General features: G+C 45.7%; 1 protein-coding gene across 1 annotated transcript; it reads right to left on the bottom strand.

Annotated features, from left to right (window-relative positions):
• Window positions 1-16,533: 16,533 nt before the first annotated feature.
• On the bottom strand, window positions 16,534-56,222 carry LOC146193484 (uncharacterized). The gene is made up of 5 exons (XM_084600564.1): window positions 56,123-56,222; window positions 53,239-53,351; window positions 21,696-21,986; window positions 20,785-20,966; window positions 16,534-16,588 (listed from the first exon to the last, which is right to left on the bottom strand). The coding sequence occupies exons 1-5, from the start codon at window positions 56,220-56,222 to the stop codon at window positions 16,534-16,536; spliced, it is 741 nt and encodes a 246-aa protein (XP_084456690.1).
• Window positions 56,223-72,089: the final 15,867 nt, after the last annotated feature.

Here is a 72,089-nt window from a genome sequence, read left to right as displayed (position 1 = left end):
CGTATAGATGAAGAATAGAACGGCTTGCCGGTACGATGTCTGATGCGTGGGTGATCCGCCTCCCTTGGAGCTGTCAACCATCCGTCACCAGAGTCCATGGGACCGATGGCTCGAGGTCACGTCGGGCAGCTTGGGCGGGGGTTGCGTGTTCGTGTCCATCGGTTCCTTCGGGTCATTCCGGTCTTTCGGGTCCTTCATCTCGGTTCTGATTGGTCTGTTCTCCTTGTCTTCAGGTCCGGGCTGGGGGCTGGGCGTTGGTAGTTGTTCAGGTCTGGGCTTGAAGGGCTGGGGCGAAGCTGCTTGGCGATGTCCCTGTACCCTCGGTGATGGTCCCGGCTTGAAGATGGCCTTGATGCTCCAAGGCGAGGATGGGGATGTCGTACCCAGCACCTCTAACCAAATGTTACGAAGCGGCAAGCCGATGAAGACAGGAGACAGAACATGACCGATGACGATGGTAGATGACGTTTAATGAATGTTCGCGGCGGGCCTAGCACGAGCGCTCCTGCCCGTGCCACTGCCCGCTTCTTCTTCCTTGTCGTCCGTAACAATATCATCCAAATTATTTAGTAGTCCCCGACAGTTCCATTGAACGATACTCTCAGTAGACATTTTTGTAAGTGCGGGATGTGGATGAGACAGTGGGTTTAAGACTCGCCGCCTTTATCAGGTGGCTTAACTGGCGTATGTTTTTTCAATTTGAAGCGGTCCGGCAGGCACCGCCTCTCATTGGTGGACTCCCTAGGCGCCACTGACGCTGTGGAGTCCACGCTAACCTCTATATCCTCTGGTGAAGGCATGGAGGCAGGAGGTTTTTTCAGAGGAACCAAGTTCCTCTCAGATGTCTTTGGTGTCTCGGAGATCTGGGAGAAAGTGACCTCCGGGGTTGCAAAGATTGGGGCAGCCAGTAGCTGCTTAGTGAGGAGCACGTCAGCAGCATTGCACTGCGTGCCCACCGTTACTAGACGCGGCCTGGCCCCTCTGCGGGCTGCGTCAGCATAGGGAGCAGAGGAAAGCATTCTGTGCTTTTTTCGCGCCTCTCCATATGTTATCTTCTCAGTTACCTTTATATTGATTACTTCCTTTTCGGCCTGAAAGGCTGCACAGGACCGTGAGTATGCAGAGTGGGTGCCCTCCCAGTTGACGCATTTGTAGTCAGTTGCACTGCATTTATCTGTTGCATGGTCATGTGCACTGCATTTTGCACATGTAAGGCGTCCTCGACAGGTCTCGCTATCATACCCGTACCGCTGACACTTGAAGCACCTGCGCGGGCTTGGTATGTACGGGATAACTTTGCATCGGATGAATTCCACATTGATAAATTCAGGTAGTGTGCTCCGGTTGAAGGTGAGAACAATATGTTTCGTTTTTATTTCTTCTTTCTTTCGCCTGATTGTTATTCTTCGTACTGCTGTTACACCTTGGTTCTGTAGGCCCTCAAGGAGATCTGATTCTGTTGCGTTTAGGAGGTCTCGGTCAGAAACCACTCCCTGGCAGCTGTTCAGACTGCGGTGGGGTGATACTTGAACGTCAAGGTGAGCAAATGTTTTTGTTGTGAGGAGGTTGTCAGACTGACTTTTGTCTGATACCTCTATTAGCAGGTCACCAGATCCTAGTTTCTTCGCTTTATAATTTGCCCCAATGATGGCCTTCAGAGAGTTGGCAATCAGAAAGACTGACAGTTCATTTACTGGTTTAGATTCGGTTATAGAACGCAAGACAAGGTATTTTGGAAAGTTCTCAGTTAGTGTCGCGATTTTTTGCGTCACTTCGGTGCGACTCCTTTTCGGGGTCGATCAGGTTTTTTTGAAGGTAGTTTTTCCATGCAGTGTGGATAGTTTAAGGGGTCCTAAAATATGTCGCCTCTGGTTCACCCTTATACGCATTGAATATATCTTGGCATGCATTGGTCAATATTGCCCCACCAGCTTTGGTAGCATACCAACATTGCATATATCTTGGTTTATAGTGGTCAATATTGTTTAACGAGCTTTGATGGCTAGCCAGCATTGCACATATAATGGCAAAAATTGGTTAATATTGTCCGGCCGTTATGGTTGGCTTGTCAGCTATAAATAAATCTTGGCATAGATTGGTCAATAGATACCCACCTGTCATGGCGGCCTACCAATAATGTATACATATTGTATTATATTGTTCAATATTGTTCGATGGACTGGGATGGCTAGCCAGCATTGCACCCTAATGGCATAGGTTGGGCAGTAATGTTCTGCCAATATGAATGGCTTGTCAACATGGAATATATATTGACATAGATTGGTCAATATTGTCTCATCAGATTTGGTGGCATCCCAATATTGTATAAATCGTGCTTTCTAGTAGTCAATATTGTCTAACGAGCTTTGATGGCTGGTCACCATTGCACATTTCAGGCTGCGGCGGAGCTAAAAAAACAGTAGAAGCAGCTCTGACCGACACAGTCATTTTTCAATGTGTATGTATCCCAATATGACAGTGTTTTTGAGCTAATTTCGTCCAACTAAATTTTTCGCTGGCCCGGACATCAGTTTACGTTCAACTGTACAAGATATTCATACGCCATACGTAATTTGGGCCACCATATATATAATATTTTTTGAGATTAATGTACAGATTGTCTTAAAATGGTTTGACTGAGCTGGCCACACAAAATGCACAGAAGCGCCCATCACGGAAAATGTAGAATATATTTTTCTGAATATAATTTCCGTGATTCACTAATTGCTGCGGATGACCTGCGATTATATTTGACAATTTTGGTAGAGTACTCTTTTATTTACGATTTTAGGCACGATTAATTGTTATGTAAAATTTTGCGTATAATATCTTCGAGACAATTCCTGCAGACTAGAGGGCCGCATGTCGATCAGGCGTGCACGTAGCTAACACAGATAGTGTTCCAAACTTTACCCAAGTGTTGAAAAAATTCTGACAGCGCGTGCAATCTTACACTGCGAAAATTTGCGAAGGCGAGATTAATGCTGCTGTATACGGTGCATCACGTATTATTATCGTTATCAACTAAACGTAGCGTCATTACCATTGATACTGTCGTCATTGTCATTATCACTAATTGCAGTGCCATTTTCGTCGCTATCATCACGGTAGACAAGGAGAATTACGTAGGGTGCTAGTTTCGCGAACCAGGGTTTAGCGCAGTTGGTTAAAGCGCTAGCTAGGCTAGGAGTCCGATTCCCGGTGGAGACGATTTGTTTTTCTGATCTCGTCAAACCAGGATGATTGAAAGTGATAGACACATCAGTGCACAGATCCTGAACACATCTCGGAAGCAACTATCGCGCATGGAATTTCGTTCTATGGACCTATATATACGCATACGAGTGCACAAGCATGCGCACACGCTCGAGCACACATCTGACAAGCAAAAGTTTAATAGATGCGTGTCGGCGAAAAAACTCCTGCGCAGTCAAAAACGAAAGGTACTCAAAGGCAAAGAACGCAACAGAACATGTGAGTCGTTTGAACAAACACCAGTCGTTATGTTTGGATAGTAAACGCAGAAACGATCAAATATATCCGGTGAATAAACATCCTGTAAATGTTTGTCTATGATCGAAAACACGCACTCGTAGCAACATTATTTCCGCCTTTTTTTACGCGTAGAAAGAAACCCTACATATGTTCAAGCGATAGCAGAGGTGGGAGAGATCGATCGTTCTAGCCAATCAAACTCTCACTGCATGATTCGCCATTACGCGAGCTGCTTCCGGCATTCAGCTTCAGCAACAGAAAGATAAAGACTGAACGACTTTGGCCATCGATGTGGCAGCGCATAAAATATTTCAGCTCAAAGAAAAAATACAAGCAACATATTCTACGCTATGTCTAGCTAATTCACTTGACAAGAAAAGAAATCTGAACTGTACTGGAATGGATCGTATTATAATGCGACGTAAATCGCACACTGTCGAAACGTTGTTTGCATGTGGAAGATAAAAAAAAAAATCAACTGCACTACATGTGGCAAGGCAAACGAAAAAATAAAACTTTAAAACAATTACAGTGAAATGAATGCGCGCTCATGCGTCGCCAGCATATATGGTAACAAAATTGAAATTGCATAATAACAATGCTCTCTATGGTAGTTATTTTTGTTCAAAAGCTGCAATACATGGCTCATAATGGTGCATTTGACTACAGCTTTTGACAGCATTCTCCTAAGCACTGATCAGAAACTATTCTTCAGGCATTCTATGCCTTATTATCCAATCATATATTCACCGTACCTAAGGCGTTCCCCTCCAGAAAACTAAACAATTCTATCCCATCGTGTCAACCAGCTAGCTAATGGCAATTCACATATATTCAAAGTAATGCGGGTGCGTTATTTAGGCAGTTTTGGGGCATTTTTAGAGAACACCACTCTCGAAGAATTTAACACGATTGAGAATTAGGTTTCCTCTCTGTATTATTCTGCCGCTTTGACTAGCGCAGCTTCCGCGGGCTGAAAGATGATTTTACCGCGCTTCTTTCTGAGGTCTACACCTTGTCCCAGTTCGTAGATATAGTTTTAATGTTGACCCTTGCTTTCTTTCGATTCTTTCTTTACAGCCAATTTAGTTCTTCAGGTCATCGCTCGTCGAGTATTTTGTATTTCTTGCTGCTTTATATGCCCACGCTTAGTTCTATGCGGATTTTTTCTTGCTCTAAACGTCGATCTGATTTGAAAAAAAAAAAAATTATTAACATGGGAATTTTAACCTTAAAGTACCCGTAGTTATGGTCATTTTCGCTTTTCTTTTCCTTAATGGGAATACAGCAAGTATACGGGCTGCTGCATAGTTCAGTTCCGCGTCATGACGTTTCTAGAGCACTCCGTCGTGAAGCTGTGTGCCATCTCTAGTAAAAAAAATATGTCCATTTGTTTGAACCGAGAACGATTCCGTGAAAACTGAAAATTGTTTTACGTATGTGATTATTACTGAAACACATAGGTAAAACCCATTTTGCATAAACAAAAAAAATGTAGCGAAATTATCGTGGCACTGAAAACGTTACCGAGCCAACAGTTGAGGCGACCAAAGAGCTCCGAACGCACTTCTCGTTGTTTTAGCGAAGCCGAGGGCAAAACTGCGCATTCCTCCTCACAAGCTTGGCGCAATCAACATATGGTTTCCATTCTCTCGTCCTTTCGTCGCCTCTCCGCCCGAGGGCCTTGAGTAAAGCAATTTTCCAGACGGCTTTCAACTTCACGTCTTGTAGCCTTTTCTCCCCGTGAAGCAGTCATCGCGGAAGGGCAGCGACTTTCACTGCCCATTCATTCTTCCCGGCTAGGCATGCGTTGCTCACAATGCCTCCACTCTACTCCCCCGCACTCTTCCCTTCCTTCCCGCCAACTTCTTCTTATTCTTCTAGGATGTGTGGAATATTTTTTTTTTTTGGGGGGGGGGGGGGTTGATACCGGACGAGGGTTATATCTAAAGCCCCTCAATAAACTAAAAGTAGCGCCATCTCCTCTCTCCTCCTCCGGCGGCGCCGCTCCTCCTCTCGCATTTCGACCGTGGCTCCACCTACGGGGTGCGCGACTAGCGCGCGCTCTCCGGAGCAGGCGCCCTTCACAGCCGTCTCGATCAGCGTCGCGCGCGCCTCGATCGAGGCGGCCGTGCGCCGGGTCTCACCAGAGCCTTGCATTTTGTCGCAATGTGTTCAGGTTAAAATATTACTCACTGCTGAAACATATTTACCGAATGTTGACAGGGATTTCCCGCCAGAATAGTTTCAGCTGTGAGTGTCATACGTACACCACATATACATGATTTCGGCGTTGGTTCAACTCGCCGTCATCTCCGTGTGTCCGTAGTTCGTCACATTTGGCCACTCAGCGGCATGCTTTATAAAATTTGTAACTAGGCGGCGGACAGGAACAATTTTGGAACAGTCTGTGTATGGTTTCTTTGCAGCGTTGACTGGATTGCGAGCTGCCGGTAAACTTAAGAAGTGTGGCAGCAGCTGTCTTCCATGTATTTTCAACTTCAGCTGCAGATCAAATTAACTATAGGCGGCGGAAGCTACAGTCTGTGTGGAGTCTTTGCAGCTTTGATTGACTTGTGAGCTACCGGTAAACTTGGGGAGGGAGGTAGCAGCTATTTTTTTTATATTTGGCGTTGAGATGGTGCCGTGTTCAGCTGCCATGGTGTGTCACCATACGTACACGATTTTGGCGTCGATTTAACCCGCCTTCACCTCCTTGAGTCCGTCAGCCATTGACAAAAGTGCGCAACATGCTTGAAAAAAAAATTAACTAGGCTGCGGAGCTGCAGTCTGTGTGGTTTCTTTGCAAGTTGGACTGAATTTTAAGTTACCGTGAAACTTGAGAAGCGTGGTAGCAGTGTTTTTTTTATATTTTGCGCTGAAACGGTTCCGTTTTCAACTGTCCGTGCGTGACACCATTTGTACGCGATGTCTGCGTTGGTTGAACTCACCTTCACCACCGTGCTTCTATCTGCCGCCGGCCAAAGAGCGCAACATGCTTGAAAAAAAAAATTGAATAGCCAGCGGGAACGATTTAGTAGCAGTCCGCGTGGCAGCAAAACACACGGCGATATGCGCCGCGCGCGCGCCGCCCGCCCCGCTGGAAAGGAGGAAGCTGCACGCCCAGCAAAAAAAAAGCGCGCGCGCGCACGTGACGGCGCTCGGCCAATGAGAGGGTCGAACGACGAAGGAGAGCGCAGGAGAGGAGGCGGGCGGCAAACTTCACATGTTGGCGCTACTTTTAGTTTATTGAGGGGCTTTAGTTATACCGGCCGAATGTCGCGCTGGAACTCTTGGCATCCGGGGGAAGGGGAGATGGGACTTGGGGAGGGGTCGGGGGAGCCAACTTTCTTGGCCGGCAGCCTTCTGGGCTCGCGTGTTCCTACGGGACCTCTTTCATTTCTCTCACCGCCTTTCGAGCTTTATGCTTCCTCTTTCGACAGATCTCAAGCAAAAGAGAGAGAGAGAGAGAGTTAAAACACAACGACCCTTCTGCCCCCTTCCAACCGTGCCTCGAAACTCCACACAAGCGGCTGATTCAGAGTCGTCCGGCCGGCTACACAATCCCCACCCGCTCGAGCTGCTCGAGCTCCCGCACCTTTGGACAGCAGAACCGAAAAACCAAGCATTGTGAAGGTTCCAATTTGTTTTAATGACCATGCCTGAAAGAGGATAACTGTGAGTACCACTAGCATTTTAAGTTGTTCATAACTGAGCTTTCTGAGATTATTTCTTGTTTGTCTCGTCGTAAGATCGCAACTTTTTTTACCAGGTGTATAAAGCATCAGATCACTGGGATGTACTTTGCGAGGCAACATTCATTTCGGATTGTTGCAACTAAGGTCTGGGAATCTGCGCTAGCCGTACGGTAAGATACCTTTTTTTGCATGATTTGGGGCTGTATGTTGCAAGCCTTATCATCATGTCAGTAACCGATATGCTTGCGAGAACGGAAAGCCATTTATGTCGACCACACCACGCCAGTCAATTCTGAACTGTATTTTCAGCGCACTATTTTGTATGCATAGACTCTGGTCACAAAGCCAAAATTTACGGCGCAGAGGTGGCCAATTTGTATTGCAAAAGAAAAATGTGGCCCTGTAAAACATGATGCGTGTTTTGTGTGATTTTCAGGTTACAACTTCATCGCGCGTGTTGTGTGTCTGAAGTGATGAATTTCTTTTACATACTATATTCAAAACGCATGGTTAAGTTGAGCTTTCCGGAACATGATTTTTAGTTGCGAGCGAATATTGTAATTTGCCTTTATAAATGCGCGTTTGAAATGGTCTAAACGACGTGTAGCTTATTCACGTGTTTGATCTTCCTCCTGCGCTAATCCCGACTAGTAGAAGTGTCATAAAATAGTCAGCAGGTGCAATTTTACTATCGATTGTAGAAAACTAAAAGCATCCGGAAAGAAGATCTGTCGATGCGCTTATTCTTACTGCTAAATTTGATTATTTGCGGAAATAATAAAAAACTTTTCGTTTAAAAATGCACTTATCCACAATTATAGATTGTTATATCGCGCAGAAAAAAGGGGCTTGCCTGAAACATGATACTTTATCTTCTACGTGCAAGAGCTTCTACTGTCCGCGCGAAGAAATGTATGAAAAAAAAAATTCTGAATAGGGGATTCTTATTTACAGTTGCTACCATAGTTCTTATACTTTACCACACGTACAAACTTGTTCCCACAACAAACGTAATGCTAAGCTACGGATTTCTTTATTTTTTATACTTGAGTATATCATACAAACTCCAAAGCATATGTGTCGTTCGTTGCTTTGGCTGCAGCTTTGACAAACTTTAAAATGTTCTGTTTGCAGTAATGATGCGATGTACACTAATTTTAGCAGCCGCGGTCGGAGTGCGACTGCCATTTTTTGCGTCTCTATTTTCTTTTGTAGTTTCGTTTAGTTCTTGCGGCAATCTAGTCTAACAAAAACTATTCAAAGGAAAGCTATTGATTTGAAGCATGCAGTTATGACGACGTCTTTCGATCACAAAGGCACTACAAGTAGAAAGGGGCAAGCACTGACTACCGTTTACCGAATAGATAACGGCAAATGTCATTTTGTTTTATGTTTCCAGCATCAAGAACACATCCACATGGGAAGCCGTGTACAGCTGCCAGATGTCGCAATCAATGTAACCAAGTTAATATGGCAGGCCTCACCGAGTATGCAGCTTATTTAAACCTGAGTAAACCAGACAAGAAAGTTGTCTGAGGGCCAACAGGCGGTGCTTTATTTTGCATTTTTACTCCACGGTCTAGCTGTACATCCACTTTCCAAAAGTTTTCTCTCTTAATGGGATTTCTGAATGTTTCTTTTATTTCCAGGTGCCATCTGCGAAAGGAAATACATTGTTATGCACGCTGCTCAAGTCCATATCTTTAAAGGCTGCTGGGAGCTGCTGCCCCTACAACCGACCACAAAAGAAGCTGCGATGAACTCAGCGCCTTCCTCCAACCTGGGACCTGAGAACACCTTGCCATGGGACGCAAAAACAGGAGGAGCACTGAAGTCTGAAGTCTGAGTTCTGCCTAAATTTTTCCACGCCTTGTAACCCATGCACACCTAATAAATCACCATGCAATGTACCTTCCAGCTGTATTATTTTCTGTGCATGGATATTCTCAGCATGCTTTATTTAAATAAAAAGCTACATTAAAATATCAGCACTGCATCCGTATGGGATGGCTTTGTAGTTGCCGATTAACCATAGCGCAAAATAGCAACTAGCCGTAGTACTTATTATTGAAACATTCAGAACTATAATGTGCCACATTGCCAATTGCTCTGGCTGGATGCCAGTAATGCGAAACCACTGGGCAAGATTGGATTGGAAATATTGGGTAGCCGATAATCTGGCTGGATGCCAGTTGTAAATATCCAGTGAATAAGCATGGATACAAGATATTGGATGCCCAGTGAGCTTGGCGGGATAGCCATGATATAACAACCAGTGAGTGAGCTTGGGTGGAAGATATTGAGTAGTCATCGAGTGCCATTGAATGCCAGTAAAGAAGGTAGTATGCCAATGCTAGGTTTGATAGGAGAGCCAGTCAAATTGGTTGGCATATATCTTGGCTCTTTGTGCGCCCCTATCAGACGCCAATATGGACCAATATTGGGACCAATATATCCCAATATTGGACCAGTGGCGGTCCATTGATGGCGTGCTGCTTGGGAGGTTTGCCACGGCTGTCTTGGTATGATGCTGATGGAGGAAATAAATAATTTTATGAGTACGCGGCCGCTCACTGACTTCGCGTCTGGTTAAAAGACAGCAGGGTACACTGGGAGAAGTGGTGGGCCCTATTGCCGACACACTGAAGTTCTGGGGCAAGCATGCTGTGGCCTCATGCGCTATCTAAACGAGAGTAATTTCATTGAACGCAACAATCAAATAAAAAAAGCAGGGGGCACATAAGTCTTCAACGTGCAGAAATGGGAAAGCGTATAACTGCCAATTCATTAACTATCGCTATCCTATCTATCAATATATCTACTATGCCGTCAAGTGACCTATCATAACTGTCAATATTCGCAACAAACACTATCACCTCACTATCCGGGCTTATTACTCTCATTTACTATTAATATCTGTAACAGTCACCATCATAAGCTATCACTATTTAATCTGATGCCGTCCCATGACCCATTGATATACTTCAATTTTCATTGACTTACGCTGTCAATCATATCTCCATTACCTGATAATATCTGACGAGACAACTATACATTGACTTTCATTTCTTATACTGTCTTATTTTCTAATAAATGGAGGTGGGAAAAGAGCAAGCCACAGAAATAACTGACTACTACCATCGCGAGGTTTATGTCTCTGTCGAGGAGGCTTCCCTTGCTTCAGGACAGGTTGGTGAGAGAAAATTGAAGGAACTGCGTTGGGCCTCAGTTTTTTTTTCGAGTTCGTGTAATATTGGCAGCTTAAACCGGTCTTCGGTAAAATGTAGCTAGAACATAAAGCGAAGTGTTAATCACTCAGGCTAGGTGAAAAAAAATCTTCTTGCATAGAATTGATATGAGTAATATGTTACAGTGCGAAGAATTGTTACTCGCAAAATGGTCCCCTATTTTTATATCATAACTATAATCATTACTGATTGTTTAAGTTCCGTAAATACAGAAAATTGATGCAATGATTCCGGCTGATTTGACATCGATGGGAAAGCGTTTCTCCTAGTAAATGAATACGCGGAATCGCGGTTTTAGAGCTCCAGCTTTCAAAGCGAAGGCAACCTGCCAATGCCTAGTAGTCATGGTCAAAGTGAAGCGTGTGTGATCATGTGAACACCCCCTCCCCATTGGCCGTATCTCTGATAAAACGAACGCATACTTTTTAACCCACGCGTGCGCCGAAGCATGGCAAGACACATTCAAGAATTGAAAAAAAAATGCCCTACAATCAAACTAGTGCAATTTACCCGCAATACTTCGGGTTTACTTGCCAAAGAGTTTTTCAGGGCCAGCATTCATTGCTCCTGAGTAACCAATGCACACTACAAGTACAGGCTAGAAAGACTAGCTCCTCTACAAGCCCCAATTTTGATTTTTAGTGAAGGAGGTCAGCGATCCTAGCATAATCGCGACAAATGCAATCGAGAGACTACTTTTCCAGTTATCACTGACAGCAAAAAGCAGATTATAGTGCCGTATTTCTGACTACAGAAGTCGACAGCGTGTGAAATGATGGAGCCTTGGAGGCTCGCAGAATATTCAGCATGCTGCAGAGGACAACCTTATTTTTATACAATGAACATGTTGCCTCCACAAAAATATTGAGGAGCAAGCAGGAATAGAAAACGCAGCGTCAGGTGACGCGTTATTACGGGGAGTGAGAAAGGTGCATTGCGACGCAAACAACCCTGTTCTTTCTCGGAATAAACTTCTTTGACTAATCTTGTGAATGCATTGACTCTTGCACAAGCCGTCACGCTTGCCTTGAGTTATCATGAATACCGCATAACCATGTTCAGGCCGCTTGCTGCAGTTGTACGCGCAACAGCACGGCATAGAGCTTGCACGCTGCAATAAAAGCACAGCGCGCAATATTCGCTCGCCGAGAATAGGAGAAAAATGGCGCGAAGGAAAAAGAAAACACAAGGAAAACGCCGGACGCGCGTTGGTTTCCAAGGGCAACGGCAGGGAGACCAATCGTCGCTCAGGAAATCGGGCGGAGAGCCGGCCTTCAGGGGAGCGGTGCGCAAGGGCGAGGAGGAGGCGAGGAGGTAGCGCGGCGGCGGCAGAGTTCAATCGTTGGCTACCCTTTCAAAGTATCAAGGGGTTTTATTTGCAACGCCACCTTGCAGCTGACGCCATTGCGAAAGAAACGCCGCAGGGGATCTGGAGACTAGGCCACCCAGCCGTCCCGTTCGAGGAAAAGGGGGGGGGGGGGGGGGTGAAGCGGCACTGTCCCAGAGCAGTGTACAGTCGCTGTTGCTCGGACCCGATGTCTGGCGACACGGCGGGATGCCGCTGGGCTGATTCGCTACTTGGGAGGGCGAAGGGTCGCGCGCCTATTGTTGCCTTCAGCAAGACATTTAGTGAGCGCTTGTGGCAGTGCAAAAGGCTTCATTAACGGCGTCTCCCTGCACCCATGCTTTTCGCCACGGCAGGCGACCCTGCAGGAAGTGGTTCGCAGAAGCGTGCCGCTGTTGTTCCCGGTTGATAAGGGTGCGTCTGCCGTTCGCTTCCTGGCGACGCCTCGGGGCGAAGTGACGAAACAAACCAAGCCTCCCGCACGCCCCGCGCATTTAGCGCCCATGAAGAGGAGAGAAAAGAAGAAAGAAAAACAAAACAACAGCGCTCGCTCCTTGGCCTCGGCGCATTGGGGGTTCGACCGACAGCTCGACTCCACGTGCGAGTCGCTTTTCACTGCGGCCTTACAGCACCGGAAGCGATATTTCGAAGTTGAGGGTTCGGTTACCGCTATCGGCGCGGTGGTTTTCCTTTCATTTGGCATTTCATTTTTACCACTAAAAGGATTACATTAGTATTGCAAGATAAATTACAAAATTAAATAATGATAAAAAGGTATCTGCGCTTACCTGGACTTCGCCGACTGTTGGTTTGTCGTGCAAAAGGAGTTGTTATATATATTAAACGCATTGTTACCAACGGCGTCATGCTAAACGCTATCGCTGTTTATACTTCTTTTTGCTTTTACCTATGTGCACTTTAGTAGTTTACTCAATTCGTTTCCAGTGCCCTTTTTGCTTTTTAACAGGAAAAGCGACGAGCGTTGAAAGCAGATTTCTATGATCCACGGGATGTTTTCAGTGTGACAGACACTTCGTTTGGTCTACATCTTCTAAGCATCATACACATGCTGTGGAAAGGGTGAAACTCATCTTTCAAGTTACGGCGCGCATTTAGAAATAAAGATTCTTCGTGAAAAGGGATTTTTAAATGTCGTAGGCTAGCGATGAATGTCGAAACACCGATTGTTCTTTTTGCTCTCATGGCAATATGAATCAATGTCTTGCCGCGACAGCTTTTCCTCCTATATGTATTTTACAGTTTTGTATTTCATACATGCATTTCGTGAATCAAATGCAGTGCGTTCTTTTTCATGACAGCAAGGCTTATTTTATTGATGAGAATATTCTTTTAATTCAACTCTAGAGAAGTCAGTGTTTTAAAATAACACCGCCGTAGCAAACTGGTGAAATATAATAAACAGCTTTTCGTGAACTAGAATGTCTTTACCGATGTGCACTTTTGTTTTTGTTTTATGCTTTGCAGGCATGGCTCTTAAACATTTTTGTGACGATTCTACCATAGCTTACTGTGCATCGCTGCTAAAGCGATTTTCAGTACAAATGTGTTCGCGCTAAGGAATTAATCGATATCATAACACAGCGACAGAAAACTATGCGATAGCTTTTTATTTACAATTTCACTTACTTTTGATACTCTTTCTCAAAATAGGCTTAATAAAAGCAATTAAGGGTTACCGTAAAAGTCTAAAAAGTATATATATATTGCTCCTTCCGAGCGAATGCTTCCGCCTACTGGCTCATTTTTAGTGGGAGATCGTAAGACTACTATATTGAAAAATGCGTGTAACAGAACGCAAACACCTAGAAATGTGTACGGCTCGCATGCAAGGCTAATTATTAAGACGGCGATGTTTTTTGCCTAACAGTCACCGCAATTCTTTTTAATAAAATGTGGTACTAAGCTTTCTTTTGAAAAGGCTAGTAGTCTTCAGATATTAGCCCGGTTATAAAACACTTTCAGTGGGCTCTTTGGCGTCCACAAGTGAACTTTCGCCCGCCTCTGCAGAAGACGATAGAAAAGAGCATCGCGAGCACACGTCCTGCACATCGCTCCGCCCACACCATTGAAGTTTTGCAGACACATATCTCCACCTCTCTTGGTCTCATTCATATCATTTCTCTGCTTCTAGTATAAAAATACAAAGGCATGGCCGATACTCTTAAGCTGAGGTTAAACTTCAAATATGTACAAACTTCACAAATATGTACAGACTCCAGGACGTATTTATGCTTTTAAATACCCTCAGCTCAAGGGAATGGTTTCCAAAACAATAAAACAACTTTTAACAATATAAGCGTAGTTTTGAAAGGTGGGACGGTTATGAGTTTTTGCTTGTTATGTTAGGTTTTAGGACTCGAGAGCCACTAAGGCTAAGAAGCGCCGAACACGAGGGTAAAGACAATTGTATGGATAAAAAAAAGTGATACTTTATGATTATTTAGAATGCTAGCTACTTCGATAACTTAAATATTTGTGAAGACTCAAGACGTACTTTCGCCTAAAAGGAATATCTCTGCTGTAAAATAATACATTTTTTTCATGAACAAAGACATGATTCACTGTCAATTAGCCACCGCACCTTTCGCAGAGGGGATTGTCTTGTTTTTGTAGGAAAAAATTTGCGAATGAGATGGGCGCTTTTGATGCGCAGGCGACATAAAATTACTTCTCTAAAACGTTCCTTATGTCTACAGGATATTGTATCTCCTATAAACGGCATGATAGAATGTAATTTGTTGTTTACTTGTCTATCTAAATAGTATGACTTTTACCTCTCACTTTAATTCATAATACCTTTGTACAAACCGTCTGTGTCAATCTCACTTCTCTATTGTGCCAAATCGGGCTTGTGCGGCACATGCATTTTTTTTTTGCCCTCAATCCCAACATGTGTAGGGAGCCAGTAGAATTATATCTTGTGTTTTCGCGCTGTGAGTTTAGCTATGTTATCACTGGCGGCATTGGCCTACTACCAACTTAAGGCCGACCTACGGCTTCTGATCGCCGCGGACCTGGCCTGCAATGGGTACTCGGCCAATTGATGACTCTTGGCTGTTCACTCACCAGGTTGAGCTTACGTTAGCTATTGCCCAAGGCTCAAGATCGGGCACCTGACTGAGCGTCGACCAATTTGGCCACGGTTGCTCATCCATTGGCCGACTCATGGTCGGCCAAGTACTAAGTTGAGCAAGAGATGCCCAACGCCAAAGGCCCGAGATCGTTGCCCAGAGTGAACGTAGCACTGTATGGCAACAGTTTTTCAGGCATCTGGAGGCTCTAAATCTGCCATGTACGAGGTTCGCAGTAGCCGGGCAGCGCCCACGACATAAACATATGCGTGTACTGCATGCCGATTACATCCACGAGGCAGCGCAGGAAAACGTTAAGCACCACTTTGACCGATCATTCAGAGCAGCTTTTGAAAGGTAAATAAATGGAAGCACGGAATACCAAACGCAAAAAATATTGCACCACATTCCTTTATAGAATTATGTGGATAGATTAAATTAACCCGCTCATCTAACTGGACCATCTATAATATAGCTCCTTAATTTTAGGATTCCAATTCATTTTTCCAAGACACCCCGGACTTCGTGCATGTCTAAGGGGCAAGACAGGATTAATAACAAATTCGTCGGGCTTGTTTACGCCGGCTTCCCTGAGTCAGTCTGTTGCAACGGCAAAAACGCTTCTGATAAAGATGAACGCTGGTGTGAGCCGCATTGAACAGTCGGGTAAAGAAAGGTCTTTGCGGATCTATCAACCCACAATGCTATTCACGGCCTGAAAAAAGTGGCCGACAGCCTTTTATACCCGTGGCATTTTCTGCGCCCCGTAAGTTTGACCATAAGCCCTCTCATAACGTGCGAAAGCCAAAAGGTAGACTGTAAATAGTGGCCTTGAGAGTTGTTCGGTAATTGCGCCATCAATGGCGTCTACGAAATGCCATCCTCTGCTCGAATATCCTAGATAGGAGAGACAGCATAATGCATGAACGACCGACTTAGGGAACATGCAAAAGACACTGAAAACATGAGGGTGAGCGACTTGTTTTGCACTGTTGGTCTTTCTCCAATTGTGCATCATGGTTCTGAGATGTGCGAATTCTCCGTAAAGGCAGACATCAGACAGCTTGTGAAACTCTAGATGCCTTCTATACCAAAAAAGCAGGTTCGATGTGTATGCGTGGCACATAGGTGTTTTCCTAATAGGCTCAGCAAACATTTCCGCCACGCCTGCTTTGACGAGATCGATGTCTTTGCTTTAATACCGTGTACGCGTGCATATTATCTAAGACGGCTACGTATGTCAGCTGCTTTCATCTGAATAAACAGTTCGCGTAAGCGCCTGTGGTATTATCTTGTGTGAGGGAGTCATTGTGACTCCCTACTGATAGAAGCTTACACTCAGTGAGGCCAATGAAATCTTAGGCTATTTATTATCTATTTCACGTGGAATAGTACTGCATCCTTTTAAGAAGAAATTTATTCAAATACAAAGTAGAAGGGAACACAACGCGCTGGTGGTGAGAAAGAAACCCACGACCTCTGAATGTCGCATCCGGTGCTATTACAAACTGAGCGATATCGATGACTGTCTCACCCATTACACACTAGGTTATTAATGTTGCCTGTAATTCAATTGGGGAGTGGCCCCTTCATCCGCGAGATTTACTTGGTACGTGATCGAATCGACAGCGAGGGCGGAAGCTCTGCAAGAACCCTCAATCGCTACCCATGGCTTCAGCTTTAGCCAGAACGTGGCCCTTCGCAAGCTCTCTAGAAGGAGATTGAAAGTAAGTGTTTTATGGTACACAAATGTTAAAAGCCAACTGCAGGTGAGGAGTTCGGAAGAATCCGGCGGTAATATCGGCGGAAACCGCAAAAAATTGTCAAAGACGTAAAATTCTTCGTGGATTGATAATAACTGCAAAGTATTTTCAAATTATGCTACTTATTTCATAGTTCTTGTGTTCCTTCTTGCTAGTAAAGAAATGCTTCGTTATTATCCTCATTTCCTTCTCTTATTTTTCACAGGCCGACGCTTGGACACACGCGTAGTGTGCACGAACTGACCGATCTTAACAGAATAAATATTTTGGTGCACTAACGTGTAGGCTAGGTGGAAAAGCAAAGATGCTCCTAGGCCTTTCAGTACTGTGCATTGCCGCTTTTATATGAGCAGTTTATGACAATGATCCAGACGTTATGACACGGGAGTCCAAATTGCACTCTCGAAAATGCCCGTGTACACGTAGCCGTCTTATTTAAAGTGGTAGACAGAGACGCCCTGTATGTGGGAATGCTATAGGCTCTCTTATCGTCACATGGCAACAAAGCAGGCATTGATTGGGCAGCCTGTTTAGTGTTCTGTCCCCGCTTAACTGCTGTGGAGCCCACTGCTGAGCTCTCTGTTCGAGGGCTTGAGAGCTAGACGCGCTCATGCTAGATTTTTGCATGTACACAGCTGCTGTGGGTTCACAATAGGGCAATCCGCGGCAGCCAAGAGGGGGAGGGCATTGCTTTAGCAGTGTGTTGCACTGAACGCAGCCCATAAATAGCCTGCGTCAGACCTTTGTGATCTAGGCGCAGGCATGCTGACTATTTGCCCCCACAGAGCGTTTCGGGGTCTGCTCAGCGTAATACGTGAGCACCTGACAGTTATGGTACTCCCAAGTCACTCTACACTGAAGTGCCGAGGGCTGAGGCCTCGTATATCCTGCGTGGTACCTTTGGGGCTGGCTGGGGGCAACACAGCTGTCTGCCCACTCACCCTGGCAATGAGTCCAGGCAACGCATAATAGTTTTGAATAGCCCTGTTTCGCATACCTGTCATCATAACTTCAACAGTGAGTTGGCATGGGCCGTTGATCGTCGAGGCCATCAGGTGCATTATTACTGGTTCGTGCTTGGAAAGGGTTTTAATAAGTAGCCCCAGGTGCTTAGTGGAATCCTGAATGACAGGGACATGGAACTGTGCTACCATTAGGTCGTAGTAGTAGAGATGTGCGTAGTGCGGCTTTGTTGCGCTAATTACCCATGCCAATTGATGGTCCTAATTACATCAAAGTTAATGTATCGTAAATGCGTGATTACTCTCCATACCAAGATAAGAAGTAGCGCAAGAGCTTATGAAATGATCGCGAATAATTAACGCTATATATGAGCTGATGCAGCTCGCCCAGATTCCAGCTGAAAGGGCATCGGATCGTCACTCGCTCAGCAATTTTCTGTTTTTCTTTTTTTTTTTTCATGTAAAGGATTTCCTAATGCTCTTGAATAGCATCACCAGTTTTGACGTCCTGACGTCCTTAGGTGCTGACGGATAGAGCAATTTCGTACTCAGTGGAGCAATTTCCCCGAATATGCACTTTGATGCTGTTTAGAAAATGTATATGACGTACTAGGAAAGCTCGGTTTTGAAATGAGCCATACACACGCAACCGAGAACTAAGGAATAGCAAATATTTCTTCTCCGCATAAAGCCTAACGCCTTTGTAGCCCTTATGTGGTGTGCTTTACGGTTTACATATAATTTACTGTGTCTTTAAGCTTGTAGCTACAGCAGAAATAGGGGAACTCTGCAAAATTTAGGAAGTAACTTGAAGTTCTGGCTATTTTCATTATTAAGCTGCATATCTTGGCCCAGCTTCAAGCGGAACACATTTCGAGTTCAATAAATAAAATAAATCCTGAAGTACACTTACATGAAGAACAAAGACCCATTTTAAGATTGCTCGGAATGTACTTTGAACGTCTAAAGGCCATGTTCTTGTAAGCATTCAGCGGCAATGTGCTGTTTAAGGGAACAGGGTAGGCAAAATTTCCGAAAAAAATCGATTTTTTGTGTTTGTGTAATTTAAAATCTTTATTCTTTCCTTAACATAGCCCAGTCTTTCATTTGCGCGCACGCGAAATATTTACCTCAAAATCAACATTTTTCGAAACCTAGGCACCATCCAGCCACACCCCCTTTGACATATGCTCGGGATCTGTGCCTTTCCTAAGCTAAACAAAAATTTCTTTTTCAGCGCCTATTTTTTGTCACGTTTAGCGGGATGGCAGTCACTCATCTGGAAACAGTGAAAACCTAGCTAGCATACTTCAGTTAGCCAAATGAATCCTAAGACGCAGCTGAATTACTCGCAACGCGCGGCATTTTGCTCGTGTTTCGGCGTGTTTCCGCGGGCATACTGTTTATACCTTTGTGCTGGTTATTTAGCGGTAATGCAATGACAAAGCCAAAGAAGTGCTTTAAAAAACGTCTCTTCTACGGAAAGCGGCATAAGTCGATCTGCAATGACGCCAATTCTCCGCAACACAACCCAGGAGCGGGCGCCGCGGCCACCACGTCTGCGTCTGCACCACGTGCGCGTCTGCGTCTGCGCGTTTGCAGCGGTCCTTGAAGCAGTGAAGGCGGTGTTTCAGCAGCTCTCAAAGCCTGAGCTTCTCCGGAAATGTCTCCATGGAAAAACACAGAACGCGAATGAGGCGTTCAACAACGTTGTATGGGAGCGTGCTCCTAAAAATGTCTTTCTTGGTCTCAAGATGCTGAAAATAGCGACAATGGATGCTGTGCTAACTTTCAATGATGGCAGCATTGCTCGAGCCGAGATTCTGAGGTCATTCAGAGTTTCTCCAGGATGGTTTACAGTCTAGTGATTGCGCGAAGCTGACCGGCGGCGACTGTACTTTGCAGAGAGGGCTGCACGACTGGTCACTAAGGAGGCCCGGAAAACAAGGCAGCTAGCGCAGAAAAAAAGTGTTGATGATGGAGGGGACTACCAGACTGGTGGCTATTGAAAAAAATGCATGAGAATTTGTTTCTATAGTCCTGTATTGCAATAAAGCTCTTTCTTCCACTTCAAAGCCAATTATCTCAAAACACCAAATTTTGCTGCATTTGACCCTATTTTTTAAGAAACTACAGGCGCAAGGGAGATAAAATTTTCCAGACATTGAGCAAACTTTACAGATAGTCTATGAACTAGGATTATAAATATTATTGCAGACGATTTTTGTTTACAGGCTATTTACTGCAGATTATGGCTCTAAAATTCGGTGGGTCCAGTAAAAAAACGATAACAAAAAACTAACCTTCAAAAAAAATTATCCTAGTTCAGTAACACTGCCTAACATTGCTGATTACAATGCCACCATTGTTAATGTTCTAACGCAAGCCGATCATGAGAAAAAGGGTCACGAACATAGTCTAAAATGCATGGCAAGACCTACCTACCTTCCTACCTACCTACCTACCTACCTGCCTGCCTGCCTGCCTGCCTGCCTGCCTGCCTGCCTGCCTGCCTGCCTGCCTGCCTGCCTGCCTGCCTGCCTGCCTGCCTGCCTGCCTGCCTGCCTGCCTGCCTGCCTGCCTGCCTGCCTGCCTGCCTGCCTGCCTGCCTGCCTGCCTGCCTGCCTGCCTGCCTGCCTGCCTGCCTGCCTGCCTGCCTGCCTGCCTGCCTGCCTGCCTGCCTGCCTGCCTGCCTGCCTGCCTGCCTGCCTGCCTGCCTGCCTGCCTGCCTGCCTGCCTGCCTGCCTGCCTGCCTGCCTGCCTGCCTGCCTGCCTGCCTGCCTGCCTGCCTGCCTGCCTGCCTGCCTGCCTGCCTGCCTGCCTGCCTGCCTGCCTGCCTGCCTGCCTGCCTGCCTGCCTGCCTGCCTGCCTGCCTGCCTGCCTGCCTGCCTGCCTGCCTGCCTGCCTGCCTGCCTGCCTGCCTGCCTGCCTGCCTGCCTGCCTGCCTGCCTGCCTGCCTGCCTGCCTGCCTGCCTGCCTGCCTGCCTGCCTGCCTGCCTGCCTGCCTGCCTGCCTGCCTGCCTGCCTGCCTGCCTGCCTGCCTGCCTGCCTGCCTGCCTGCCTGCCTGCCTGCCTGCCTGCCTGCCTGCCTGCCTGCCTGCCTGCCTGCCTGCCTGCCTGCCTGCCTGCCTGCCTGCCTGCCTGCCTGCCTGCCTGCCTGCCTGCCTGCCTGCCTGCCTGCCTGCCTGCCTGCCTGCCTGCCTGCCTGCCTGCCTGCCTGCCTGCCTGCCTGCCTGCCTGCCTGCCTGCCTGCCTGCCTGCCTGCCTGCCTGCCTGCCTGCCTGCCTGCCTGCCTGCCTGCCTGCCTGCCTGCCTGCCTGCCTGCCTGCCTGCCTGCCTGCCTGCCTGCCTGCCTGCCTGCCTGCCTGCCTGCCTGCCTGCCTGCCTGCCTGCCTGCCTGCCTGCCTGCCTGCCTGCCTGCCTGCCTGCCTGCCTGCCTGCCTGCCTGCCTGCCTGCCTGCCTGCCTGCCTGCCTGCCTGCCTGCCTGCCTGCCTGCCTGCCTGCCTGCCTGCCTGCCTGCCTGCCTGCCTGCCTGCCTGCCTGCCTGCCTGCCTGCCTGCCTGCCTGCCTGCCTGCCTGCCTGCCTGCCTGCCTGCCTGCCTGCCTGCCTGCCTGCCTGCCTGCCTGCCTGCCTGCCTGCCTGCCTGCCTGCCTGCCTGCCTGCCTGCCTGCCTGCCTGCCTGCCTGCCTGCCTGCCTGCCTGCCTGCCTGCCTGCCTGCCTGCCTGCCTGCCTGCCTGCCTGCCTGCCTGCCTGCCTGCCTGCCTGCCTGCCTGCCTGCCTGCCTGCCTGCCTGCCTGCCTGCCTGCCTGCCTGCCTGCCTGCCTGCCTGCCTGCCTGCCTGCCTGCCTGCCTGCCTGCCTGCCTGCCTGCCTGCCTGCCTGCCTGCCTGCCTGCCTGCCTGCCTGCCTGCCTGCCTGCCTGCCTGCCTGCCTGCCTGCCTGCCTGCCTGCCTGCCTGCCTGCCTGCCTGCCTGCCTGCCTGCCTGCCTGCCTGCCTGCCTGCCTGCCTGCCTGCCTGCCTGCCTGCCTGCCTGCCTGCCTGCCTGCCTGCCTGCCTGCCTGCCTGCCTGGCTGCCTGCCTGGCTGCCTGGCTGCCTGGCTGCCTGGCTGCCTGGCTGCCTGCCTGCCTGCCTGCCTGGCTGCCTGCCTGCCTGCCTGCCTGCCTGCCTGCCTGCCTGGCTGCCTGCCTGCCTGGCTGCCTGGCTGCCTGGCTGCCTGGCTGCCTGGCTGCCTGGCTGCCTGGCTGCCTGGCTGCCTGGCTGCCTGGCTGCCTGGCTGCCTGGCTGCCTGGCTGCCTGGCTGCCTGGCTGCCTGGCTGCCTGGCTGCCTGGCTGCCTGGCTGCCTGGCTGCCTGGCTGCCTGGCTGCCTGGCTGCCTGGCTCTAGTCTGTCTGTCCGTCCATCTGTCTCTCTGTCTGTTCATCCGTCCGTCCGTCTGCCTGTCTGTCTCGATCGGATCAGATCAGATCAGGCCCTGAAATTCCAAGCATGCGCCAAGCACGCATATAATTTTCCATCTATCTATGATATCGAAAGAGCAACGCTGTCACGAAATAGGCGCACATTTTTATTAAGCCGGCGCGGCGCGAGGCCCGTGCAGCGCCTAATGGAGGCTTCCACAATGTTCGAGAAAAGCCTCCTTCCCCGCGCGAGAGAGCACGTAGCTTTGGGCGAGTCGCCGTCGCCCTCTTTCTCATCACCCGGCGATGACGGTGGTTCACCAGTCTGGAATGTGCCAGAGCTCTCCAGAATTTTCTACTTGTGGCCAATGACGACGCGCGGCTCGACAGGAGGAAAAGGGAGCGCTCTAACCAGCGACGCTAAGTGTGTGTGCGCGCTAGCCTTAGCGCGTCTTAACATACTGACGCGGCGCTCCCTATTTATTGAGGCCACGCTGCTTGTCAAGAGAGTCAGTCAGTCAGTCAGTGGTTGCGGCGTGTTCGCCAGTACTTCGACTGGACTCCCGGGGATCACCCGCTGTTGGCAAGCCCACGGACCTGCGAGAGAGCGGCGCTCGTCTTGCATGGCGGGCACATCGTGACTCTCGAGGCGACGGACTGCAACGGAGCCCGGTGAACAATTTGGTGTTTGTTTATGGTGACTCTCTCGTGTTTCATCCGTGGTTTAAAGCCTCTGTGTTATTTTGAATACCTCTGTAGTTGCATGATTAGCGTTTCTATTCTGTGAACCTCTCGTCTGTGCATTTCAAGTGTTCTTGTGTATTCCTTTGTATCGTCTCTTGCTGTGCATAAACTGTTTTGTTTGTTACTTCTGGCTCCGACCCTTACTCTGACTTGAACCGGCGACAGCTGGGCACCAAACAGCCACCCCCTTCTGTCACTACAAGGTAGTTGAATTCCGACTGAGCTTGCCACGCAAGTCGAGGGCATCTCCTTTGCGACCGGAAAAGCTACCCCCACTTACTCTAAGAATGTCTGGGAGAGTGCGCACCTTTAAAGGGCCCATGGAAAGCTTGAAGCCGCGCTTAAGAAAGGCGCAGGAGCGGTCGGCGCCCTTCACTAGTCAGCAAAGCGCAAAAAAATTTTAGGCTAACATCTTTAATAACCCAGATATTCCATATTAAAAATGACGTTCCTCCTCTCCTGTCGCTGTAACCCTCAACTCATACACGCCGATGCGCCGGCCAAAAAAAAAGAAAATGTCTGGGTCGACGCACCGCCCATAATGCGTCACGAAGTGACGCCACCGACTCTCGGTTTGTTTACTTCCGGTGGTGCTCCGATTTCTTCCCCTTCGTGTTTGCGGTTCGCGTGTCGGTCGCCATGGATCGCATGGATCCCGAGCTGGAAGCTTCGCTGCGTGAAGCCGCCGCCGAGCTGGACTTCGATCCATACAATTACACACCGTTTCGTAATCCGCTAGACAGCGACGACAGCAGTGACAGCAGCACGCCATCGACTGGCCCGTCTGAACCACCCGCTGGCGACGGAGACGACGGCCTACCATGGTGCGTTCCGTGGCGCGCGCTCCACTGCACTTAAGTTATTACAACTTTCTTATTTCACGAAATGCTGTTTCGTGTTTGCTTCAGGGCCTTTTCACATTTTACTTATGCGCAGGTGCCGCTGCGGCCGCTGCGAAACCATGCCCGCACCTGAAGAAGATATGTGCTGCTGCAGCATGCCGGAGGTGCTGGTGGTGTGCCAGCAGGACGGCGGCTACATTACGAGCCACCCAGCGTTCCAAAGCGTGTGCCTAACGCCCGAAGTCCTTTGGGCTGTGCACATTGCACTAGAGGAGGAGGGGCGAATATGGATGAAGACGGAGATGTGAACTAGGTAGTGCGGAAGTGTCGGGTGACAGATTCGCATTGTTTTTTTTTGTATGATCCGTTTACTGTAAAGCGTGGTATTTTCAGGCAGCACCGCTTCATAGCCTACCTCTTGTTTACCAAGTGGATTTGGGGCAGGCTGAGCGAAGGCAACAGGGTGGTGCTGCCAGCCTGTGTCGTTTGCCAGGTTCGTCGTCAATTTCCGTCGGCGAGCTACGTGGGATTCAGGAACCCTCCCCTTTAATCTCAGGTGATTGTCGCTTCACTGCATGCTGGCTTATCACGTGTGCCAGGCGCACTGCTTCGAGTGGTGCATGGAAGCGTGTTTACTTTTAAGGTGGAAAAATAGAGAATGCTATTTTATGAAGGCCAAGTTATGCACTTTGTCGAGTGTCTGTTTTGTGGCACTGTTTAAGAACATACATCCATTTCTCTAAAGTGCCAGAACTTGTAGATGTGTAATCAAGAAAGGTGTAGAACTGTTAGGTAGTGAAAAATAAAACCTGGGAAGAAAGTTCAATTCCTAGCAAAAAAAAATATACACATCCAAAAACAAGCCAGAATGGAGGACAATGCTAAGCATCGCCAAGTCTGCTTGGGCACATGATTCCAAGCATCTACCATAAACATTCATTTATTTGGAATAGAATTTTATAGAAAAAAAAAATAAATCAAAACACAGAATGCTTGTGCTGAGGCAGCACAAGCATTCTGTGTTTTGATTGATACCGAGTGTGTGAGTGCTCAATACTGACACAATGAAATGAGTGCTTGAAGGTTTGTTTATTGATACTCCTAACCGTGAATACAGGACAACAGATCGCAGAATACATCCATTCCAGCAGTGGAGTAATACAGGCGAAGCACAGATCAAACCACGACTTTTGTTCTTGCATTTGCTGATCTGAATTATTAATTTGAATTTATTTACAGTCGAATATGCTTGCAGAGTGTCACATTTCTTATCTCCAAGCTGCAGTAATAGCTGCAGTAAGTTATGAAATTTGGTTCAAGGACACGTTAGCCATCGGCCGCAGTCACAGTTGCTGCTACCGCTTCGATCTTGGCTCGCTTGCACTCTTGCTCAGCTTTTTGGCAATGGGCTAGTCTGGCCTCTCTTTGTTCAATGGTCTCGGCCGGCTGTCTGGCACGGTTGCAGCTTCCGTCTTTAGTGAAGTGGCCTATGTGCATAGTGTATTTCCGTAAGTTTAATGAGGGAGAAGGAGTAGAAGAAACATTAAGACGATGATCACTGTAGCGCGCGAAAATGTCTTGCAGTTAGAAATTGATGGAGGCGATGTTTACTGTACAGTGCGAGGGTGTGTTTTAGTTTTACTACGAGGTGTGATAGGTTGTGGTGATAGCTCAGTGCTCTCATGTCTGAGCTATAAAGATGACATTGTTTGCTGCACAGTGTGAGAGTTAAAAGTCAACATTGCATTCACTTTGAGGTTTGTGCATGGGAGGAGTAGAGCGAATGCTCTAAAAGCCTTACTTTAGCTGTCTCGGCTATCACCAGCTGTCATGCCTGGACATAATCCCCTATTCCTTGATTATCAGCTGTATCTAACTGTGCATTACATCGCTCTCCATTCACAGTGAATATAGGTACACGAATTCTGCCAGCTACGGTAGCCACTGCTTCTCATTTTGGGGCCTGTACCGCAGGAATCACTTACGGGCTGGGAGACCTTGTCATTGCCTGTTCTAATATTTATTCCTCTGGCATTTTATAGAGCCAGGAGGTTCTTTCATAATTCATTCATTTGGCACTGCTGATAAGGATGCTTTTAACTTGTTCTCTTGCAATTTCTGGAGCCTGGGCCCTGAACTCTGTCGACAGCTTGGCTTGTTATCTTGTTTCTTTGAGATTTGTGAATATGTTTCTAGTTTTTCCTGTCGCTTTTCTATCCGCATATCTCCTCTTCTGTGACTTCTTTTCATGGTCGCTTTTTCCAGTGTTGGGTGTTTACATTTTATTCATCTATGCAGGATAGTCAAAGGAAAACAAAAGGCAATATAGAACAGAGCACCAGGAACAAGGAACACAACTGAAGAATTTAGAGCTTTAAAGAAAAAAGACCATGATGTAGTTTGCAAGGAGAGAAGAAGGGAGCATTTATACAAGGGGAAGAGGTCACCTGCCTTGGGGCAGAGCATTCCGACCAGCTACGTGGGTGTGTGATGGTGGGCTGTCGGCTTTGACGGTTCCAAACGGCCTCCACTGGTTTCTGCTTTGGTTGTGTGGGCTGAGGCATTACCCGTCTACGGTACGAGCAATGCCCTTTGCATCACACTCTCATTCTGTGCAGTAAGCATCGTTCTCTTCATCAAGTTCAAACTACAGCATTGTGTTCAGCTGTGCGGCGAGCATTGTCATCTTCATGAAGTTCCATCTGCACCACTCCTTCATTTAACCTGGGTAAATATGGCATACACATACGCCATCTGGACGAGTGCGGCCGAGGTTTGCTAGCGTAATGTCGGACCAATTTAAGCAGTGTGACATAATTCGCAGTGCTTTCACATTACTGCACCTAAGCAGAATTGAGTGCACTCGTGCAATTTCTTTTGAGGGGGGAGCAGTTTTTTGCACTGCACTAGAGTATGCAAGCTGTGCCACGAATTTTTATTAAAGTTGGCAAATCCGATGAATTCTTGCAGCTCATTAACCTTTTTGTAATGTTTGTAATTTTTTAGCATATGTTATACCGTCCTGCAGTTTTGGTCTGTTCGATATTGTCACAAACCCCGTCTTAACGATTAACAGAGGCGCGAGATCCCCTTTACGGCTACCCGTCGTCCCTCTATGAGATTAGAGAACACAGTTAAAAGTTAGGCCGATGAACCAGTGAAGTGCATGTGTTGGTGTGTGATCAAGGAATAATTTTATGCATCGCTTTTTTCAACACACAGTGGGAACATTTATAGGTAGTAGTCCAAATTACACTGCATAAAAAAAAAACACCAGGACATGATAGTAATAAAAAACGACTCGGTAAATGACAAGAGAAAAAACCGACAATGAACAAACACTGCGATACTTTAGCAATATGCCAGACATCGAACCAGTGCTTCATGCCTGGTCTGCTTGTCCTGCAGTACCGCCTGATGGCTTGGTGCCGGTCTATGAAGAAAAAAAAGAAAGAAAAAGGAGAAAAGGAACTGTGAGGCCCTTTCAAAATGGTAAGAGCAGAGGTAAACACAGCACTTTTTAATGATGGTACATTAATCTCAGACTATTTGTGTAATCACAGCTATAAATTGTGCCAGTTTGTATCTATCTGCAAGAGTAAGACAAGCTAAATGTTTATTCTGCTGGTTTAATTCTTGCCACTTACAGAGCCAGGAGAGTCGTGTTTACTCCCAACTGCAGCTGCCCTGTTTCGGTGGAGGATAAACAGAAAGCATCTGGGTTACTTCAGGGCACATTAAATAACCCAGGCAGTCCAAATTATTCTGAATTCTTTAGTATGGCGCCTTTCATAGCTATAGAGTTGATTTGGTTTATTGGACCCCATAAATCAGACTAAACACTTGATGAAATCATAGTGACATTGACATATATATTATTGTAATGAAGACTAACATGTGCAAGAACATTGGGTGGTACCTGTAGTCAGTGAAGAAATGCCGATTCCCATGTCTTCCACTGCTGCCAAGCACTTGATCAGGCCTTGTTTCTCCATCGAAACACTGTTTGGCACCTCTGGTGACTGCACAAGTGAACAGTAGTTAACATATGATAAAAATGGTTAGAAATTATGATTTTAAAACCAGTTCTGTGCCTTGTTTGAATTTCTTGTTCACAGGCCTTGCATGTGCTCTTCTTTATTGGCTGAGGTTTAGGGTGTAGCATCACTTTAGTCATTGAAGCAGGGCAGGAAATTCAAGCATAGAATTGATTTGGGAAAGAATCATTATATTGTTCTGACTCGGGCTTACCTCACCGACTTGAACTTGTGCTGTGTGCAAAATGGCTCCATTCTCCCCAGCTAGTACACTGTAAGTCATGTACTTTGCGCTGTAGCCTGGGGAGTCAGAGCGACCATCCCCTGCCAGGTCTGTTGTTGTCCCAAGCTCACTAACAAGTTCTGCTTGCCTTTGCTGAAAAAGCTGCAAAGAAGGAGATGTTCAATTTAGAGGCTACAAACTTGCAGTCATGTGGTTGCCTTAGTGAATATTAGGATGAGGGGGGCAGGTTTCAAATGCTGCTTTTCTTCTAACTTTTCTCACAGCACATTTACTAAAAAAACATATATTGCAAAAATTATGCCTTCAGTACTAGAGCACGCAGCTGGTTTATTAAACATGTAGCCAAAGGCAACAGAGATGTACAATAGCAGGTGCATTGCACTGCAATGCCTCCGCTGTTGCATATATGCAACATTTTATATGTTTTATATGTTGCATTGTACCTTCAAGTTGTCATGAAAGGATGCGACATCTAGTTATGGAGTTAATAACGTATACTTTGACTTGAATGTTGTATGAAAGATATCCTTATTGTCAAACCTCATTTATGGCAGGTAGCAATATGCCCGTTGGTAGTTGTAGTAGGTCCTCTCTGTGATGCCTTGCATCCCGATGGCTTGCAGGAACTGAAGAACCGAAGCTATACCGCAGCCAGAGAACAAGATGCCTGCAGCCAGGAAGACAATTCCTGCTGCCTTTCCTTCAACCAGTGGCTGGCTTTTCCAGAGGAAAGAATGCTGCATTGAGCATGTCCCCTTCACAGTCACAAGGCTTCCCACTATGCTAAAGTAAAGGGTTTTTGCTTGCCCGCACATTGTGCAGGTCTCAAGAAGCTGCCGCAGGTAACCTTCGAACACAATGAATTTCCGCTCTTTGTAAAGGGATTCCTCAATCTCTGACTGGGCCGTTTTATCCTGACAGTCGCTGAAAAAGAAGTGCAGTGACATCAGCGATGGGTGCCATGTGACTGTTAATATTATGAACTAATACATAGCAGCCGTGGATGTTCATCTCGGAATGTCTTGGCTGTAAAATGTGCTAAATAAAGGTGCTGTCAAAGTTTATAATAGGTATGCAGTTTTTTTTTCGTTCTGTCAACAGGGAACAGAAAAATGCCATGGCAAATTAGGCACATTTTATGGATACGCAACTTATATTTTTTTCACAACAGAATCAAATATCATTTTGTATTTTAGTGACTTGTTCAAATATTTCTGCAAAATTAAATGGCAAAGTGCATGTGATGGCTCCATAGTAGCTCTAAAGACAGCACTAATGTACACTAGGCAGACACAACATGACCACATTATGTAAGGAAAAATTGCCCTTTTGCTAGCTGAAGCAACTGTGAATATCCTAACACCACGTCCGAGAATAATGGTGTGCAAGGTATGTATGAGGCATGGTCTCTCTAGACTCATCAAGGCAATATTTGTTGACCCATTGTGAGTATTACCACATCCTGAATCATGTCAAGCCATGCATGAGAGTTATGAACGCTATCACTCAAATGGACTGTGTCACGGGGAGGGTATATTTGCAGGTTTGAATGAGTGAACATGTGACACATAGGTGACGTAGCATACATGTCATGTCTATGTATTTCGTGGCGTTTCCTTCTTTTTTTGCCTAATGAACAGTGCTGAAATGACAAATTTTCTTGCCTGCCATAGCCAGCAAATGCACAAAAGTGGCTGAAAGAAGTTCTGTTCTAACGCGTGGCCAGTGATAGCAGTAACTACCAGACCACAGGAAAGGGTACTAAGCACTTACCAATGAAGCTACCGTAGCCCGGTATAGGCCCCTTTCTAATCAAGCTCCCAGCTTTGCATTTTGTTCACTTATTTACATGATTAGTATGGAATGCCATAATTCAGATATATCTCAACTCCCTTTTCTGCTTCTTGGCCCCACCATGAACGTCCCACACACTACAGGGAAGCAGACTAATGGCTCCTGCCATCCTGCATATATTCTTCACATCCCAACATGCACACTCCTAAGAATAAGGAAGGAGGCTATGACAGCGATGCTATGTCACCACTGCGTTATATGCTTGTTTGTGCACAACTTGCAAAACTACATTTCCCATATTGCAGCCTAGCCCTCCATCCCATGCACTGTGGGGCATTGCAGTCTTGATCCTGTCTTTGAAACACTCCAAGAATGAAGCTAGCAAGGGCTTTAGATGAACTTTGCAACATTATTCGTTGAACTGTATGGTATTTGAAAGTTCAAGTATGCATCTGATTTGGCTGAAATAATTGTGAACATGCACTACTTGGCCCTGCTGCAGTAGATGAAAAGTTAGGTGACATCCATTTCAAAGGAGAAACAGCACGAGCAGAGAGAAGGAAATTTAAGCACAGACTAAAAATGTAGTATGCTTCAATATCTTCGTTCGACATCTGCTTTTATGCTGTTGATGAACTAAACTAGGAAATTTTGAATACTTTTATGCTCCGACTAGACACTTACTTGTATGTCATTGAGCTAGCTTGAATAAATGCAACCGATCTACAGTTGCAGTGTAATGCACTATATCATGACTGTCTGCAGCTGGAGCTTTTGTTTTTAAATATTGAAACTCTGTTGAAGTGGAAATACTAATACCTGCAGAAGCTGGAATCAGATGCCAGCACATAACTCATGTCCCTGCCTGCAGTTGGCGGCTCGTTGTCGTCTTCGGTGCACACAGAGTCATCTACTTCCATCGGGATGGGTGTTGAGCCACGAGGAGGCTGAAAATGCCCTGGCGCAGGTGGTAGCGGATCAAGTACCATTGCAGTTAGGTGCGTTTTTCTTGCTGTACAGGTTTCCTGGTCGGCATCTACCCCGACTTTTCTGGTGGCAGGCTTCTCTGTTTAGACCTTGGTGCTGACTAGAGATTTAAGTCCAATAGACAACTGTGTACCTGAAAAAATTTCATATATTTAGAATTATTGGCAAGCACCCCATCTACGTTTAATGTAATCCATCATATAGCTCTCTTTAATGCATTTTCGCAACACTACAACAGCTTTATCAATAATGACTTAACAACAGAATTGCACTCCCACATTGTCTGTGTTGCCACAGTATGCGAGCGAGTAGTTGAAGGCCCCGCTTGCGATGCTTCCTGCAGACAGATATTCATAATTATAATGATGGTTGCAGATATGAAATTTTTCATGCTTTTATTTTCGGGTGCTGTATAGAGTGAACTGCCCTCAACAAAATGCAAACATTGTCAATTTGCTACACATACACAAATATTCTGAAAGTGGAGAACTGATATGACTAAAATATTTGCACAGACAAGCTGTATTTTGTGGAGTTTCAAGAGCTCTGAAAAATTTGGAGGCATGTTAGCAGCAAAAACAAAAAAACACAATGCAGGACAGTAGATTAACACTGTTCCATGAACCAATCCAACAGCTCATTATTTTTGAGCGGCGGGTCTCCCATGTTAATCCAGTTATTATATGTGCTCCGAGTTTTTTTTTTTTTTTTGTGCGCCAGTGCACACCAAAGCTTTGCATCATCCACTAAACAAAATTAACTATTTGAACTCCAAAATAATCTCATCTCTCCAGGAAGAGCTACAATTTAATTGCTTCCAGAAGGTTCCTCAAGCGATGATCGAGCTTGTGCATGGAAGCAGACATAACATTTGCACTAATTTGCATAGATTACTTACGCGGGCAATAGAGCCATTACATGTAATATAATTCAAAGCTGTTCAGTACAGTTGAAAATAAGCATGTACATATGTCAAAAGACTTGCATCATCCACTGGACAAAAAACTATCTAAAATATTCTCACTTCTACAGGAAGAGCGTGCCTGAAGCAATGGTTGAACACATAACTGCAAGAAAGCATAAAGACATAGCAACAGTTGTGCTAGTTTATATAGCTTCTAGCAATAGAGCCATCATACATGTTTGCAACATATTCCAAAGTTATATATGTAGCCTAAATATACACAAATATAAATATAATATAAATATACATATAAGAGTATATATGCATTGTTATTAATACAGTGATCACAGTGTTAACCTGTCCAGAGGAAACCTGTGTTGTGCTGAGGTCTTTCGGGCTTCCTGGCGATGATGGTTTGCCATGCTAGGAAAAGAAAGGAAATTTGTGCGTAATCAACATTGTGTTAATGGCAGTTTTATTATTCTGCATATGAATGAGAATGAAAGGAGCCAACAGTCTCCAAGCGCAAGGTAAACATAGGGGATACCTTTTTTTTTTTAATCTATTTACTGCATGTTATTCTACCTTCCACTTTGTATTTAATTATCTTTCTCCCTAAAATCGTTACTGGACTAATTCTGATCAATATCAACCACAAAAGTATTAAAAAAAACAAACTACGTTTGCCTTGGACTCGACTGTTGGCCCCTTTTATTAATTGTATCATAATGAGCCAATTTCCCTTTCAATTTTCCGCTTCATGAATGAGAAAGACATGCATATACTGGTGTTAAAAAGCAAAGATCAAGATTGGACTGGACGCACTGTAAAATAAGCATTTCTTTAGGTGGATGAGGGGGGGCGGGAGGCGCAGTTGGTCTGTATTGTTACAAGTGGGCTGGTATTTTTTTATTACAAGTCAGGTTTGGCTTATGGGGTTCAACGCCCCAAATTCGACTCAGACGAGGCGCCGCATAGCACTGAGTGACATCGCACAGCACATGTACAATTGCGGACGTAAGTAAACGGAGCAGTTAGGCTTTTTCAGTCAAATTAAACTAATGCCTTCCGCACTGGAGATCAAGAAACATTTGTCCGTGAAAGGGCACTTGCGTCTACTACCGGTCCACACATACCACGACTACCAGTTAAAATATGCACCGAGGGAAAAATGATAGAAGAAAAAGCGTGCTCCGTTTACTTTTGTCCGCACCGGTACACGGGCACCTTGCTTGCATGCGCTTCCGTCGAAAAGCGGCAGCTGTGCCTTGGGCACAGCAGTCGACCACCCTAACACTATACTACGATAGTTGTGATCGCGTACAGGTTATTGTATGTTAATTGATGGTTCCATGTGCGCAGCTCGCCTTATATATATATATATATATATATATATATATATATATATATATATATATATATTTTTTTTTTTTTTTTTTTCCTTATCCACGCGCCGCAGGGCGAGAGCTCCCTTTCATACATTTTCAGCGCCTCAACTTGTTGTCCTCTCGCAAGAGCGGTTTGCACGGAAGGAATCTGCGCCTGCAAAACTTGCGTTAGGCTTCATGCACTTCCATGCGAGACTCCGAGCCATTCTACGCATGTTTCCACAATAACTCGAAGCCCAGAAAACTTACCATTCCAGGGAGAAACAGCGTCGGCAAAGCGTCGGACTTGAGGCGTTGACGTCTCACGTTGAGGCCAGTTTGCTGCGCCAAACTGGGATTGTACTGGTATGCGTCAGCGGAAAAGTGGCGGCCACAAACTCTGAGCTCCTGGCGCTTGTCCGACGATGACAGCCCGACGCGTTGGAGCCAGCTTTCCCGCGTGACACATTGCTTTGTAGGGACAGGATGTCGCATTATAACATCTTTCCTGTCCTCGGCTTTACAGCCAACTACACAGCAATTGTGGTCCATTGCAGACCAGAAAAAAAAAGCAGCAGCAGTTGGGATCGCGAGATTTCAAGACTGACAACCGGACAACACGTGCTTTTGCGAGCAGACGGATCTCTCTCGGCCGGAAGTGCTCCATTTCCATCAACATGCGCGCAGAATTCTTACCTTTCTTTAATATACAATAATAACTAACGAATAAAATACTTCTTTCAGGAAGAATAGTGCTAATTTTAAAATCTATAATTGCAAAACTTACATGTGACGTCATATGGCCATGGCCAATGATAACGTAACCCCAATGACGTCGCATGGGCTGGGCGGCTGAAAACGCACTGTGGTGCGTCGCCCAAGTTGGCTGCGAGTGGCGATTTTCAAAAATTATTTGTAAATTATAGCTAACACGCAGCGCTTTTTGAATATGATCTCGATGCTCACTAAGACCACCTCTAAACACATGTGGTATCAAAATACGCCCGTAAATGGCGTTTCAGGGGCCCTTTAAGGGCGCATCGGTAATAATTCCCCTAATTATTAGCGTGTGACAAACGTTCTCACTGAAATCAATCGCGTATTTTTTACATTTTGAACATTTTTAGCCCGGTTGCTGTCTCTGCTGTTGAGGTGCCGTGACGCGGACATTTTCTAACTACATGACCTGCGGCAATAAATATTATTCAGTGTCGCCTGCGTAGGTGCCTTGAAGGCCGCGCAGATACAGCCCATACTGAATAACGTCGGTTGTGAGTTTTCGGAATCCATTGAAATAGCCAATTGCTCTGTTTTACCAGGATATTTATCAAACTGTTTTGCGAAATTTTATTTAAAAGATATCAAGGAATGTGCTGTTTTTAGGTACGATATAATGTCATTGCTCTGTACATGCTGTATCTGCAGACTTCAAGTTGAAATCTGTTGCGAAAACTTCACCTCTACATACAATAGATCCGTCCTTTAGTGCTAGCTTTCTGTTGGGTGCGTCATTCCTACTTCACCAACATCACTCATAAAAGCAAGCCTGGAAATGCTCTTTTTTCAGCTCGTAGTTGGACGGCGAGCTGCTTGTATGCATCATGGCTTTCTTTACTCGTCTTGCTTTGCTTCTTGCCATTTTGGGTGAGTTTATACACAGCGTTGTGAGCATAACAAAGTGGAAGAACTACACCCGTTTAAGAGAGAGCAACACCTACTCATAGGCGAGCGAGTTGGTTTCAATACTTCGTATTTAAATGAGCATTGAACATTATATATATATATATATATATATATATATATATATGGTTTGGTTTGGTTTGTGGGGTTTAACGTCCCAAAGCAACTCAGGCTATGAGAGACGCCGTAGTGGAGGACTCCGGAAATTTCGACCACCTGGGGTTCTTTAACGTGCACTGACATCGCACAGCACAGGGGCGCCTTGCTTTTCGCCTCCAGCTTTTCGATGGAGGCGAAAAGCAAGGCGTATATATATATATATATATATATATATATATATATATATATATATATATATATATATATATATATATATATATATATATACATATACATATATATATATATATATATATATATATATATATATATATATATATATATATATACATATACATATATATATATATATATATATATATATATATATATATATATATATATATATATATATATATTTGTAGCCTCCGCCCTCTCGTGGTAGTGTAGTGGACAGGGCGCTCGACAGCTGTGATACAGAATGCGGGATCAATTCATGGTCGCGGATTCCGCTTTTCAATGGCAGGGAAAAGCAAGGCGCCCGTGTGCATTGCGATGTCAGCGCACGTTTTAATAGCCCCAGGTTGTCTAAATTTCCTGCGTCTTCCACATGGCACTCTGAAGAAAAGTTGTTAAGTTGAATACTTAAAGGCAAGTGAGCTTGGAGAATGTTTGGGGGTAACAGTCTCCGATACTTAAACATTTTAGTTTAGGACAAGGAGGACAGTAAGTCTTTATAATGACATAATATAAATACCACATCGATCATGCGAAAAGAGCAGCAGTTGACGATAGACCAATGATGCTGATGGTTTGAAATATATTCTAGCCTTACCCACTACGACTGCGGTCACCGGCCTGCCCTATAGTGCCCATTCCTCGTTACAATAGAGCTCAAAACATGTAAAATTTATATACATATATACGTATATATACATATATATATATATATATATATATATATATATATATATATATATATATATATATATATATATATATATATATATATATATATATATATATATATATACGTATATATATACGTATATACAATCACTACCTCCCAACATCATGGTAATATCTACTTGTTGGTCAAAACAACTCCTCTTTTGTAGCTGTCAATTTGTCTGTATTAAAGCCAGCCTGTAGCTTCATTGCACTTTTTTATGTGGTTAGTAGCATATGACAAACTGAACTTTGGTCCTAATTGCGGTAGAGTTTTTCCGTAATGAAACCCGCTGTCGTCTAGAATAATAGGTGTTCAAAGCCGTGGGCCTGCTAGCTACACAACCTTGCACAGCAACTTGAAACAATCATAAACGATACCTTTAAACGTGGCGTTAAACAAGGAATAAAACTGAATACGCGATGTTATGAAATCTGGGATAAAGTTTGTCGCATTTGTGAAATAATCTAGCTTTATGAATAATTCTTTACGTTTTATTATAGTTTTAGTCATTGACAGGATTTCTAAACAAAACCCTTGGTTTCCTATCTAAACAAGCCAGCAACGAGACTACTCTGCAGTCGCCTGTATGACATGGGGACAAGTGAAAGTTTTTACTTATTCCGTTGCAGTCAGTGAAGCGCGCAAGAAACCTCTTGTTGTCACATTAGTGCTTTCGCAATCACGGAACATAAATTTCGTAATTTATTTCGTGATTTGTGAACGATATCGCTCTTTAAGGAGGTCATGCATCCGAACGTGAAACTTCAGACACGTGTGCCGGCCTAGACGATCTCTCTGCAATGCACTCTTTTCACATAAGAAGGGAAAATTTTTTGTTCAGAAAATAAATGCTGTTACCCACAGTCATTATTGCTGGTCAGAATTAGCTGATATACGTGTTAACAGAGGCGTCCATCCGATTTTATTACTCGGCCGTAGGTGTATTTTACCCTGCTTTGCCAATTGTTTGCATAGTATATGAATACTTATTGCCTCTTATTACCTCTCACATATTGCCTCATATTCCTATTGTCTCACATCTTATTGCTTTCCCTTGAAAATTGCTTTTTGAAGAACTTTCTTCCTCCTCAATTACTCCGATAGTCACTGGAGTGCTCCTTCTCCCAGGCTGAGTCTAAGGAATATATTGCGTTTTTATAAGGGTCATCTAAAAAGATAGTTGTAAACCAATTTCTTAACAACAGTGTGCTGAATTAGAACGTCGTTTGATGTCATATCGGCCACATAAGTATCCCCCCCCCCCCCCTGTTTTTTCGGTAGCAGAGTGCAAATTCCTGCTGCATTTCCATCTACTAGAGGTGCCGCATAGCGTGAAATAATTTTGGAGCGCCAGCTCTACTGCACCTATGCATACATTTCACGGGCAATGGGTGGCGAAGTTTTGACCCTAAATGCTCTCGCTGTGGAGCAATCATCGTCGTCTTTATTATCGTGCCCAAGCACGAGCAGGAGAGTGCTATCCTATTGTAGTAGCCTTCCCGCCTCGCATAACACTGCTCCACAAAGGCGCTGTTAGGCAAACTATAATATTTGCTCAACTAGTTAACTGTAGATAGGTTTTATGCGCACAAAAAGAGGACAGAAAAAGACAAGGGAGACAGGACGGAGCGCAACTTTCAACTCTTGAAAGTTGAAAGTTGCGCTCCGTCCTGTCTCCCTAGTCTTTTTGTGTCGTCTTTTTGTGCGCATAAAACCTGTCTGAGTATGAACCAACTTGCCCCACAACGCATATTACTAGTTAACTGTAGCGCTGTGCAGGAAAACATCGTTGACTTCATCAAGTTCCAAAAGCGAAATATTTTCGCGCTTTAGAGTGACACCATCATCTTGCAGAAGTTCCATCTGTGCCGCTTCTTCATTAAAACCAAGGTAAATACGTGATATAAATTACGTCATCAAGCTAAATAGAACGAATTCGTAGTAGAAAGTCCACCAAGACTATCACATAACGAGACGACAAACTAGCCCGTCGCTGAGAAGCTTACCCAGTGAGGAAGCAGCCGCCCAGTAATGGAACGTGGATACTTGAACCCATATAGTTATGATTACCAGTTAAATGCGCTGCATTCCCTATACACTCGGAAAGCCAGAACTGGTGCACTTGCAGCGAGAGTGGTTGATATTGATAACAAAGTCCCTAAAATGCAGAAAAGAAAGGTAAAAATAATTAGTCCATAATTCAAGAAATGGCATACGTTATTCAGTCAGCTAAAGTAAAGCATTTAATTTACTGGCGAAAGGTGCTAGTTCAACTCCTTAGCAAAAGCTGAAAAAGGCAGCAAGAACTGTGGAAGACGCAAGCTTCGCTTAATAGGGCAACCTCATAAAAGGACAAAGGTGGCTTTAATGGTCATGTATGCAAGGCGTGGGCTTATATCCTGTACTCAGATCGCCAAGTATATCTGTTAGAGAAAACAACAGAATTATATGCGGCAAATATTAGGGAGTTGTGAGATGCAAAAATAATCCTGATGAGGCTAAGCAGAGTTCTGGGAACGGGTCAGCTAATAAAAGAACTGCGTATGATTAACCCTTTGTTCCGCAGTTAACATAATTAGTATAAAGCGCAGCGCCAGAATGTGGCGCGTTTATCAGAAACACAGCATATCATTTTGGAATTCCTGCGATGTCTTAATACCCTGCTTTACTATTGTTTGTGAGAAGCTTCAGGTATCTCAGATTCTCATGGCTGCTCACAGCTGTCACTAGGTTCGACCAGATACAGACAACATCTAAACTCCGATCAAATTTAGCTACAGAAGGTTCTGCAACAAGATTCAGTGCGAATGTGAATGTTAGGTACCAATTTTTGAACTGGGTAATAATTTGTATAGCGTAATATGCGTTTGTGTAGCATTTAAAGCGCTACTATCATCTCGAGAAGAGCTCATTATTCATGATCTCCAGCTGCTCATATATGCAATCTTGTTTACAGCCGTATGTTTGCTTCACGGACTCTTTTTGTGCTTCCAGCCACCATACAGACAGCTGAAAAAAGCAAGGACAGCACAACTACGGGTGAGTATTCATTTTTATTGTGTCATTCTCATGACGAACGTACATACACTATACAGACTACGTATGTGCTATTTTTTGCTTCTGGTTTAAAATCTGTGCATTTTATAAATGAGTAGAGTAACTGTCAAATAGGTTCGGCGCGGGCATGCTTCTATCGTTTCACATTTGGGCACAGTATGAAATCGAACTGTTAGACGCTAACTACTGACTGCACGTTTTTTTTCCACAGAAAAGCCTTTTAACACTTGTTTTTGCCTTCGAGCTAGGTTTTGTACCTCTTTTTACATTTGAGTGCCAAAGGCCGCTTATAAACTAGGATTGAATTTTGTTTCAGGTTGCGTCTCAGTAGTCAGAAAAGCAATGTTTCTTAATAAATACATATTTCTATTTTCAACGCCTGTTATTGATTACATTCAGAATGTATCCTGTGTAATGATGAAAGTGTTTCTGAGAAATGCACGAGACCACTTAAAGAAGCAATCTCGAGTTAAGACGGGCTTCATGTTTCCCTGCGTTATTGGACAAAGAGAGTACGAAATTCTTCAAGGCGATTGAGTAAATATTATACTGCTGTTGCAATAGGAAAACATGATGGAGAGAAAGATAAACTTTAATTTAGCACAGTAGTGCAACGTGCGCCTAAGCTTGGCAGTCTCCTGAGTCCACAAAGCCATGGACCTGAGTCATCTGTTTAGTCCGGTGTACAAAACTATTCTGATCATCCCGTCCGGAGCTTGACAGTTGGGTGTCCCACAACTCTTTTGATAGGTATGTGCAGTTTATAGTATGGTCGCCTGTGGTGCCTTGCATCCCCACTCTATATGTTACAGGGAGTGCTGCATGGTGCAGAATATGCATTCATGTTTGTATGCGGTAGACGAGATGCTCTTGGCTTGTAAATTTCTGTGCGTGACAGATTCTTCTTTGATTAATTTACAGTGAAGGGAAGAATATTTTATTTCATGAAGTCAGTAATGCCGGGTGGTGTCGATATACTTCATGGGTCCAACCCGGGCTTTTCGAAATTTCTCTAGATGTGGTTTCCAGTTAGTTTATTCTCGCGGTGAGAAATTGGCCGCCTCATTTTCCTAAAAAATGGTATATCGCTGAGCCTATATGATATAAGGTCCTGGAAGGTGGTCTGTTGTGGTGCCTTAAAAGCTACCGTTAGTGCCGTGATATTATGTTGCACTGCTGAGGCTGGACAAACGTTTTTCACATACTCACAAGAAATGTGCCTCTGACATTGATGACTTTACTGCGAATAGCGTGGAATGTTGCTTAACTTCAAAATCAATTTTAGAAAAATCAATAAATATATTGGGGGCTGTTGCAGTGGAACTTTAAGCCTTAATGAGAAAAGCTTGGCTGATTCCATTGCTTTCATATTTGAAGACAACGCCTTGAAAAACGAGGCGAGACACACTACTGCTTTTGTCTTATCTACCTACCACTTGCGTCCTCTTTTGTCGCGCGATTTGCGTAAGAAATAATTCTTTAATCACAGACAATTTAGCGAATTAATAGGGTAGTTTTAACTCTCCGAACAGACGGTTTAAGCTTTAGATATCTCATCGCAGATGATAATTTTCATATATGTGTTTTCTTTCTTGCGAAAAATTCCAAGTACCCCGTTCGCTCCAATAAAGTCAACTTGTTTAGAAAAGTATTCAACCGCAGTGAGCATTCACCTGTGCATCTGTGTGATGCGCTAGCTATCAGGGGCTGCGTATTCCTCTGCCCTCACCTTAACTTACTGTTTCCAAAGCTGAACGTTCGACCCTCGTCCTGTGGAAGCCACCCTATGCTTCATCTTGGTCCTCTCCTACCATGCCCTCCAATGAAAATACGCCTTCGCCAACTGACACTTTTTTCCCCTTTTCCCTCTCTAACGTTCCGCTTCAATAAATGTTCTGATAGAGATCGTCTCTGCAATCCGAAATCCGTGCTTGCGCGCTGGAAAGGCTGACGCTGCCAAAGACAGCACGAAACTGAGGACGAAGCCAATAACAGTCGACGCTGAAGTATGTTTGTAAATATAAACAACTTAATTTCTCAAGAATCTGCTCTCGAGAAACGTCATCCACAGATTGCATTTCCTCTGCTAAGCGCCCGCTTTTATTAGCGCTACTCCTCTTTCCAAAACACACTTCAGTCTGGACCATATATCATTTTACAAAACCCACAGCTGAAGTTCTGTGCCTGCGCTTTACTCCTCGCATTCGCGTCTCCTTAAACACGGAGAAAAAAACCGTGCACGTTGCACACCGACTTGATGGCTGGCATGAGACACAGCAAGTGGGCAGAAAGCGACCGGGCGCTACGAGATAGTGAGGAACGCCTTTTATAAAAAGCTTCCTCTTGGTTTGATGATTAGGTATGTATTCCAGCGACCATACGCCGTGTAGGTAATGCGAGTCTACAGTTCTAGTCGACTGCGAGAAGTCGAGGCAATGTGGGAAATAAAACTCGGGACGCAGAGGTGCCGCAGCAAGAGGCTGAGCCGGTGCTTAAAGACACGTGAAAATAAGCTTTCAGACCGGAGAGATGCCACAACAAAAGGACGAGGCTAAGTGGCTCAAACGTGAGGACGACTAAAAATTAGCAGAGAGAAGTGGGCGCAGCACTTTAGATAAATGAAACAATGAGCAGTTCAATTGCACACATTTTTGAAGACAAAATTGGGCTGTGCCGCAACAGGGCTTTCCATTTCCAAACATAAGCTTTTGAAACGTCTCTGCCGAATTGTTCGTCTTAGATGCGCGCAATATCCTGAGGCTATCACAAGCAGATTTCTTTAGCTGGATAATTTATCTTTGAAAAAAAAAAAAACATCAGAATGCATCTTTAAAAATCACGATCAAAATTACAATCACAATCTTTGAAAAAGTAATCAGGATGCATGATTTCTTTCCTACACGTTAAGGAAAGCCCCTTTGCTTTGCCTGGTGCAAAAACAACATTCACTCGTGAGCAAGAGCAACAGTTCTCTGTACGCTTCAAAGATCTAGAGGGGGGGCTCTCCAATTTATCGGCACAGAAGACACAAAAAGGCATAATTATGCGCCACGAGACATCTCCTCAGCTCAGAATCAAGTAATGTTGCTCGTGCATGGCCCACACGCGTACAAAGGAGTAAGGCAAGCAGGGGGAGGGGTCAGTTTGGTGGCAATGCGCGTAATCCACTGACGCTGCCAGCCGAACCCCTTGGTTCCGCGGAAACAAGTTTGAGAACACCTAATTTAGGGCATCACGCGTGGTAGCGAATTAGATACGCAGCATGTTCACTTCAGGGAAACACGGTATATCAGTTTTAAATAAAGCTTTCTTCCATTTAAATGTGCGTTTTCTCTCAAGAAACAACCTCGCTTACGACATCGAAAAGGCGGTTTTTAGTTCGTTACGAAGACAAGGTTTCATCGATTCACCAACATATATAGTTGCCTAGAAATCTACAGCCACCAAGCTAACTCCTCAATAGCCGAGGCTGATTGGGAGAAGTGAGCATTTTTGCGTAGGCAGACTGTAACACCACTGGGATAAAAAGTATAAATAATTTCAAGCAATTTTGCACGCTTCGACCACAGAAAGCGCCTTTTTGTGTAGTGTGCTTCCGTAATGCAACGCGCTATAGGACCAGATATTTGGAAATAAAATCAAGATTGCGCTGGAAGGCGGTAGCTGGCAGCTGACATGCCCGGTCACTGCCTGGACATACAGTGAGCTGACGTTAAGTTTGGCAGGACCTGCCAACTCGGTGATCATTTCAAATTAAAGGATGATATCACAATCAGCCTTGCAGGACCCTTTCGTTTCGGTAACCCCGCGCAACCCGTTCGCAACTATACGGCTTGAGTAAAGTGGGGAATTAATTGGGGGCTGGTATTCACATTATTGTCTGACGCCATAAAAGGCGGAGCTTAAGTGTTCCATATTACATACATACATACATACATACATACATACATACATACATACACGTACGTACGTACATACATACATACATACATACATACATACATACATACATACATACATACATACATACATACATACATACATACATACATACATACATACATACATACATACATACATACATACATACATACATACATACATACATACATAATAGGTTGTTTCTTGGGGAGCGGATGGTGGATGGCGGGGTAACCATCTTCATTGAAAGTCTATCGGACTCAGCGAGGTCACATACTATGTTGTACTCCGTAATGAAGGTGTTACGCTCTGAACCCGCACTTGCAAGCAGGCTCAGCGTTTCCTCTATTTTCAATGCGATTCACATCGCTTACTGCGCAATGACATCATTCACACGGTTTATTTTTGTTAATTTTCGCTCTTCTTTATTATGCAGACATAGCGGCTTCTGTAAAGTCTGCAGCTGCTTATAGACATCTTAAGGCTGCTGGCCACGGTTTATGCTTACTGCCTTACTTTCTAGTGGAGGATGCAGATGACATTCTCCAGCACATAGACCACGTTTGAAGGGAGATAACGCTGGAAAGGAAAAAAAAAACGAAAGTTTGGAGCAGCCGCAATAGCCGTAATGGGTTACGTCAAATATAAAGCAAGCACGAGTACTGAGTCTTTATAAGGTTGAATGTAACCTAAGGTTAGAATTGTTTGTCACATTTCTCTCCCCTCCATGTCTAAGATTATCGATTCAGCTCTGAAACGATATAGCTCCTGTGTTCAGGAGCAGGCTATTCATGTTAATGCGTCAAACGCAGCCGCAAGTTGGTTAGCGACGCCAGAAATATTCCCTTACTCGCAATATCATGGCTTTCAGCACCATCTAACGGAGGCTTCTCCGGACAGCGCGCAGTCCCCGCGAGGATGCTAAGGCAAAGCGCATCGCGTACTGAGAAAGTTATGAGGGAGTGTTTGTTAACAGCACCGTTGATAATTGAATGCCCCCAATGAGGTCACCACGGCCTATAGAGCTACTCATGCATAATTTATCTCGCCATTATCTCCAAGCACCAGGTTGGCCCTGCCTGGGGCGGAAATGGGCCGCGTACTCTAATTTCACTTTGGGATATTGAGATGTGGGGTGTGCTGCTGACTGCTCTCGCACATATTTGGGCGTTTTCACAATATTATTCCTGCTTATATAGATATATATCACGTGTTCTGTATTGGCATTAAGGTGAAAATACGTATCTTCATGATTTCTTATTAAAGCTGTCACAATCATAAATATTCCCGCGCCAACCTTGAAGTCTCCACCCTCCAGAAAATTAGGTGTCGGTGCTTTCAACTTCGAAGTTGCGCGCTAAAATCATGGACATGTGTCAGACAGGTGGTACTCGGTAAGTGACATAGCCGTGCATTGATCAGTCGTCATGTTCCATTCTGTCACGAAATCAGATGACATGGCATAGCTGGCACAAAATGCAGTTAGGGCTTCGCGTTTGAGATGCGATCAAGATATCGATCTCCTACTTTCAAAGACTTTGAGCTCGCTCTGTGAGAAATGCTGTTCGTAGGCCACACAGGCACTTCAAATAGCTTAGTTATAATGTGGATCTAGATCAATTTCAGGTGGCCTTTATCAAATTGTGGGATCTTTGAATGTATCCCAATTAGTTGGTTTGCGTTAATACAGGAGAAACAAAGATTATTGATTAAGCGAATTCCAAACAGCAAATATTTGCTATCGTCATGTATGCGCGGCATATCCGTTATGGGCACCGGATTAAAATTAGCCCTGTCGACGTGCCGTAAAGCTTAGAGCCTTTCATAGTACGGAAAAAGGCGTGGGCGATACTATCGTCATCAGTCGCGTTGTCACCAGAAAATTGGATATCCGCGATATGGCTTCGTCGAACGTGCGCTCTTTTCATTCCTAACCCCGTTTTGTTGGAGCTTCCCCTGCGGTGAATGTTTCGATTCTCTCGCGCCCTAGCGCATCGTGACTAAACTACTCGTCTAATATTTTAAGCACCTGTATTGTTTTTGTATCACCATCTATGAAGCTACCGTGGGCTTTGCATTCTTCAACTGACAACTCGTGGAGCGAGGACCCCTCAATTTCGCTTCATTTAACCTCTCTTGATATTGCATGCAGCAAACCCTTTCTATGGCTTTTGTGTTAATCTATCTCCCAATTTTCCGCTGCTGTAACAGTTTTTGCTTGTAATCTAGAATTCTTTTTTCAGTTCCCCTATTACAACCTAAGTTAAAGTTTCGTTCATAAAAGTTTTTATTTACCTTCCAAAGGAGCCACCTGAAGGAGTTTATTCGTTTTATCAACTTTACGTGACACTTAACTTCACGTAGCACTAAACTCTGCAATGATCAGAGAATGTCACGTGTTCAACTTTTTAGATTTTGCATTTAGGCAGTAGGTAAACAGACCCATATATACTATCAAGGCATGTGTGACTATTACCAGAGTCCTTCAATGCTCCTAGTGGGGATGAAACTTCCGCCGAAGTTTGGGTTGCAGAAAAAGGAGGCCAGAATTGGCGCGGCCACCGATCGAGGGGCCGCGAGCCCTCAGCCGCCCCGATGCTGTACTGTGCGGTGGCCAGCTCAAATTTTGATTTCACGCTCGTCTCTTTTATCCTGCTTTCAGTAAGCTCAAGTCATGTCACACTGCACATATGTTATCGTAGTCAACTTTACATTTATATGAAGAAAGCGCTCCCGGTCTCTTGAAAAGACCTTTATGCGATTTTATAGGCCTGTATGAAATAATATGGCAGTATGTCGGAGCCATTGCACAGCATAAAAGGCCCTTAAACAAGCATGCAGAACTAGTGGGAGGACGCACAAGATATGCATATGGGTCCTGCTTCTCCTTGTTTATTGCATGTGGGACATATATTAGGGGTTTCGGGGTTATGAATAGGTGTTATGTACCATGATACAGGAGTTGGATGGGCTCCTATGCCATCAAGATTTGCATATGCAAGGTTGCAAATAGAAAGTTTGATATACGCATGCAGCGTCCCAACAAAAGTGGATTTAAGATTTAAAACTACAAGACGAATTTTTCAATTTGAATGAAGTGAAAATTATTGATAGCATATTTTTTATTATCGATCTCTACATGGGTCTCTCGTGAGTGTATAAGTTTATTACAAGCAGCAATCGCTGCACGTGTTCCGACCATATGCTGCATGTTTTTATCTCAACTGATTACGAGCCTGCACTGCGAAAGTGCAGCGAATAATTTAGCCTTTCGGCAGGAGCATAGCAAGTATGCTAGAGCATAACGAAAATACGTCGCCGGCCGCCGAACTGTTCATGGATAGCGGCATATCAACAACGATGCCTATTAAACATTAGCATATGCAAAAGGCGCAGAGGGAACTGAAATACTGCCACCACTGCTCCATTTGCAGCATTTGCACATAAAAAAATCAGCTATCACATGAGGTTTCCCACAACATTTTTCTGTACTAGGAAGGAAAAACGAGCTTTAACACGGCAAAAAAATAACCAGCTCATAACATATTCGGATATTCTGGGACGCTCGTGGACAAACATGTATGTTTTAATAATGGAGGACATTGGCTATCGCTAGTGTTAGAAAAAAAAAAAAAAGGTTCAGAGTATTCGCAGGACGATCGTCGAAAGACGACTTCACTCGAGAAAAAAACACAAAGTGCGAAAACGCAAAGTAGTGCTAGAAAGGACGAATATAACCGCACCACCTAACACCGACGGAGCAGCGTGGGCGCGCATCCGCTGGCACCTCCGCAGACCTCAGTGGCAGATCTCGAGATGCTTTTGCGGCAGAAAACGACGTTTTAATCACCTCGAGATCAGATGCACCTCGCTCAATCTGACCAGAGGTCGAAGCCTTGGGGTCAGGAGGTGCTTTAGGTGGCGGTTTATTGTCCAGTAAATAAATTACGGCCACTTCATCGCTCTGTACCTGCGTGCTTCAAAGACAAGCGGGCTTGTGCCTATCTCAGCCTTTCAAAAGTGGAATCTTTTCTGCAGGAGGTTAAGAGTCCTGCAAATTGAAGCACCATCATGGATCACATTCTTGAAGCGCCTTCACATTCGCGAATTGAATCAGGCCCTGAACGAGCTGTATGAGTTCGAAAGATTTTTTCCGGGGTCATATCTTCATGTCAACAACAGTAAAGCACAATTATAACAGTTTAATGCAGAAAAATATTAGGAAGCCTTGATTAGGTCACGAACACGAAGGTTCCTTAATGACAACTATCTGGTCGCGCGTATAATGATGAAAGCAAGCTGCTCTTTTGAAGGAGGTTTTATTAATTAGTTTCGGAAGTGAAATTCACAATGACACGGGCGGCATTTATGATGTTTTCTTTACCTATTATGCGCTCCTCTTTAGTAGTAGCAGTAACCCGATCAGTGGGTCCGATTTCAGTCAGACCCACTGACTGAAATCAGTCAGTGGGTCTTTTCTTTTTTTTTCAGGAGACCATTACTTTAGATGAGGTCAAGTCAGCCATTTGTTAACTACAAGGCCGATGGTCTCCTGGCCCGGATGGTCTAAGTAGCGAGTTCTATAAGACATTTATGCCTGTCTTAGCACATGCCCTATTGGAAGTTTTAAGTGTAACTTATGACAGACGTTTGCCTCACACGTTCCATACTTCCCAAATCATACCAATCCCGCAAACCCCGGACGCATGTCGGTTGAAAGCTGTTGAAGGGTATCGCCCAATACCCGTAGGTAACGTGGATTATAAGATGTATCAGAAAATTCTTTCTTCTCGTCTGCAGTTTGTGCCCTTACATTTATTAGGGCCACACAAAGAGCGTGGGATCGAATACACAGCCATATCTATATCGCACGTTTCATGATAGATTTTGTCAGATAAGGTCAATCAAGTGGCCCTAATTCAAATGGGTCTGGCAAACGATTTTTACAAAGTGCTTCATAATTTTTTGTTTGCTGTACTGAAGAGTCCGAACATTGGTGACGTCTTGCGTAAAGGTTTTGAACTATGTTACAAAGCCGGCACTACAAGCCTGATTCCTAATCAAAATTTTACCAAACCTAGTCCGCTAAAATCGTCTGTTCGACAGGGCTGTTCACTATCGTCTTTGTTATTCGAGATTTATTTTAAGCCTCTATATCGTTGTATCATCAGGAACAAAGCCGTTCGTGGCGGAATATCGCAATGTAAAATTAAGGTTCTGACTTATGCTTAAGGCTTTACCCTGCTATGTTCTGATAAAAAGTGCGTAATCGAGGTTTTGCGCTTAACTGAACGTTTTTGTGATAGTTAAGGAGCGTCTCTTAACCTCGATAAATTATAAGAGTTGTGATTAGGACAATGGGTACAAAACCAATATATTTTGCCGGAAAAAGATTTGAATCCGAAGAGTTACAGTATTTCGACGGTGCCTTGCATCAACATCGCAAGATTGGGCGTCCCTGGGATTCTCAGATCTCTTCAGTTAGGCGACATACCTAAGCTTGGATGAATATGGAACTGTCGCTATTTGCAAGAGCACTAGTTTGCCAAGTCTTGATTGCGAAGTTTATCTATGTCATGCATGTGCTTTCTTGTGGAAGAAGCAAAGTACAGTCCATGCTTTGATTTTTTGCTGCTTTTGTATATGACTCTCAATGGTAGCCTATGCGTCGAGACAACTTGTTTCACCCTTTGTAGGCGGGTGAAGCTGGTCTTCACCAATCGTTTGTTTATCAGCTTCTTTGAAAGTTACTTTGTAAAACAGCAAGCCATCCCTGTATCTTAGCTGCATTTTATAGACGTTTAAGTGCAAATTTGCCTAATTTGTTTGCGACCTATGGTCGTAGGAGTAAGGTCCTTTGTGGGTTTTTTTAAGTTTCCGACACATTACATTTTCTTACCACACGGTTTACTTTAAAATACCTATACAGTATCCAGAACACAGATTACAAAAGTTTTGAATGAGATGGTAATTATTGTACCGATGTATGCACAGCCTTACCTCCCCTTTGTACACAATATTGTATTAAAGCGGGTGCAAAGAATGTATATAAAATAGGCCGCAAAGACGTTCTTTATAAACTTCACACGTCAACATAACCATGTGAAAACGTGGCTTCGGGCAAAAGGGACATTTTTACTTTCGTCAGGCTACAGTTTCCTGTGTCAGCAGCCAGGCACTATAGATTGATCTCTGCATTCGTGCAGCTGTGATGCAGTATTTTTGGGACCTTCTTCAACAGACTCTCAACAAGGACATTGACATTTCTCCCTATTCAATAAGATTTTTGCCTACAATGGGGGCTTCCGAGGTTCCATTGATCTTTTTGTTTGCTCCTGGGACTGTTTATCCCATTAAAGATCCACGTAACAGATCGCCACGCAGAGCCACCACGTTCAGAGACCAGTTTGCTATGGGGCGGGGGAAGGGGGAGCGGGAGGGTATATTCTGCGCAGGATTGAACTCCTCCCTGGTTACGTTTACTTGATGCATGTATATGTCTCCCGGAATTTTGATATGTGGCCAAAGTGAGAGCTCGATGCTGGTGTAACTGTGTATGGCCAGGTTGTGGGATGCGACCTGGTTAAATTGGCTCAAAGTACTTCCACGCAATAAAGAAAAAAGTGCGCCGTAGTGTAATGGTTTAGCATACTGGGCTGAAGTGCGGTAGGATTTCTCGGAACATGGTTCAATTCCTTAAATAAATGTCATTTTTATTTCACTTTTTTTTTATTTACTTGCGTTATTTTATATATCTGAGCGTTTTTATAGCTTGCATCCGCATTTCCCCCGGAACGAGGGCAGCCGACCATATCCTACAACCCTCTAAAACTACTAAAACCGCGTGATTGACAGCCGCACAATGCCTAGACACATGAATAGTTCCCCAATGCTGCCGATCCTTTGTTCTGCTTAAATTTTCGTCTCTTGAACTGCAACCACATCTACGCTATGGTCCAATGAAAGGTGGTTCTGTTAGCTTATTTTCCTTGCGCGGCTAAAACCGTAACGTTATGTGTGATAAATGTGAGAGATGGTGCAGAAGCCATTTTCATAAAGCGTGAAGAGGCCGATTGCATGGTGCTTACCTTTCGCGTCTAGCACGTAGCTACACGCCGGCTCTCGTCACAGCGCTATCTCGGGCAGTCTCTTGCGCCTGGTGTGGAGGTCCCTAATCACCAACACGCTCGTCCGATTGTCCGTCAAGAGGGTAGTTCGAGAGTCAAGACTGGAACGGCGGGCCTGGACCGTTTTGGAAGGCGGTTTACCGACACTGGCGCTAGCCTTCTTGCCTACTTCGGCACCTTCAGCACGTTGCCCATATACACATCACTCTCATCGTAATGGTGCTTACTGGTGGTCGGCTTACATACCTTAGCTTTAACTGGTGGGAGCACAGTGCCGTCGCCTGACAAGCACTGTATGGCAGCCGACAAATCTTCTGGCTAAGGCTGGTGACCAGCATTGATTTCTTGGCGTAGTATCATCACAGACGTGTTCAGAGGCGGGATCATAAGCTCTAGCGGAGCGGCTGTAGCGACCTTTCCCGGCCGCAGTAATAGGTTTGACGGGAAGGAAATAGCGAACATCAGATTGTTTTGGCGTAGTTGCCGACCGAACTTGTTCTTTTAGGCATGCGTTTTCTTCATCGTGATATGCGCGTCCGGTCTTTCCCAGTTGAAGATTTTTAGGACGCCTTGGTTGAAGCTGGTTTGCTCTCAGACGTGGGCCGTCCGGGCGTATTAAGAGTATTTGCAGAGGCAGCTGAAAAAGGGACTCAGGATGCAGAAAGACCGGCAGTGACCGTTGACTATACTACTGCTACTAGTAGTCACTGCGATTATATTCACTTTGTATTGTTACTTTGCTATTTCGCACTTTGTATCGCTACCTCAAGTGCGGTCGTCCTTCGGCGATTTCGCTGTAAACACGTTGAATATTCTTCTTATCACCACGAAAAGTCAATGTTCTCTATCATTCTGACGTATCGGGTGTTTGCATGTACATCTCAGACTATTCCACTGTATATCATGTGCTGGCCGTTGTTTCGTCGCCTCAGAGCACACTTGTTTCTTTCCATATCGTTCAATGCTGCATGTCATAGTGCATTTTGTAGATTTACATACTGCCGGCAGAGCAGTTATAAAACCTATATGCATACATGTGCGTCCTGCTACTAGTCCTGCTTGCTTCTTTATGGGACTTTATGCCCCGCATCAGCTCCTGCATACTCTAATGTTATCTGTTACACGACCCTTTAAAATCGCATTTAGTTTAGCTCAGCCGGGATATGCACATAAGCGCCGGAGTACCCATGCGAAGAGTGAGCAGATTGAACTTCAAGCAGCTATACTCCCTGCAGTGAAAGAACGCGAGTAGTTATTTATTCTCCGATAGATCAGTCTTTTGATGTAGTATAATAGGTGTCCCAGTTGTTGTCCAACTCGTTAAAAGATGTTGGACTGGACACAGCAGCATTCACTTTCTTGACTCCCACAATGTCCTCCGAAAGAATCGCTTTTTGGCTGCAGGCTCCCGAGCGTCGTGGATGATAGAAAGATAGCTGCACGACTTAGTTTAACAAGTTGTACCTTGAAATGCATGGAAAAATGGTGCCTCTTAGACATGAAATAATTGTTTGCTCAAACTAAGCTTGCATTATAAAAATAAAAATCAGATTTTCACAATTTCGTTCTGTACTGTTTGGTGAGGAGGTTACACGCTTAAACAGTGGTGGGATGATCACAAGAGAGGCTAGGGTGAAGTATCCACCTTTTAGTTTTCCTTTTTCGGGCCACTCTTTCGGCTATCGAGACTTTGCGCTAATTGTGATGACGCTTACGTGTTGTGATGATGCCTTTGCGCAGATAAATTGCCAAACTGAAGGGGTATCTAAATATACATTTATTCTCGTAAGTTTACTCCGCTGGTTTACTCAGACCCCGCACCGTCTCAAAATACATCCCCAATTCAGTACTCCGGAAGTAATTTTTTTTATCTTAACATGAAATCAAGCCTTTATTACACTTAGGAATGGCCTAAAACTGTCAACTCACCATCGAGCGAGTTGAACACTTTCCAGGAAACTCGTGATCTTTATTGCCAAGGCAATCACATATTACTCTCGTTTTCTTCCTCTTACATTGAGATTTCTCTTCTTTTTTAAAGCAAAGCCCAAGAAATGCTCACGTCCGATGTTGGAGACACCAGCTGGGCCAGTAAGTTAAAAAGTTAATACGTCTTTTGCAGTGCTTAGAGCATTCGGATAATTCGCATATTACACTATCATGTTTTTTCAGCAATAATATTTGTGTACATGTGTACAGGTATATAACACTGTTTTTAACTAAGTACGAACATTGCTAACGTGAATATTAAGTATTCAATTTGACTTCAAATTAATGGCCTTAACTCGAGAACAATTAATGGCATCTCAACTGCAAAAATTGTGCGACGAGGTTAAGCACCGTTAAGTTCTAAAAAGGTTTGTTGGGGTTGGTGAAGTGAACATCTACCTATTTCACCGCCGTGGTTAAGGGAAAAGACTAAAAAAGCTATTACCCTAATTATGCTTGTATCAGTCAAAAATAATTTTTGTAAAAAAAAGCATGTAGCACACCAACTATAGCTGCCGCGTTTAGCCCTCTCATGCATGAATTAAACTCAGTGTATAAAAAAATTATTTATCGCCTAAAAAAGTCACTATATGCCACAAAGGTCGCGAAAATAATTTACTTCAAGTAATCAACAACATCCTAATTACAATTTGATGTGTCCCCATATGATGACAACATGCCGTAAGGTGGTCTAGGTAATTGGCTTAAGTACGCAACAAAGTTGTGGCAGTCTCAAAAATATAGAGCTTTCATACCAGAACACCGAAAGAGGCAACAAATCACATTGAAAGGATGACGATGGGTCTTGCATACTCTGCTTATGCGCTGTGGAAAGACTCAAAGCACTTTGGACATAGAGGGACGTTGCAGCGACCGCAGAGGTACCTTGTCTTGCTACGGCAGGCAGGACCTCGACAGCAGCTGGTGCACTTCTGGATGCTCTTCTTTGGGAAATTCTGCCCGCCGTCCAACCTTTTTTTCAGTGACACATAGTGAAGCACCCTCTTTAGGGATGGTAGAGGAGGAGCGTTGGATGGGTGGCCTCGTCGCTTCGAGCTCTGCGCTACTTCATAGCGGAATATGAGCGCCTTGGCAACGCGACTTCGAAAACTCAAGTTGGTCCGTGCCTTTGTCCCACCTCCATACAATCCAGGCGTTCACAACTGCCGCATTTTGTAAGTGGAAGAACATTCTCAAGTAGCCCCTTTTGTTCCACAAGTCATTTTTGTACCTAGCAATCTTTTTTATCTGCTCCTTGCAGACGGTTTGCTCGGTATGTCCCGACAAACATTATACCATACTCTCTGTTTCCTGACGAGGGCCATGGATGTGAAGAAGTTATCGGCATAAAGTTTATGATTTTGCCTTCCCTCGGACAGTCTGATGACATCACCCGCCATGCCATATTCACCTGAAACTTTGTCACGTCCCCCACTTGCCCCTTCGTAGACTTCAAAGCGATAAATGTAGCCCGACACTCCTGTTCTCACCCACACCTTGAAGCCCCAGCGCATCGGCTTGCTTGGCAGGTACTGCTTTATGGAAGAGCGCTCCTTCAATGGTATCACCATCTCGTCCACGGATTGGTATTCTTCAGGATCACCTGCAGAGCAAAATGCCAGAGCAGACTGCATCACAAACGCAAATTGCTGGAAAATGCAGGCGCTTTGAGCCCAGGCCTGGCATTCTGCAGGTAAGGCTTTTGGGTGGCGCCGTAGGTGAGGCTATACACCTTCAATGCATTGTGTCCCCACTTGAGGACACAAGTTTTCTCTTTATACAAGTCAAAATCGAGAACCAAATGGCAACAAATCTCGATGACAATTTTCAAGAGTTATACTTGGCGCAGATAATTCTTATAGTCGAAAAGAGCTATCGCCTATCAAGAAATTAATTGTTGTTTTTTAGGAAGATTCAGAGACCTCAAACCAGCCTACTCCTCCTCAGAGCCTGGCATGTGGAAACATGGACAGCTAGTGCCATCTATGAATCATGTTAGGAAACTTCTCACGCCCTCAGCTGAGGACTCCATGCGGCAGTGACACTCTCCGAGCGACTGACGGAGTTTTATAGCCGGATAAATAAATATGTGTCCTCATATGAGGCCCGTATGCATGTGAGGGTTAGATAGAAGAGAAAGAAAAGGTGGTCGTGTGCGTGATATCACTGGATTTTTAGGGTCGCTAGATGCTCCATATTATCGCCGGTGGCCTTTCGAAATCACAACTTGGTCTCTTTATTGTGATCGATTTTTCTTTTTGTTTCTGAAGGCATGGTTTAGTTGTCGCGCGAGAAAAAAGACAATTACTGCGGCTTTGTTTTCCTCAAACTGATAGTAACGTTTCACGTTGTCGCGTTTAATGATTGCGCGCTGAATTGTTTAGCGTAAGGGGCATGTAATAAGAATTGATCTCCCTGGACAACAATTGAGTCAATGATTTAATGAAGTCCCCATAACGTTCGCTGATGCGGGCACTTTTGTTCGGCGCTTGCGCGACGGTATAAACCTTATCTAAAAGTGCTGCTATCTGCAGGAGAAAACGTGATACTAGCAACCAACGACATGCCAATTAAGACGTATGAGCGGATGAATGTATGAAAAAATTATTATTTAAAATTTTTAAAGTAACTATTTATAATGCGTTTTGAATATGCGGTTCAGGAATCGCCTTGTGCAAAGCATATGAGCGTCTTTATCGGTTTGGCGGTCCTCTTAATTTAAAGTTTAAAAGATTAATAATGACAGACGAGTGATCTGTCGAGCTGTTTATGTTGCCCACGTTTCCTAGCGACTTGATAGATAGATATTATCTGTCAATCACCACCATGATGGCATTATAGTTAGGGTGCTATTCGCTTACCCACGGATTCGACATCGAATCTCTGCCGCGCCAGTCACATTCCGATGGAAGCGGAATAGAAGATCTGTGCCATATAACTGCAAGTTTAAAACAGCAGGTGTTCAAAATTTCCGGAGCTCTTCCTATGACGTCTATCATAGACACAGTTACTTTGGAACGTTAACCCCTTTAAACCTAAAATTTATTATTTGTCGAAACCTCCGTCGCAGTTACACCGGCAGTGAATAAATTCCCAATGTTGCCGTATGCCAGCCTGTCGAGGTTGAAGATGAAGAAGTGCACTGTAATAGAATATCTTTTCTATTCGTGTTGAATTGTCAGACGAACACTGTTGTTCAATTGATAGACTCCGTTCGCTTGTTTGCGTTTTGCGTCGACGATCCTATCACATTTGCTCGCATTTCGGCGCCTCGCGATAGCAGGTGTTCGGGCCAACTGTGGATGCCTGTAGGGCCCTGTGGGCTCACACCGGTGATTGGAAAATTCTGCTTGGAAATCACACGAACGCCGAATGGCCGATTACTACAGGTTAATGATCAATTTACGAGAACTAATGCACGTGCTACTCACTGACGCTGGGGCTAGCTACATCTCCGCTGCAGAAGGGACAGACTGCATAAGACTCAAATAAAACCAAACCGAACGTAAACCATAAAGCACGGGTACATGAAGCGTGGCGTCCGGCAAAGCTTTTTTTACTCGTTAGAGACTACTAATTCACTGAAGCGGTGGGCCGCGATCGCTAGTAGGCAGGAGAGTGAAACAAGAAGAGATGAGTGAGATGCAACATGAGATTACGCGAGCTCCGTCACAGTGCTGTATACCCGGTCTGGGCATATTATGTCCAAATGGAAGATAGGAGAAACGATAAATGCAAGTACTGTGGGGAGAGAGGGACCCTCGACCATATAATCTGGGAATGTACTAGCTCCCCAGGGGCTAAAACAAATATAAATTCTAGAGAAGCCTAGGAATCCCTACTGCGGAGCGAGGTCCCTGCTCCACAGCTACAAGCCATCCGTTTGGCGGAAGAAGTCGCGAAGCGCCAAGACCTCTTTGCCTGCTTCTGATCGCGGAGGTCTCTGCTCCCGTCCCTGAGGCCTTCGTACCGGGGGCGGGAATTGGGGGCCTCCTAATCTGATGGAAAATAAAGTTGTTATCACCATCATCATACCCTAGTTCTGTACATTTGTAGGTGGCGCACCGTTGGGGTGTTGAAGAGCCGCATCGTGTGCCAATCTAATAAAGTAGTGAGCCCACCCTTGCTCCCGGCAGTTAAGGTAGAGCTAAGGGCGGGTATAGCCGAGTTGACAGATACCATAACACAAGCATCTGTGTTTTATGCGCCGCATTGGACGAAAGTTCTGCGTGACAGAGACTGTAAGAGCAGCCAGAATACCGGTCTTTTTACTATGGAGGATAAGCCGCGTTACCCTAACAGTGGAACCTTCGAGTGTGATTATCGGCTAGCAGTAAAGCTGATCTGAAGATTACCGCGAAATCCGGGGTTTACATCGGATAAGAAACGCTTCGGACTTCTGAAGGGAGCACCAGAGATCAACACGAGGGTACGTGGCGCTCAGCGACATGCATCGCTTGTTCAACTTCGGCATCGTTGCCTGTATCAAACCCAGATTTGGATAGACAGATGGATTTATTGAAAGGAAAAGCAGAGAGGTTGGCCGGAATAATTCAAATCTGGCCTGCTACTCTTCACTGGGGAAGGGGAAGGGGAGAAGAAAGACGATTATGATGGGTGACGATGTGGGAGAAGAGCAAACCCAGAAGACGATTTAGTCCCCGCGTAAGGCATGCCTAAAGAGGCCATACAATTAAGGGTAGTGTGACGAAGGCGAGATCGGCAAGGAAGGAAGGTTATGGGATTTCAGGTTTGCTAGGCAAGGATAAGTCAGCATATACACCCAGAGACGAAATTGGATTTATATTCGAAATGGCGGTGCATGGTAGTGAGAGAAGTTTATTGAGAATAGCTGCATGGGCAAAATTTTAAAAGGCGTCGGTTAATTCAAGCTTTATATAAGCCTTGCTCCTAGACTGGTAAAGGAGCACAATATCTTGTGCTAGAGAAATGGATCATAATGTCTTGAGTGGAGAGTTTACAGCTGGATCCACAGATCATCAAAGATATGAAGTGCTAATCTTTCCGTCATTAAATATTATCGTAACATTACCATCCGACAATAAAAAAACCTTCTTCTACGGCAGGTATTGCAAATGTTTTAATTTAACCGATTCTTTGATGATGAAAAAGTTTATTGAAAGCCACATTGGCTTAGATTAAGGGAAGGCTGATTGAGTCCCTAGTCCGGGACACCGTTTGGAAAAGCCGTTTGCCCGTGCTCTATCGACGAGGGCTCGTCGTTCCATGAGGTCCGAGCTAGAGAGGACCGCCTCTCAGCCTTACCACGTTGGCTGATTTCTTATGTCAATACTGATATTTGTTTGACAAGCTCACATTATAAGGTATAAGTTTGCCTTCTGGCCAAAACATTTGCACTGGGACGAAAAGGAATCGGGCTCAATTACGTGAAGTGTTGCTGGAATGCGCAATATTATTTGACTAATAGGCAACAGTGTGTGTATATTAACAACCCCAAATCATGCCCATTATCTTCAATCAGAGGTGCTCCTCGCGGAAATGTGCGTGGTCCTCTTTTAGTTGCTGTGTGCGTAAATAAGGTCGTAATATTAACAAGTGTATCAAATTCTTTACCTAACCTGATGATTGCTTAGTATTGCTAACTAGAGCTTGTGAGAAAGATCATTAAATGCAGCAAACTTCATCAGTGTTTATGGTCGCAGCCTGCTGAATATAGATTGCACACAAACATAAAGCGATGTTATTTTTCTTACAGAAGCGAGAACATTTCATTCAAGGGATGATTGCATGTGGCGATACAGAAATGGAAGGTTTCCCATGCACCTTTTTTGTAGTCGCCTTCAAATCTTACACAAGATTCGTATGTTCATAAACAGTCAATATTTTCTCGTCGCTGACAGGTGAAATTGCGCGCTGTCTCAGTCTCTTCGCACTAAAATATTGCTTCGTAAATGCGCAGCATTATGTGCCTCACGCGAAACCTGCCTTTTATTACCCTGACTTGAAGTGCTCAGCATATAAAAACAAAAATATTGTTACGTGGAAGATTTACAGTCCCAAAGCTGTCCGCACAACAAATGTTGATGAGGGCGCCGATTTCACAACACTCAGCGTCGTCGTCTTCTCGGAGTCTGTTGCACTTCTTCATCCTCATCACGGACAGCGAATACAGCTAAGTAACACTACCCCCCCCCCCCCCCCCCCCCCCCCTCCGCGGGAAAAGCGCAGTCCCGCTGTGGTCTAAGTTAGCGAAATAGAACGTTGATAAAGGGCTTTAGACCGGGCACATGCACTATTTCGGAGGTTGGAGCTGTGGACGGGGACTTCGGAACCACAGATTCAACTTCGTAGGTGACGTCGGTCACGGGGCGCAAAACACGGTAAGGGCCAGTGTAACGGGGCAAAAGTTTTTCACACAAGCCCACTCGACGGCACAGGAGCCACAGCAAAACGAGAGATCCAGGAGTGTAGTGGACATCACAGTGGCGGCTGTCGCACCGAATCTTTTGGGAGTCTTGGAATGCAGAGAGCCTGGCAAGAACTATCCGGCGGGCATCATGATCGCGGGTGACGGCATCACTGGTGTAAGTACTGGTGGCGTCTGCCGCGGGTAGAGAGGTGTCGAAGGGTAGTAACGGGTGTCTGCAAAATAATAAATAAAATGGGGAGTATCCAGCGGTATAATGGACAGATGCATTGTAGGCGAATGTGACAAAGGGGAGATGAACGTCCCAATCTCGATGGTCGTCAGACACATACATGGCCAGCATGTCCGTGAGGGTACGGTTTAGACGTTCCGTGAGGCCGGGGGTCTGGGGGTGATATGGGTGGTGAATTTGTTGCGGACGGAGCACGAACGGAGAATTTCGGCAACCACTCGAGACAGGAAACAGCGGCCACGATAGTAGTTCACAAGGAGCACCATGATGAAGAATTACCTTTTCTAGAAGGAAGTCAGCGACGTCTTTGGCGCAGCTGGTCGGGATGGCTTGGTTAATAGCGTACCGAGTAGTGTAATCGGTGGCGACGGCGATCAATTTGTTCCCCGAGGTGGAAACTGGAAAGGGGCCAAGGAGGTCAACGCCTATACGAAAATTGGGTCAGGTGGTATGGGTATCGGCTGCGTATGACCTGAAGGCAAAATTGTGGGCTTCTTCCGACACTGACCCAGTTCACATGCGGCAATGTACTGCTGGTTAGAGCGGTAGAGCCCCGGCCAGTAGAAACGTCGGCGCAGGCTATCGTATGTGCGAGAGACACCCAAGTGGCCAGCCGTGGGCGCGTCATGGAACTGTTCAAGGATGGTGGAACGCAGGTATCGGGGAACGACGAGCAAAAGGTCTGTGCCATCTGGTCGCATATTACGCCGGTATAGGGTGCTCTCGTGGAGCACAAATAAGGCGAGAGATGAGTCAGGGCGGTCAGAGGTAAGCCGGAGGATAATGGAATGCAGAGAAGGATCTAAGTGCTGTTCCTTGGCAATGTTAGCAAAGGCGGAGACAGACAAGACACATGCGTCATCGTCAGAGTCTGTAGGACTAGCGAAGTCGACGGGATGACGTGACAGTCTGCATCTCGGTGAAGCCGGCCGGACTTGTAGACGACGAAAAAGGTGTATTCTTGTGATCGTAGTGCCCAGCGCCCCAAACGGCCAGTAGGATCTTTGAGAGAGGAAAGCCAGCACAAGGCATTATGGTCTGTTATCACAGTAAAACGGCGGCCAAACACATAAGGGCGGAATTTCGTAATAGCCCAGACAAGCGCCAGGCACTCTCGCTCTGTAATAGAATAATTTTGTTCGGGTGTTGAGGGGAGGCGGCTGGCATACGCAATCACCCTTGTACGGCCGTGGTGTCGCTGAGCAAGTATAGCTCCTATTCCATAGCCACTTGCGTCGGTACGGAGTTGAGTATTGGCGGAAGGTTTAGGCGTATCAAGACTGATGGTGTAGTTAGAGCAGCAATAAGCTCTGAAAAAGCTGCAACCTGTTCAGGCCCCCAATAGAATTAAACGTCTTTCTTGAGGAGTTGGGTGAGTGGACGAGCAAGGACTGTGAAGTTCGGGACGAATCGTCGGAAATAGGAACATAGGCCAATAAAGCTTCGGACATTGCTGGATGAACGCGGAGTGGGAAAATCTCTGACGGCACGTATATTGTCAGGGTCAGGCTGAACGCCAGAAGCATTAACGAAGTGACCAAGCACTTTGATTTCCCGATGGCCGAAACTGCATTTATTTGAGTTGAATTGAAGGCCGGCGCGGCGTAATAGCTCGAGAATGGTAGAAAGGCGAGAGAGGTGGCTGTCAAAAGTGGACAAGAAAACAATGAGGTCGTCTAAGTAACAAAGACAAGTCGTCCACTTGAAGCCGCGCAGCAAGGCCGTCAGGGGTGATGAACGCTGTTTTTTCACGGTCTCTCTCGTCCACAGACATCTGCCAGTAGCCGGAACGAAGGTCGATGGATGAAAAGTAGCTGGCTCCGTGCAAACTATCAAGCGCGTCGTCGATGCGCGGAAGAGGATATACCTCTTTTTTGGTTATCTTATTCAAATGCCGCTAGTCAACGCAGAATCTCCAACTGTTATCCTTCTTCTTTACCAACACGACAGGGGATGTCCAGGGGCTACTTGAAGGCTTGATTGTGTCGTTCGCTAACTACTTTTCGACCTCCGTTTGAATGACGCTTCGCTCGGCAAGCGAAACGCGATAGGGCCGCCTGTGAATAGGACTGGCGTCACCGGTGTCAATGCGGTGGGTGACAACTGTCGTTTGACCCAATGGGCGGGTACCGAAGTCGAAAAGGTCACTGTAGGTAAACAAAAGCTTGTGTAACTCAGCGGCGAGTTCAGGTTGCAGATCAGCTGCAATCATGCTGTTAAGCGGATGAGGGCGCGACGTGGACGACGAGGAGTTGTTGGCAGGGACGGTGGTTTTATGATCTGTAGACAGAGCTGAAATGGCACAATCGGTAATCGGGGACACCGCAGCTAATGAAATTCCCTCGGGCAGAACTTGAGTTGAAAAGCTGAAGTTAAGGACAGGGAGAGTGGTGCGGTTCTAGGAGATGTGCTCAATTAGACGAGGAAGGGTGACGTGCCGCTGCAGCATGACATCAGTAATGGGACAAGCGAGATAATCGCCATCTGGGGCGGGTGGAGATGGCGACATAGGGATGTAAACGGCAGTTTCAGAAGGAAGGCGACTAAACAGTGCTGATCGAAGGAGGGGTGAGCAGGAGGGGTCTTCAGAGCAGAGCGGAAGGTCCAAGCGAAGTAGGCCGCTAGAGCAGTCAATAAGGGAAGAGTGGGCTGTTAAGAAGTCAATTCCAAGGATAATGTCGTGGGGGAATTCATGTAGGACGGTGAACAACACTGGGGCATGACGGTCAGCAATTGCAACTCGCGCCGTACACATGAGAACCACGGCAGCAGGGCTGCCATTGGCGACGCGAACTGTGGACGAGACGCCTGGCGTAAGGAATTTCTTGAGGCGACGGCGAAATTAGGATCTGTGCACGGACAGTTGGGTGCCTGTATCAATTATGGCAGAAACGGGAACTCTATCCACAAAGACGTCGACACGGTTATTTTGTAGGGCAGGGGTCAACAGAGGTTTTTCAGTACGGGTCATAAATGCAGCGTCAACTCCGGCAGCTGCATTGGCTAGTTTTCCGGTACGTGGCCAGAATAGGACGGTGGAGAACTGCGGCGAGGAAGAGGAGAACGCGAACGTCGTGCTTGCGGGGATGGTGAGCGGTTGGCAGCACGGACAGTGCAACCGGGGTCAGCACGGGGGGTCTGGTCGGGGTGAGGTGGGGAATAGCGAAGGGCATAGTCTCCGCAGCGGTCGACGTAGGTGTACTGACGAGATGGCGTGTACCAGCGACTACGGCAGTGGCGGGAAATGTGGCCAACCCGAGAACAAGTAAAACAAATGGGGCGATTCTCGTGGGTAAGCCATTCATTTGGGTTGCGGTAACGATATCGGGGCAAGAAACCGGCGTTGGTTGAGGCGGCAGCAATTACTGGAGGGGCAGGTCCTGAATCCGTGGTGTCGGTGGTGCTGGTAGAAGGTAAGCCCATATTCGCAACCTCCTGGCGAACAACAGCCTTAATAAGTGATATAGTAGCCAGGGTGTTGTCGGGTGTATGCAACCGCGAGGCCGCGGGAGTCATTGCCTCAAGCTCTTGGCGGACAATGCGGGTCAAAGTGAAGTCGTTAGCAGGCGGTCGAGGAGTCGGGATATCGATACAGGAGGAGCTAGCAGCCGTGTTCTCCAGCCGGTCGAAACGGTGAGATATGCGCCTCTGTTTCGCCTGCTCGAAACGTCGGCACACCTGCAGCACAGAGTCCACGGTGGAGCAATCCCTGCCCAACAGGAGGTTGAAGGCATCTTCGGCAATGCCTTTTACTATATGGCCGACTTTATCCTCCTCAGGCATGCCTTGGTCGAATTTGCGGCATAGAGACAGGACGTCTTGGGTGTAATTGAGCTAAGACTCCGTAGACGTTTGGGCACGAGAGGCGAGTGCTTTTTTGGCGGCAATGTGGAGGCCAATAAGCTTTCCAAATAGGTCGTGGAGCTACTGTTTGCAAGTATCCCAAGATGTTAGCTCGTCTTCATGGGTTTCAAACCACACCCGCGCGGTCCTAGCCAAGTGAAATATTACATTCGCGAGCATGAGTGTGGCATCCCACCTGTTGTGCTTGCTCACGCGCTCGTATAGGGCTAGCCAGTTGTCTACGTCGACGTCGTCGGTCCCGCAGAAGGTTCCGGGGTCACGGGGGTGGGCCATTACAACAGCAGATGCGGCGGCTGTAGAGGTAGAGGCGTCTGTAGTCATTGTGGTGGTTCCGATGTGGCGGCCGCTGCGGAGATCCAGCTTGTGACAGAGGATCGAATAGATTCCCCTCCACCAAGAGATGTTACGTGGAAGATTTACAGTCCCAAAGCTGTCCGCACAACAAACGTTGATGAGGACACCGATTTCGCAAAACTCAGCGTCGTCATCTTCTCGGAGTCTGTTGCACTTTTTCATTCTCATCACGGACAGCGAATACAGCTGAGTAACAATATCATCCATATTGGAGCCGTTTGCCAAATTGCCAAACTTCATTATTATTAAGCCGCACGGTACAGGATTCTGAAACATGCAAGCTAACAGGAAATCAAACTATGTATGAATTACACATCTGTCTTCAATTTATTTGTCTCCATCCCAGAAGCCGGTAGCAGACATCATTGCGCTGCTTAAGCAAAATGAGCACCCTGGGAATACTCTCAATAAAGACTCCTGGCCAGTCCCCTAGTTTCGCAGTGCTATCGCGCTTCAAGCCAGCAAAATATTTTTCACAATAATTTTATTTCGCACAATGACACTAGTCGCGCTATTAACAAGGCGTTATGTCAATTATTTTTCCTGAACTAGACGACTAAATTTGGCTTTGATAACTACCGCTTTTTGATACTATGATTCACTAATATTTGTGCAATTCCTCAGCTTTAGGAATGGTTATACCATCGTTGATATCTGTTAACAGGTTTTATATAATTGTAACAAGGTTTCACTGAGAATCTCCATATTTTTGTGTTGAAGGTTTTGTACTTTTTGCTTTTGTTTACTTTGATTTTTATTATTTTATTTTTTTTTATTTTTGAGTGTCAAACTTCACTCGTTCGTGTAGGTAAGCACCTGGAGTGCGTCTTTTCTTATGGTTTTAATCAGCTGCCTGGGCCTTGACAACCTGCGTATTCACAGCTCTTATCTCAGGAAGCTGTCCAGACCATGCACGCAAGTGTAATAAGTGCATTCTGTTGCTGCGCGATTCTCCAGAAGAAAAAAAACTAGCATGTCGACAGAATGTCACAAAAGTTACTCGCGTGTGGCCTCTCGGTGACCACCTATAGAAATGCACTGCCTCATCGGAGCATGGTTTCGCCATCCTAGTACGGCAGTAGGCCACCGTCTTCTCTAGGAATACTAGAATTAACCACGCGATCTCAGTCCCCACTGTATGCATTGGAACTGAGGACTGCAGCGGAAAAACCTGGCATTGCACAATAAAAGGCAACATATTTCATATTGTGGTTTCCCCTATCACTGTATAGCATGTGGATGTCATCGAATAGGAACGGACCAGTGCTGCATGACAGTAACGGTCCAAATATCATCATCATCAGCAGCAGCAGCAGCCTGACTATACCCACTGCAGGGCGAAGGCCTCTCCCATATTTCTCCAGTAACCCGGTTCTGTGCTAGCTGCATCCACTTGACCCGTGCGAACTTAATCTCATCCGCCCACCTAAGTTTCTGCCGCCCCCTGCTACGCTTTCCTTCCCTTGGAATGCAGCTTGTTACCCTAAGCGACCGTCGGTTATCCTCTCTTCGCACTACATGTCCTGCCCATGCCCATTTCTTCTACTTAATTTCCACTAGAATGTCGGTAACTTGAGTTTTTTCTCTGACCCACTCTGCACGCTTCCTATCTCGTAATGTTACCCTTACCATTTTTCGTCCCATAGCCCTCTGGGTTGTCCTCAACTTAAGTAGAACTCTCTTGGTTAGCCTCCACATTTCGGCGTCATAGGTGAGTACAGGTAAGATGCAGCTGTTATATTCGTTCCACTTTAGCGATACCGGTAAGCTGCTAGACATAATCTGCGAGTGCTTGCCAAATGCGCTACATTCCAATCTTATTCTCCAGATATAGCTAGTCCTGGAGGTAAAACGAAATAAGCTGAGAAATAAGGAACCCATCAGCGAAACAGCAATGAGCGACCATATTCAGGAAGTATGGAACTCGCTACATAGTAGCTATTCGGAGTTAATGGATGAAGGCCACCTCACTGGAGAAAGTGGAAATGATAATTTAGCGATATTGATAGGTAGCCGTTCAGCCAAAATTTTAGGGCAAAAATAAAACACAATGGAGAGAGAAGGACACATAACACTATTAACGAGCGCTCGTCAATCGTCTTATGTGGTCTCCATTGCCCATTGTGTTTTATTTTTGCGCTAAAGCTTTTAGTTATTAGATCATCAACTAGCCCGGCAACTTGCTCTCCTTGATAGGCAGTGCGCCGTGGAAGTAAACTGTAGGATATTTATAAAGCGACCAGTAAACTATCTAAGAAAAGCGATCTGAATAACAAATTGCAAAGAATTAAAGCCTGCAAGATGACCAAGGGTATAGAACAGGAGAGGTATTTAAAATCAATAAATAAGCGGAACACATCCGTCATGAAGAATTGGATTATGGGAAGCCTGAGCATGAGTTTAAGAATAGCGGTAGCTTGAAAGTGGTCAAGAGAAGAGTAGCTAGAGCAAAATTATATACGTGCGATAAAAAGTACATAGGAAGACGTCACTACAAATTTGGATAAGATAATCGAAGCAGCCGACGACTCCTGCACTCATCAGTACACTAGCGGAAGCACCCAGGAACACAATGCAAGAGGCTTAAGGGCTAAAACAATGGGCGTTCTGATAGCAAAAGCGAATGAAATGAAGTCAACATTACAAGATATATTATAAAGGAAACAGCTCGAGAAGATAGGCTAACTGCTCATTTGCTGATAGAGTATGAAGAGATCGTGCAAGAAATTCTGGACACCTTGTATGCCCAACGCATCATCCTCTTGAAGTTATTGGAAAGTTGGAAAAACACTAATATTATCTCTATTATAATATTGTCACGCACTTCCCGCGGTCCTTATTGAAGGAAGATGAGGTTTGGCGGAATAAGGAGAAGAGGACGAGGAAGCTGGGTCTGTCCGCTCTGGTGTGCTAATCTCCAGCGCATCGTAACATCTGTGTAAATAAACCTTGTAACAAGTGTGGTGGAGTTTTCGGGCTACAGATAACCACGGAACCTCTCCTACATCGCCGGAGCAGAAGAATTGCTGGGCTACCCCCCCTTCGGACGGAGATGGCGCAAGCAGATGGTTCAACGCAGCACACGCCAGCAGCTCATCCGACCACCGCACAGCCTTATCGGGAACCCCGACACTTCTATGGCAAGCCCGGGGAAGACGTGGATGACTGGCTCACCCACTACAATCGGGTGAGCAAATACAACCGCTGGGATGCGACTACCAAGTTGGCGAATGCGGTATTTTTTCTTGAAGAAACTGCGCTAACATGGTTTGACAATCATGAAGCATCTCTTACCACCTGGGATTGCTTCATGAAAGAAATGAGAGCGGGATTTAGTGATGCCGATGCTCGAAAAAAAAGCCCCGAACAGACTCTGGCTCAACGAGCGCAAGTACCGGGGGAGACCTGCACAACATACATAGAAGAAGTCCTCAAGCTGTGCAGAATAGTTGATGTTCGGATGACTGAGGAAGACAGAGTGGGTCATCTCCTGAAAGGAATAGCGCAAGACGTGTACAACTTTCTTATCTGCAAGGACGATTTCAATACCACCGCTGATGTAAGACGACACTGCCGCACGTTTGAATCTTTGAAGCGACGCCGTATCATTCCGAAGTTTGGTCGGCTGCCTAATGTGCAACTGTCGCTAGTGTGGATGTGTCTGAAACGACAAGCCTGGCAGATACAATTCGCCAGATCGTCCGCGAAGAGCTTCGGAGGCATCCAGGTATTGGGGGCCACGTCACACCCGTCTACAGGAGCACCTCTTCGTCTGACAGCCCATCTTCTACCTGTTATGATCCCTCTGCTACGTCTCCTTCGGACACCCGATGCTCTGCTGCTCATCGCCTGAACACCCAGCCTCTCAACATCAACGCCTACAACAGCGAGCACTCTCGTCGTCCTCGTCGACCACATCCAGAGCATGAAACGTTTAATACAAGCGACGACGAACCTTATTCATCGAATGAACGTGAGCCGCCAGTGTGTTATGCCTGTGGGATGATCGGCCACATTTCCCGCTTTTGCCGCAACCGTCGTCCGTACCAGCAGTATCGCCGACAGTGGGTGAACTCCCGTACAAGGCTTCCTGCTGAAAATGATGATTCATATAGAAGAACACCTGGCCGGAATGAGTACAGATCAACAGACAAGAACGCAGAATGGTGCTGAACCGAAACGAATCACCGGCCTCTGACCGTAGCCTGACACCACCATCTCGGCGCCTACGACAATCCCCTTCTCCCCGACGACGTTCGCCACCTCCGGGAAACTAGTGAGTGCGGCCGATGGAGGTGAGGTCGCAAATGATTCTAGCTTACCCATACCTCTGCCCGTTTCGATGTTAAAGAACCGAATTGAAGTGTTTGTGGACGGTGTACGTGCTATGGCGTTGTTGGACACAGGTGCAACTATTTCTATTATAAGGCTCGCTTTTAAAAACTGCCTTGGTCGTAAAATTATGTTTGCTTGGGATAGTACGACAACATTATGTGGTGTTGGTGGCGAACCGCTTAACCCACTTGGAGTCTGTTCCGTGAATCTTGTTATCGCCGGCCACACATTCCGAACTGAATTCGCAGTACTTACTCGATCAACGCATGACGTAATTCTTGGACTCGATTTTCTGGAGCAATGTGGTGCCACTCTCGACTTTCACAATGGATACATTTCTTTGAGCACTCGAATTGAATCTGCTTTGCGTGAAAATTCGCGGACCCATCCTAGCACGCTTTCGGTTTCGGAAGACATAGTCATTCCTGCAATGTCAGCAGAGTTTATACGAGTTGTTAGTTCCAGCTGTGCCAGTCATGCGTTCGACGCTGTGGTTGAACCACTCACCCTCAACTGCGCGAAGAAAAGTATTCTGATTCCCCGCTGCATCATCTCAGTCATGAATGGCCATTCTTCTTTGTGGACGACTAACTGCTCTAACGAACCTGTTGTATTACCACGTGGTCTAAAACTTGCCAACTTTGACGTAGACACTTTTAAATCAGTGGCCGTGCTATGCACAAACAATTCCCAGCCTACAGCATGCTCAGAAGAAGATGAGACAAAATTTCTTGCCATGATTAACAAATCCCTGCCAACAAGTGACCGTCACAGTTTAGTGGAAGTTCTGGCGAAATATACTGCGGCTTTCGATTTCTCTCGGGACTCGCCACCACGGATTCCCATGTCCCGTACTCAGCACCGAATCAATACAGGAACTGCTGATCCAATCCGCCAGAAGCCTTATCGTGTATCCCCATCAGAGCGCCAAACAATCGAAGAACAAGTTCGTGACATGCTGCATAAGGGCATCATTCAGGAATCGTCTAGTCCGTGGGCTGCCCCTGTGATTCTAGTCAAAAAGAAAGATGGCACATGGCGATTTTGTGTTGATTATCGACGTTTGAATACTGTTACCAAGAATGACGTGTATCCCCTGCCACGTATTGATGACGCCATTGATTGCTTACATTCCGCCTCCTATTTTTCCTCAGTTGACCTGCGATCAGGCTATTGGCAGATCCCCATGCACCCGGAAGATAAAGAAAAGACGGCATTCATCACCCCAGACGGGCTGTATGAATTTAATGTGATGCCGTTTGGATTATGTAACGCTCCAGCCACGTTCGAAAGATTCATGGATACAGTTTTGCGCGGGCTGAAGTGGCACATTTGTATGTGTTATTTGGACGATGTAGTGATATTCGGGACAACTTTTCATGAACACAACAGTCGATTAGAGATTGTCTTGGAGTGTATCGAGAAAGCTGGTCTGGTACTCAATTCCAAAAAAATGTCGTTTTGGAGAACGCCAGACTGTGGTACTTGGACATCTCATAGACAAGGATGGAATCAGGCCTGATCCGAAAAAGATCGAAGCTGTCACTTGTTTTAAACCGCCGAAATCGTTAAAACAGCTCAGGAGTTTTTTGGGGCTTTGCTCCTATTTTCGGCGTTTTGTTCCGAAGTTTGCTGATCTAGCATATCCCCTTACTTGTCTTCTGCAAAAAGATGTGCCTTTCAAGTGGACTGCCGATTGTGACTCCGCCTTTCGTCAGTTAAAGTTTATTTTGACATCAGGACCAGTACTACGCCACTTCTGTCCATCAGCTCCAACAGAACCTCACACTGACGCCAGCGCAGTTGGAATTGGTGCTGTGCTCATACAGCACCACAATGGCGATGAACATGTCGTTGCGTATGCAAGCCGTTCTTTGAGCAAGGCTGAGCGTAATTACACTGTAACTGAACAGGAATGCTTAGCTGTTGTATTCGGTGTGCAACGGTTTAGGTCATATCTTTATGGATGTGCATTTAAAATTGTGACGGACCATCATTCCTTATGTTGGCTTGTAAACCTTCGTGACCCCTGTGGACGCCTTGCGCGGTGGGCTTTGCGCCTTCAAGAATTCAATTTTACTGTGTCTTTTAAGAGTGGTCGTAAGCACGGTGATGCTGACTGCTTGTCACGGTTGCCACTTGAAACTACTAATTGCGACAATGAGGTCTTGGAAGTTGGATGAATATATAGCTGCTATCTCTACAAGTTTCCCTTATGTTGGTGAATTCAAGATTGCGCAGCGGCACGACAACGAGTTGGCGCCGCTTTTTGAGGCAGCAAGTTCCCGGAACCCTACGACCTCATTCTGCATTCGTGACGGTGTACAATACAGGAAGAACTACTCGTCAGTAGGTGCGCGGCTTCTTCTGGTAGTTCCTACAAGTCTTAGGTGTCAGGTTCTTCGGGTAATGCACGACGATGCCACAGCTCGACACTTGGGTTTCGCAAGAACATTGCACAGGACTAAGGAACGTTTTTATTGGCCGAAGATGCGTCGAACTACTCAACGTTATGTGGCCAGCTGCCTCCAGTGCCAGCGTTTCAAGCACCCAACCTGCTCACCGCCGGGTCATCTTCAGCCTATAACGCCACCACGAACCCCATTCGAACAGGCGGGAATTGAACTTCTAGGACCATTTCCCCGTTCCTCCAACGGAAACCGCTGAGTCATAGTGTGCGTAGACTATCTTACGCGGTACTGTGAAACAGCTGCTATACCGTCAGCCACTGCTTCTGACGTCTCGGCGTTCCTCCTACGGTCCATCATTCTTCGACATGGGCCTCCTCGTGTGTTAATAAGCGATCGTGGCCGACAGTTTACGGCAGAAGTTGTAGAACTTCTTCGCCGCTGCTCATCCCATTTTTGCCATTCAACTCCTTACCACTCACAAACAAACGGTCTTACCGAACGCACCAATCGGACGCTTAGCAACATGCTCGCAACGTATGTCGACTCCCGCCACAAAAACTGGGATGAAGTCCTTCCGTTTATAACATATGCATTTAACACTGCTAAGCACGAAACGACAGGCTACGGTCCGTTTTTTCTTCTCTATGCACGACCTCCACGAAGCACTTTGGACGCGTTTCTGCCTTTCTCACTCCCTGCTGAAACTTCACTAGCGCATACTCTCTCTTTGGCTGAAGAAGCTCGTCGACTCGCTAGACTTCGCACTCTATCCTCCCAGGAACGCTACAAGCAACGCTACGACAAGCGTCATCAAGATGTTAATTATGTCCCTGGTGACTTGGTGTGGCTTTGGACGCCGTTGCGTAAGCGCGGCTTGTGCCAGAAACTGTTGCACCACTATACTGGCCCTTTCGTTGTATTGGAACGCCTCAGCGCAGTAAACTTTGTAGTCTCTCGCGTGACCACCCAAGGACGTCGTTCTCGGAAGACTCAAGTAGTCCACGTGGCCCGCATGAAGCCCTTCTATCAACGTGACGAACCTTGACTCGCCCGGCGGGCATCGTCTGCGAAGGGGGCAGTGTCACGCACTTCCCGCGGTCCTTATTGAAGGAAGATGAGGTTTGGCGGAATAAGGAGAAGAAGACGAGGAAGCTGGGTCTGTCCGCTCTCGTGTGCTAATCTCCAGCGCATCGTAACATCTGTGTAAATAAACCTCGTAACAATATCAATTACAAATGTACGTCAAGGATCTGAAAACATAGACATTTGGTCCTGCAGTAGGTTAGATACAAGGCATGTACCAAGGATATGGGTCGTATAAGCAGGGCAACTATAGACTTCAATCATTCAAACTTCAAACAGCCTTCCTTAAAATCTATTCTACACACATATACATACACTATTCTGCATCATATACACACTTGAAACCAGCCACGACAATCCTGCAATATGGATGCCAGGGAGGTTGTGCTCTGCCCTGTCCATCTGCAAGAAGCCGGTCTGATGACTAGTCTCCCAGCTTGTGCCATCAATCACTTCTTGCCTTGTGGTGTTCTTTGTCTCCGTGCATTGCCGCCTCTTCAACATAGTAACGGACAACAGCGCGCTTGCTTCTCTGAATACGGAAATATATTCAATGCGAAAACTGTGCGACGATCCCTGCAGTGTAAAGAGGATGACATCAGCATTTAATTTTTGCCAGCCTTGACTTGTGATATGCTACTGGCAAATGGAAGTAAGCAAAGTAGAGCTAACATAAATGGAACTAAACTAGAAACAGTTCATTCACAAGAAACAGTCTACAATGCATATCTGAACTATTATCATCAAACTATGCACACCAGTAATTATCGTGTCATACCTCATATCATGAGAGACCCTTCGAACAGGGGGGACGGTCACGCGCCACGTAATGCGGGCCCTGTTATTAGTTATGGCGATTTTATAAGTTATGGACGTTTCCTTTCAGGCTTCGTTAATGAGCATCAGTCGAACCATTCGCGCCAATGTACAATAGGCGTTTTGCCACCGCAACAAGCTGCCTTCCTTTTCAGAGGGAATTACATTAAACAGTGTTTTACGCCATTTTAACACGACATACAACGGGGCTCGTAGGAAAGCGCGTGCTGGTTAGTTGATTCCCTTCCACATATTATGGAATACTTCGCTACCACTGCTCGCTCCTGCACTTTAAATACATAGAACGGAGGTTTTTCACGCTTAGCCTACCGTGACAGCTTTCGCCCTAAGCCTTTCCTATCACGCAATTGCATGAAGCGTTTTCCTTCGACCGCACATTCCAACTAAGCTGGAGTTACACAGCAAGCGCCATCAACCGGCCGTTATTTATGTCTTTGTCCTGTGTCGCTGCCATCACTGCTTACGAAGACCGGATCTAGGATTGGGTTAATTTCCTCAAGTTGCGCCGCCATTCGCCTTAAACCAGCGCGGCAGGCCTTCAAAGAAGGCGTTTGTCACGAAATCGGCGCACATTTTCATCAAGCCGGCACGGCGCGAGGCCCCCGTGGCGTCGCGTGGAAAGCTTGAGAAAACTCTCCTTCCCCGCCCGAGAGAGCGCGCAACCTTGTACGCGTCGCCGTCGCCCTCTTTCTCATCACCCGGCAATGACGCGGACTCATCAGTCTGGAATATGCCAGATTCCAGGTCAGGCAGCAGGAGTGAGCGGTCGCGCGTTCGATGAGCTCCGTCGAACGCAGCCGTTCAAGTCCAAGTTTC

The sequence above is a fragment of the Amblyomma maculatum genome, chromosome 4 (assembly GCF_055883805.1).
Source record: "Amblyomma maculatum isolate TAMU_Amacu chromosome 4, ASM5588380v1, whole genome shotgun sequence".
Classification (NCBI taxonomy): Eukaryota; Metazoa; Arthropoda; class Arachnida; order Ixodida; family Ixodidae; genus Amblyomma; species Amblyomma maculatum.
The sequence above is the reverse complement of the archived record's forward strand: the minus strand, read 5'-3'. Positions and strand labels throughout refer to the sequence as shown.

Excerpts from the sequence above, each read along its gene's own strand:
- LOC146193484 (XM_084600564.1), bottom strand. The coding sequence starts at position 56,222 with ATGCCGAAGTTGAACAAGCGATGCATGTCGCTGAGCGCCACGTACCCT. Across the intron at positions 20,967-21,695 it reads CAGCCAGGCAGCCAGGCAGC|AGGCAGGCAGGCAGGCAGGC; the intron begins CAGGCAGCCAGG and ends AGGCAGGCAGGC. Across the intron at positions 16,589-20,784 it reads GCAGGCAGGCAGGCAGGCAG|AGAGCTTGCGAAGGGCCACG; the intron begins GCAGGCAGGCAG and ends ATCTCCTTCTAG.